General features: G+C 37.2%; 3 protein-coding genes across 3 annotated transcripts; all 3 read left to right on the top strand.

The window, feature by feature from the left end:
- Positions 1-11,613: 11,613 nt before the first annotated feature.
- Positions 11,614-12,768, top strand: LOC133315765 (mitochondrial import inner membrane translocase subunit TIM17-2-like). Its single transcript, XM_061517428.1, has one exon. It carries the CDS (start codon positions 11,799-11,801, stop codon positions 12,423-12,425), a length of 627 nt encoding a protein of 208 aa, XP_061373412.1. The 5' UTR covers positions 11,614-11,798; the 3' UTR covers positions 12,426-12,768.
- A 13,047-nt stretch (positions 12,769-25,815) lies between these two features.
- LOC133315764 (zinc finger BED domain-containing protein RICESLEEPER 2-like) lies at positions 25,816-32,557 on the top strand. The gene is made up of 6 exons (XM_061517427.1): positions 25,816-27,264; positions 27,352-27,655; positions 27,736-27,839; positions 27,955-28,044; positions 32,198-32,349; positions 32,434-32,557. The coding sequence occupies exons 1-6, from the start codon at positions 26,104-26,106 to the stop codon at positions 32,555-32,557; spliced, it is 1,935 nt and encodes a 644-aa protein (XP_061373411.1). The 5' UTR covers positions 25,816-26,103.
- Positions 32,558-43,682: 11,125 nt separating this feature from the next.
- On the top strand, positions 43,683-44,075 carry LOC133315763 (uncharacterized). The gene has a single exon (XM_061517426.1). The coding sequence runs from the start codon at positions 43,683-43,685 to the stop codon at positions 44,073-44,075; it is 393 nt and encodes a 130-aa protein (XP_061373410.1).
- The last annotated feature ends 6,968 nt before the right edge of the window (positions 44,076-51,043 follow it).

The raw sequence follows: 51,043 nt of genomic DNA, 5'->3' as shown, positions 1-51,043 counted from the left end.
GAGCCTTAAAGAGAAATTGACTACTGCTCCTGTGTTGACCCTCCCCGATCCGGAAGGTGAGTTTGAATTATATTGTGATGCTTCCAAGAAAGGTTTGGGGTGTGTGTTGATGCAAGAAAGGAGAGTCGTTGCTTATGCTTCGAGGCAGTTGAGGCCTCATGAAGAGAATTATCCGACACACGATTTGGAGCTTGCTGCTATAGTATTTGCCTTGAAAATTTGGAGGCATTTTCTGTATGGGATGAAATTTGCTGTGTTCAGTGATCACAAGAGTCTAAAGTATTTGTTTGATCAGAAAGAGCTGAACATGAGACAACGGAGGTGGGTTGATTTCTAAAAGATTATGATTTTGAGTTAAAATACCATCCGGGTAAGGCTAATGTGGTAGCAGATGCATTGAGTAGGAAGTCTGTCAGTGTATCCCAGTTGATGTTGTGGGATAATGAATTAATTGAGCAATTCCGTGACTTGAAACTGACAGATGTCTTTATTGGTAGTGTGGATGAATTCTGGACACATTTTCTTCCACAGTGCGAGTGGACAGAGTGGAATCTGTGAATGACTTCTCCCATAAGGGTCAGTTTGCTGTACACCCGGGTGCCACAAAAATGTATCAAGATCTGAAAGTTAAGTTCTGGTGGCCTGGGATGAAGAAGGATGTGGCTGAATATGTGTCAAAGTGCTTGATTTGTCAGAGGTTAAAATAGAACATCAGAAACCGTTGAGGTTAGACATACCAGAGTGGAAATGGGAGAGCATCATGGATTTTGTTGTACACCTCGGGTGCCACAATAAATGTCTGCATTTTCAGTGCGAGTGGACTGGACAGAGGTAGGTGATAAAGAGAGGTTTGGGCCGGACTTTGTGCAAGAAACCACGGCACAGATTGAAATGATCAGGGAAAAACTTAAACAGGCACAGAATCGGCAGAAAAGTTATTATGATAATAGACACAGACCGCTGGAATTTGAAGAAGGCAGTCATGTTTTTGTGCGGTTATCTCCAGTTACCGGTGTTGGACGTGCATTGGGAGTGAGGAAGCTGAGTCCTCGTTTTATTGGGCCATATCAAATAATGAAAAGAGTAGGACCAGTGGCCAACTGCGGCGTTATATTCCGGATGAATCACATGTGGTGATACCGGACGATATTGAAATCAGAGAGAATTTGAAAGTTCCTATAGGCCCTGTTGAGGTCCTTGACCGCAGTGAAAAGAAGCTTAGAAGCAAAGTTATTCCAATGCTTAAAGTTCAATGGGAAGGACGTACACCTGAGGAGGCTACTTGGGAGCGGGAGGATGAGATTCTCCGGCTATATCCTGAGTTAGCGGACAGGTATGATTTAATTTTGCGGACAAAATTCTAAAAAGTTGGGGTGAGTATAACACCTCACAATTTTAAATCAAGTAATTAAAATATTAAGTGAGCAATCAAGCGATGAATTAGTGAAAATCCTAAAGATTAGGCCAAAATACAAAGAAAGGGCAAAACGGTAATTAGCCAACACGCAACCCTAGGAAGATAAAAATTGAGTAGAAGGTCTCATATGGTAAAAATAACCCCGAAAATGGGTTCAGAACGAAAAATTGAGTGGATAGGCAAGTTTCAGAAAAATCAGTGAATAGTGTTTTTCGCGGGTAAAAATACCGCGTTACGATTGCACCGTAAAATGTGCCAGTGGAATTTTGAGCTCTAGGTTTCAAATATGAGTTAAAAATGGTCTAATGAGTTAGGAAATATGATTTCTTATGATATTCGATGAAATTAAGACAGTTTGGGGAAGCGTGCCAATGGCGCGCGTAATAGCTTAAAACAGTGTTTTCTCCGAACGAGTGGAGAACTCTTAATTCATCTGATCAAGCATAATTAAAGGAGAATAGTTAATGTTAAAAATTAGAGTTTCTAAATAAGTTTTGAATTTACGGACGTTTAGTGAGAGTTTGGACGCGTTTTAAATCGCGTGAGGTGGCGTGGGACCCACCCCACTTAAAATTCACTTAAAACACCTCATCAAAGTACTATTCATCACCTCCTTCACCCCTCCTTCAGCCAAAAACCGAGCCCCCCTCCTTCTTTCTCCAAGTTTTCTTTCAAATTTTCTTCCCACCTAAATCACTCAAATCCTAACCAAATTCAACAAAGTTTAACTTGAAATTTGTTGGAAATTGCCTTCTAAAGCCATTGGTGCTATCCTTGAGTCGTGAAAGTGGCTGGATTTTGAGATCCTCCCCCTCAAAGGCCGCGGCTCACTTGTGGAATTTGGTGTTCATGGAGCTTTGGAATGCTCCAATGGTGGAGTATACCTAGGAGGAGTCATTTGCCTTGCATTTGGGTAAGTTATTTCAACATTTCAATGGTTGATTGGTGAATTGTGTTTATGAACCCTAAAGAGGGATTTTATGATGTGTTGTGTTAGAGAGCTCAAATGGAAAATGTCTATTAGATGATAATGCCTTAAAATGATGTAGTAATGCTAGAAATGCAATGAAAATTTTAAGTGAAATGTGATGATTTTTAACTTAGAAAAAATTGATGATCATGATTTTGGAATTTGTGAATTTTGGTGTTGAGACTTGTTTGATGATGGTGGCATGATGGTATGATGATATAATAGGTTGTATGATGGTTGGAATGATTAAAGTTGTATGGAAATTCCTTGGAATGCCATAGGTTAAAATTCGATTCTTTGAGGAAAGATTGAGGAATTGATGTTGAAAAATGATTTGGATAATGAATTGTGTAGTTATATGGTGCTTAGATGGGTTGTGTTGTGCTTGGAGAGTGTTTGAATCAATGGAAAAAAATGAATTGTGTTAGAGACCTAAATGAGCCCAGAATGAAATATTTCGCAAAACGATGCGTAAATGTCGAAAAACGGAAAAACGACGATTGAACTAGCCTCTAAACAACCTAAAGGAGTGTTATAAAATGAGAAAGAAAATTTAGGAAAATAAATCTCAAATTTACACCTACATGGCCGAACCTCCAAGGGGAAAAGGGGTGATTTGGCGATTTTCGCGTTTTGATGTAATTCGACGCGAAAATGACGAACCGGCACTTGAACTGGCCTATTGACAACCTAATGAGACGTAACAAAATGAGAAAGAAAATTTAGAAAAATAAATCTCACATTTACACTACAATGGCCGAACCATCAAGGGAGGATGGGGAGGATTTTTGTGTTTTGCGTTTTGATACTATTTGACGAGTACTGATGGATGTACGTTATTGTATAGGTTGCCGTACGTCGACCTGAATCCCGAATCTTGAATCAGTGAATTGCCCTTGGTCCGGGACCAAGTGGATTGAGGTAAGAAATTGGTTCATTGCATGTGTAATTATAAATTAACATGTATGGGTTGAACTGAGAGTGATTGGGAATGTCCTCTGTGTAGGCATTCCGCTGTGTACCGAGTTGAGGGATAAGCTGCTGCGGAGCTTGTGGAAACACGAATTAAGGTAACCTCTTGGTACTGGGGCTTGTTCCCCTTTTCTGTTCCACCTTGCCAGTTGATGGCAACGGTAGGAAGTGTGTATGAATAGTATAGAACACATGAGCATGCATGCATTATTGCTATGGGTACTGCGGTACCGAGTCTCTGGCCAGTAGACAGTTTTATTAGCCTTCGGGCATTTTCGGACTTCCGCTGGATAGGTCTCCAGGAGGGAGTTCCAGTTGACTGCGGTCATGGTGTGTGATCCGGGTAGGAGCACACTAGGAATGTCTTTGGCGTTTTGGTTGGTTTGGGCATCATGGTTGTGGTTTCTGTGAACACACCTTGGATGATACCCATAGGCTTATATATGCCGAGGGCGTACGTGGAATTGGGGTTACCATCCCGTATCGTCGTATTTTGTTTTCTTTATATTCCCCATTCTCTAAATCCCTTGCTATATCCCGTTTTCAAAGTGGTTGTTGTATTCTATTGATATGCATCGAAGTGAACCATTGGGTGGAGTTTTCTCCAGAACCTCTTGGTTACTGAGATATATTCGTATATCTCACCCCGTTTCGGGGCATTTATTTCAGGAGGTAGCAGTGGAGCAGGAGCCTCGGGCAAGAGGCCCGCAGAGTGAGCGATGGAGCGTTTCTTATTTTGCATTTTGTTGGCCGTGTGGCCTAGGCTAGACTTAGGGCATGAACATGTCATTTGTATTTATTAGTAGCTTCATTAGCATCTTGTTCATGCCATTTTGCCTAAGTCTAGTAGTGATGTATTTGGTTATGTTGTCTTTTAAATTAAGTTGAAATTTTAGAAGAATGTAATTTGAAGTTTTAGTTTCAAGTTGTAATTTGTAAAGTCATATTGTAATAGTATTGATGCATGTCTAATTATGATGGAAGGGCCTTAGGCCTATTTTAGGTTATGATAATATGTATGATGGAAATATGCATGAAAAAGGTGTTAGTGATTGCAACTACTTAAGAATGATTAATATGGACTCTATGTTTAATAACTATAAACTGGATTGGGTTGTAAGTGCCCCAAGGCGTTGTTGGTCCTTGTGTGTGCCACCCATTGGATTATTACTGTATTATCATGTGTTTATTAGGTACATTTGAGGTTTAAATGATCTTTTACAAATTTGGGATTATTGGAAAAACAAAGGAAACTCTGGCGAATTTTCTGTAGAATTGGCAGATTTTAGGCGAACTTCGGGAGAGCATATCTCCCTCCATAGAAGTCCCCTAGGGACGTGCCATACGCCATTTTGAAGGCTGAGATGTCCTCTACCTTGTGCCCAAATTTGAGGAAAATCTGGGTTGATCTTCGGCCTGAAAAAAATAGAGAAACACGGACTGCCCATGTGCCCCTGCACCTGAGGCAGATTCTAGACCGGATTTGGGAAATTAATTTCCGCTTCGTTTCTCAGTCAAATTGAGCGTGTGATATATCAAAATGAAGTTTGAGATGCCTAGTTTGTAGGATAAAAAATTGAGAGCAAATGGTTGAGTGGATTGAGTGAAGTAATTCGAGAAATGTGAGTGGTTTGGAGTTGTTTTTGGGGTTGTTTGGGCTAATCGCTTATCCAACTTCAAACGGCGATAACCGGAGCAAATGAGCTCCGAATTGAGCGTATTTTTGCTTGTTAAAAAGGGAATTAAGTAACACAAAGATATAATCTGAGAAGTAGGGTTGGTTGCGATCGGTTTGGTCGCAGAAAAACTTAGAGTGTAACATGTTCGAATTGGTATAAAACGTAAAGTTGGAAATTGGCTAAGTGAGTTTATGGGAACTCCTTAGTAACTTATAATAAGTAACGTAAGTGATAAAAATAGTTTAAATAAGTCTTCCGCAAGAGTTTACGGTTACGGTCACAGCTTTTAATTATTACGCCTTTTTATGATTTAAATGCTCGCGTAATAGTCGGAAAAAATTTATTCTCGTTTTTATAAATGAACTGCTGTGATTGTAACTGCGCTTAATATCATAATTAATGTTAACAATACCGGTACGTAACGGGCTGTTACAGGTTTCACACTTGAGGGCGAGATTTTTGAGATATTCAAGTGTTATGAGTCTCACATTGGTTGGTATTAGGCTAAGTGAAGTCCATGTAAGTGAAAATACTCATGAACTCAATGCCTTAAGGTTTTAAGTTAAGATGTGATGTCAGACCCACTTAATATGGTGGTGTAGCTGTAGCCTATTGGTGGTGATCTCCTGTTACGGGCTTCTCCTGAACTCGTCTAACAGAGGTATCAGAGTCGGGTTTGGCTTAGGCTAGCAAAGTGTTAATTTGGCTAGAAGGCTCGTTAAGTACTAATGGGCTTGGGTACTTGGTTGAAAGGGAGTATACCAATGGTAGATTTCACACTTGAGGGAGAAATTGTTATGTCTTTCTAGCTAGAGAACTCCCTTATGAGGTAAGTGGCTAATGAATTTTTAAAATCAAGGGTACCCTCTATGTATGTACACGTGTGTGTGAGAGAGAGACAGGGGAGGGGGGGATAGCTAGAGAGAGGGGAAGCTCCGAGCAATCCAAGATAAATGCATGATAAGTAAAGCCAAATCTGCGGTGTCAATCAAGCAAATTATGCAATTTGAAAAGTTGAAATGTAAAGACACGTACACGAAGGATTGAGTAACATTTCCAATGTTTTGTTTTGTATCAACTATCAAATGAATGAGACTGTTACAACTAAATGATTTCAAGGAAAGATTGAATAGTTCCTTTTGTCCTAGTTTCCCTGATTAGTTCATTTTTTTTGTAAAAGTTGTACTATTTTACCTATTGACAAATCCTGAGAAACCTCCCCCTAATATTTTTTCCTTTCCTTTTTTATGAACTTTGCTCTGTAAACTTCATTCCCTTTTTTTCGTATATTTTATGTGTTTATCACTCCATGTACCATGTGCCTATTCTTTCCTACCCTTTTATAAGGTTTTGGGTTAAGATGTGGTGTCGGACCCGCTTGATATGATGGTGTAGCCTTAGTCCATTGGTGGTGATCCCTCGCCATGGGCTCCTCTTAGATCCGCCTGACAGTGGACTTCACTTAGCCCATCACCAACCAATGTAATACTCATCACACTTGAATACTCCAACAATATCCCCTTCAAATGTGAAATAAAAATATGGGGAAAAGAGAAAATAAAGATAATGCTTTACCAAAAAATATATCCTAAGTGCACATGTTATTACTATTACTATTACCAATGCCTGCATCTCATTCATCTTCTACTATTAAGCAAACAACTGTTGTAACTGAGCCTCAATTTGAGTCTGCAATTGGGACTTTGTGTCCTCACTTTCAACGGTCAAGGAGGTCACCAACTATTGCATTTTATAGCCCTTTACATAAAGATACACCATGAAGCTAGCTCGCTTGCTACTCCTATATCGACTTGCAGATCCTCCTAACCTGAATACTCGTCCTTTTTTATTAAATCCACCAGCAGTTTGAAGGAAGAGATCATTATCGGACTGAGAGAAGGATGCAGCATATGTAGCCTACGTCGCCTTCTCTTGCTGCAGATTCTGGTAGGTCTTCTACAGAAAAAAGTATTTATAAGGATAAAACTTGGCTAGTTTGAACCGGTTTTCACCTAGTTCGATACGTGGCCTGATACTTGACTCAAACTGATCCAATGACGAGTCGTGGGTTCCGGATTGACCCAGCCGGTTCTAGCTCGGGTTTGATAACACTGATGCCAATTCTCATAGATTCGTGTTAAATGTTTGTCCTCAATTCAATCTTCTTTTCTGTGTTGGTTCTGCGGTGTGCTTCTTTGAGATGAGTGCTTTTATGCTTGGCCAAAACATTACAAGTCTGTGTGGGAGTTGTTATCCCTTGGAGTAAATCTAGCTTCTTCAACATCTTAAATTTTAGAGAATAACATCAGAATCCTGATCATCAAGTGAAATAAAAATCAAATTTACAAAAGGTATACTTATTACCATCATTACAGAACGAATATTGTAGTCCACAAATCATAATAAAGGCGCGAAAGATGTAACTATAACAATATTAAAAGAACGGGGAATAAAGGAATAACATATTTGGAAAATGGGGTATTTTACATGATAGATAGTCTTTTTTACATGCTTATTTTAAAGGTTGTGGTAGAGTTATGATTTTTAAAGCTAAATGTTAGGTGTGGTAATTGACTTATACTATGAGATATAATTTGTTATTTTTTAATTTGGTAATTGAGTTTAAATTCATAAAATCATACACTTTTAAAAATTATATATTTTTCTCTCTCTTATCTCTTCATCAATGAGTGAAAATGAGTGATTATAATCAAATAACATAACTACATGACCATTTTTCCATTTGAGAAGATCTAAATTCGCTACTAAAATCATCTTAATAGAGAAGGCAATACAAGGCCTTAGTTGTAGGGGTGTTAATGGGCCGAGCCGAGTCGAGCCGAGCTTTAGTCTTAAAAGGCTAAGCATGTATTTAAATGTGTCAGCCTGACCAAGCCTGTTACCTGTTATAAATATAATTATCAGCCTGTGGCCTGCTTATTTACAAAAAATAAAAGTCTGGTTTAGCCTGTTTACAAAAAATAAGACAACAAAACTTTATCCAAACAGAATATACAATCAACAACAATAATAATTCCATAAATATTCATAAATTCAATATATATCAAAACAACATAATATAGAACAAAATCATTCAAAAAATCTGTTTAACCAATAAAATGGGGTGAAATGGATTGAGGAGAAAGAGAGGGCTATTATATAATAACCCTCACTAGTAATTGTGGATTTAATATTGAAAAATAATTAGAAGTAAAAGAAATAAAGTCACTTTTGGTGAAAAAGGAGTTAAAATGACAGTTAAGGGGTAAAAATAAGGGTAAACAAAGTTACCCAAAAAGTGAAAGTAAAGTTAAAAATATGACTAGAAAAATATTCTAGTCCAATGGGCAAAGTTTGGTAATGAATGGAGGTGTATAGATAGATAAGCTGTTACCGAGTTAAAGTAACTTAGCCTATTTAACTTTCTGGACACCGTAGCACCCCCTATTTCTCCTTCCATTCCCGTGAGCGCCTGTGTCTTTCTTTCTCCATGGAAGCTTAAGGGTTTAATTTTCTTTCCTTTGATTTCTCACTCTACAAGCATCCAAATCATTAAGTGCATTAGACGAAATTCATAGTAAATCACCCAATGAATCCATTCCACCACTTAGTTTGAGCTAAAATTGCTTGTGGAGAGAGTTCTTCCCCATCCCCAATTTGTGGCACTATTCACCCAAGTGAAAAAATGTGGATTTTAAGTGAGCAAAAGCTTGGGTTTTGTTTTCCAAGCCTTCTATAGGTGATTTGAGGTAAGAGATCATTATTCCAATGGTTTAAATGTCATGATTTAAGTTTTGAATATTATGAGCATATGTTATGGAATATTATTGAGTTGGAATATTGAAATTTATGATGGATTAGTGTTGTTAATGAAGTTATAATGTTAAATAAGCAGGACTATGAGTTTGAATGCTGAAAAATTTCCTTGCATCTCCCTCCCTGGAATTCAGCCATGTAGTGATGGTAGGGGTGTATGTGCAAAAATTTAATTGCTTGGTTTGTGGAGGATTATATGTATTTGGGAGTGTGAATTGAGTAATTAAATTGAAAGTATAAAAGATAATCCTTTGAAAAACCCTTCTCTTTGAATTCGACCTATAGGGTTATGTGGGCGTTGATTATGTTAAAAATTATTTTGGTGATGTGTTTAGTTTCTAATGCATGGTTTTAGTATGATTTCGAAGTGAAAGGGTTTAAAAAATAATGAGAGACACCTTGGCTCCTTTGTATGTTTCATCGGCCTTAAATTGGGAGAAATAGGCTTTTAGGTGCTAAGAGGAGTAATGAGTGTTCTAAAGGTCTTTTGGGACTATTCTAAGACTAAGCGAATATGTGGAATTTTGTGGGGATTTGTTGAACAAAGAACCACCCACTCATGACTTAATATGATTAAGTAAAAAATAAAATAAACAATAAAGTATGTGTCTTGTATATTTACATGACATTATATCATTTTATTGAGTTTTGTGTTGAATTCCTTCTAATAGGTGTGCATAGGAATTGTGAACGTTTGGATTCTCGTGGAGCAAGATAAGTAGCTTGTTCTTCAAGTAAGCAAATTGTAAAGCTCCAAGAGGCAAGCTCTATGTTTATGGGGTTCGCTCCTACTTTGTGTTCCGCCATAGTGTACGGACTGTGGTCAGGTTGCATGATATGTATGAGATATATGATATAGATGCATTCATATAGAGCTATATGATGATGTGATATGATATGTTTTGATGTTTTTAATTTGATATGTTTCGATGTGTTTAATTCAATATGTTTTGATGTGTTTACTTTGATATGTTTCGATATGATTTCTGTAATGATTTCTGGACATTGATTTGTTTATGCATTGATGTCCGCTTGGGGTCCTCCCTTGGGACTGACTGTGTATATATCTGTTATATGTTGAGTTTTGCTTGGGGTCCTCCCTTGGGAACATGTGCACTGATTTTCGCTTGGGGTCCTCCCTTGGGATTGATTGTGTACACTCTGTTATGTGATGATCTTTGGTCATTGATCCTATGTGCACTGATGTCTGCTTGGGGTCATCCCTCAGGACTGATAGTGTACATCTCTGATATGTTTTTGGTTCCGCATGGGGTCCTCCTTTGAGAACATGTACGTTGATTTCTGCTTGGGGTCATCCCTTGGGAATGACTACGTACATCTCTGATATGATATGCTTTGTTTTGATGTGATTATCGTGATGATTTTTGTATATGATATTTGTTACGTGCTTTGATTTTCGCTTGGGGTCATCCCTTGGGAATGACTGCGTACGTCTCTGATAAGATTTGTGTATATGCTTTGTTTAGTTATGATATTTGATTATATGATATGTTATACGAGATATGTTTAGTATAATATGATATATGATGTTTTGTATATTATGTATATGACTGTCATGCAGGAAGTGAGCCCAGGGTATGGAGAGTTCTCTATAAACCTGGAGCTTACTAGAGATTCGTCTCTAACCCCGTTTGGGGATATGATTTCAGGAACACAATTAATTGAAGAGCTCTCATGGGACAAGGACACTACCCGTGGCTAGAGGTACTAGTATGAGAATATGGAGTTCTGGGTAGCCGGATGCAACTATTTATTATAGATGTTATTTTTGGAGAACATGTACTGTTGTATAGTGTTATATTCATTTGGTGATCATGATGTCTGATCCTTTATTTTGTATATGGCCTGTATATGTTTTGTACATGTCTTTCAGTTGGATGCATGTACATTTGAGTATTCAGGCATGTTGATATGATGATATAGTATTCAATTTATGTTTATGTGTTGGATTGCATGCTGTTAGACATAGTGGCATAGAGCTAAGTTATGCATACGCCCATGGATGTGTATATGATCTTATATGGATATCTGGTATATTTGAAAGTATATACTGTATAAATTGTATATCAGCGTACCTTGAGAGTGGGATTTGCAAATCCCCAGTTGTCCGATTTACAGAGGTTACTCTGTCCGATTTTCGTCTCAGTCAAATAAGAATTAAATTAGAAGAAGTATGCCATGTCATGTGAAAAAAGATTAAAGAAAAAAGAAAAAATTAGCTCGTATTTTCGTAAGTTAAGTCTTCTGCTGTTTCTGTTTGTATCATATGTATATTAATTGAACCGGCTCGAGACGGGGATGTTACATATTACAAATAGTATAAAAAATATAAAATATAAATAAAAAATAATATATTAAGCCAGCCTGAGAGGCTCTAAGGCCGAGCTTTTGAATTGGAGCCTGAGACTTTTTTATTAAATGAGCTTTTATACAAGTTCAAGTCTGATACTAACAACCAATTTTAGACATGCAAACTCAGACCTTCACGAGCTGAGCCAAAAGCTCTTGAAATATCCCTGGTTCGTTTAGCACCCGTACTTACTTTTACGGAATTGTTATAAAAATAATGTTTTTTTTAAACGTAGCGAACACAGAATTTTTTTAAAAACATTACAGTAATAATTTTTTTTAATATAATGATCTTACCAAATCAACCATTGTAAGAGGAATATATTTTTCTATATGTAAAAAAAATAAATAGATGAAATGAAACCTAATAAGAAAAAGAAAAAGTGGATCCCCACCTCACATTGTAATTTCCAAAGTAGCCAGCCAATGGGAAGAATAGGAATAAGAATAATTCGTTTCGCACCTTCTTCTCCAACACGCAGAAGAAAACCCGTTTAAGTTTTCGTGTGTCTCAAAACTCACTATCTCGAGACACAAAAATCTGAAACGAAACCCTAGAAAGAGATCGATTTCGATGGGAACGCCAGAGACATCGAGGGAACCGTGCCCGGATCGCATACTCGACGACATCGGCGGTGCGTTCGGGATGGGAGCCGTTGGTGGCTCCGCCTTCCACTTCCTCAAGGGTCTCTACAACTCACCTAAAGGCCACCGTCTCCACGGCGGAGCTCAGGCCGTTCGCCTCAACGCCCCCCGCGTCGGCGGCGGCTTCGCCGTCTGGGGCGGCCTTTTCTCCGTCTTCGACTGTACCATGGTCTACGTCCGCCAGAAGGAGGATCCCTTGAACTCCATCTTCGCCGGCGCAGCCACCGGCGGCTTCCTCTCCATGCGTCAGGGCTTCGCAGCCTCCGCCCGCTCCGCCGCTTTCGGCGGCGCCATCCTCGCCCTCATCGAAGGCGCCGGAATCATGCTCAATAAGTTCCTCATCGCGCAGCAGCCCATGCCCGTCATCATGGACGACCCCTCTCCGCCGCAGGCACGGCCGACGGCGGCGGAATTTCCGTCCGATTCGGGTAAACCGTGGCTCGGGGGGTTGTTCGGTGGAGGTAGAAAAGAAGAGCCAGGCACGAATGGGGGAAGCGAGACGAAGATTCTAGAGAGTTTCGATGCTCCACCTGTGCCCAATTTTGAGTACAAGTAAATGGGGTTTGGTTTTGAGGTAGTGATTTTGTTTATGAAATTTGAGGAAGTTACTGAATTTGTTGTCGGAGGGGTTTGTTTTGAGCCTCACTCATATGATTATCTATCATACCATAAATTAAGGGCATATATAATATAGGATAAAGCATAAAGTATAATACTATAAGATTTGATTGTATAAGATCTGATTAAATTTTAATATTATCTAGTATTTAGCATGATATTGTATAAGATAATATGTGTATAAGATAATATCATCCGATGTTTAGTAATACACTATATAATACCAGATATGTTAAAAAAAATATTTTTGTCAAAAATATCTTTTAATAATGAATTTACATAATTCTTTTAAATATATCACGTAATATTATTTTTTATAGAAATATGTTGATTAGTGTGTACAAAAAAATATATTAATTTTTATAAAAATAAAAATCTTCAAAATTTTAAAAAATTATATATTGAAAAATTATTTTTTATTTTAATATACTAATATTAAAATAATATATTAATTCTTGAGAATTGCTTTGGTTAATACATCAATTTTTTATCAAGCCTAATCCTACATTAAGTTATACATCATTTTGATATATAAAGGAATTCTGCTGTATAAGCTTATACTATACGATGGTCACACTAAAATATAATGTAAATTTATACTATCAGACTTTATACATCATGCTAAACAGGCCTAAATGTTTTCTAATTTTTTTTTATTTTTTTTGTAATTGTACATAATATATGCATAAGTGACGATTCCACTTTGTAGGTGAATAACTTTTGAGTTCTATAATGTTATGTGCAATCAATTTCTGCATATCTGTTAGGTGAATAACATTAGGTTTCATTTCACTTCACGGGATCATTAATTTACTGGGAAATGGGGTATTAATTATGCTAGTTTAGCGTGTGGTTATTGAATTCACATACAATGCGTGTAACAGTTTTTGAATTTTAAACAGAGCGAAGATGGATGATATATTACATGCATAGACCATGCAGTGGAACAAGATGTTGTATAAGAAACATGTTCCACAATAAACTAGTTCAACGTTACCCAAAATGAAGGGGTCGAGGTGGTAAAGCTGGGCATGGTTTGGTTAAAAAAACTGAATCAAACATTTTTTAATGCCAGTTTTCAAACTACACTGGATGTTAAAAAGGGTTTTTCAAGGAGTAATTTAAAAACCAGTTTTTCAATTCGGTTAACCGATTCCTAACTGCAACTTCTAGTCCTCGTTTCCCTTTTTCTTATAATTCACTCAATTTTGCTGCACACAAAACACAGAGAGAAACATAAAAAGCATAGAGATGGCGAATGATCTTGATCCATTTGCAACAGAATCATCCTTCTGCGATGATCTTGATTCAAATAAGAACCAAGGTAAAGCACAGAGAAAACCAGAAACAAAGCAAGATCAATCTTCCTCTTCTTGTGAAATTTACTCATATCTTTGCTATTCTATTTACTGTGATTGATGCTCTTTGTTATAGAAGCTCTGTTTTCAGCTTTTCGTGAGTTTTTTTATGGAAGTTTTATTTAGACTAATTTGATGAACCTGAACTAGAATTGTGATCCTTTCAACGATTTATTTGCCTTTTGTTTTGTGTGCATATACTCATTTGAGTTATTTTTTATGGTTCTGTTTTAAAATTTGGTCAGTTTAGTTAGTATGAAAATCATGAGATCAATACATTTCATTAGATTTTGTAATATTTTTTCTTGCTTACAATTAATGCACGCCTATACATGATTTGCACCTAATTTTCTCACCATTATGGAATTCAATACTTGAAGCTTCGGATCCAGATACTGTATTGCGGAAAAAACTATGCTCTATCGGAGAGCCCTACTTGAGAAGGTTTTTTTTTTTTTTTTTTTTTGATAACAACTTGAGAAGGTTTTATACTTTTTATATCTTTGCTGATACTTTTTTTGTTTTTCCTTTTACTCTCTTCACGAGGCATGTAAATTTCTACTATTCTATTTTTAAGTGTTAGAAAATAATATAAATCATTAAAAAAGCTATCACCCAATATCTTAAAGTTTTGGGTTTAAGTGGTTCTTTATGGTATCAGAGCTTTAGTAACCATAAGGTCACGAGTTCGATCCTCACCACCCCCACTTCCAAGTTGAATTAAATAAGCACAAGATAAAAAAAATAAAAATTTGTATCTATATAATATCCACGCTTCAAGCCCAAAGTATAATATCCACGCTTCAAGTCCAAAGGACTCTTGCGTGAGGAGATGTGTTAGAGAATATTATAAATCATTAAAAAAGTTATCACCCAATACCTTAAAATTTTGGGTTAGGATGGTTCATTACATTAAGTTAAATTTTTTTTTTCCAGATGCTATTTCTCCTTGTCTAGCTTGTTTGTCAATTATTCTTGTTTAATCAAATGTGCCTATACCTGGCACTCAATTATTCCTTTTGACCAATTATCCTAGTTAGTGTTCATTGTCCTTACAAGGTTCATTTAGTTAAATCTAATAATACCTTCAAATTACATCAATTCATCTTTGAACTTGCTTGACACTAGGTGTTCAAGGATCAAATACAAAGTCAGATATAATACAATTTTGTTATAGATATTACCACTCAACTAATGCAAAATTGTATGTGTCAAAATTTTAAGGAAATAATATGTTCATCAAAGAGATATGAATATTTCAACTTCAATTTTTCCGATTCAACGAGCCAAGATTAATCTCATTCCTCTGCTCATAAAATTTGCTCTCCTCTTTGCTATTTTATATATTCTATTGACTAATATTGAAGCTCTTGAAACGAAATCAAAAGCTTCGTGCAAGCATTGATGTAGAAGCTTTGTTTTCCACTTTTTGATGTTTGTTTCTATGCTACATTATTTTGTTGAACTATATATATATATATATATATATATATATATATATATATATATATATATAGAGGGAAATATTAACCTCATGTCACATGAGACAACTCTCTCCTACACCCTAAAAAAGACACGGGTTCCACTTCAATTTTTTCTCTCTTTTTCCATGCAACGGGACCTACATAAAATTGTGAGTGCAACATGAGATAAATATCTCCTATTGCATAAGAAAATATAATCTCATATATATATATATATATATATATATATATATATATATATATATATACCGTGACAAATTTATTTTGACTACTGTAATAAACATGGAGTAGATAGCTGATGTTTTCATTCTGTTGTTTGTTTTCATAATCGCCAATTTTCAATTTCCTAGAATTATTCAACTGGAGTAACCATTTTTTTAATTTCAAAAATTATTTTTAGCATCCAAGCATTACCGACGATGGATCGTACAATGCTTTACTAAATTTTTAAAATCATTAAGGGTCTAAAATCCGATCTTGATAAGCAGCGTGTGCTTTACATGACTATTATAGGAGACCCACAATTTACTCGCAAAATAAAAAGTTCTCTTAGGAAATTTTTAATTATTTATCTAGATTTAAATTATGACTTAATTATTAATCTAGATTATAGGAATCATAATAATTTCATTTATGAGAATAATTTGAAATCAAAATAACTGCCATAACGATCATTAAATTATTAAATTCGTTATGTGCATATTTCGAAAATTAGAATTAATGTCATAATGACTATTAATCCAGCCTATCAAATGTAATAACCATTACATTTAAATTTCTAAATATGAATTAATTACCATAACGACTATTAATCTAGTTGTACAAACATAACAGTCATTATGCTCATGTAATTAACAAGTTATGCAACAATATGACACCATTTATTCTATATGTCATGATATCACATCAAACATGTTATCACTTCATATAATTCATTCATTCATAAAAATAAAACAATTATAACCTAAAATTTAATACATGGTTCCCTAGAGAAAAAAAATAAAATTACAAATTAGAACAAAAAACTCTTCTGCCCATTTCCTTCTTCCTTTTAGTCCTTAGGTTCTGTTTCATGTCCCTTTATGGTAACTATGGGCCCAAAGGCCCAAAATACCAAACTTTGGCAAGAAACTCTAAGTCAACTTTTAGGAACCCTAGCCGTCACATCCACTGTGTCGTCACCCGAACTCATCTCAGCACAAAACTCCAGAGTAAGGACTGCCATGAAGAGACGAAACCACGGATGATGGAACCACCGTAATATAACCTTCCACGCACAGCTACTTTCGGCAGAGCGTGGAGGCAAGTTCAACGTCATCTCTGTCGGAGCCGGTCGCAGTCTTGCATGATTTTCTTTCTTCTTTCACGCCATGTGTTGGTTTTTCAAATAGGCCACCCGAAAGTCAGGAACATGTCCAAACAGTGACGAACGCCATTCTTTTTGCATCTTTTTGATATTTTTTCATTACAATTTTTTGTAATACAACGAAAATATAAAAATAATTGAAATAAAAAATCATGGAGGAAACCTAATCATAAGAGATTAGCCTCCTTGTTACAACCCAAGAAAATACAACCAAATCTCTACCATGGATTAAAGCTGAAAATCAAATAAAAGCATCTATTTTTATAAAAAGATTATAAAGGATACACATGCCAACACATAATAACAAATATAGAACCCTATGTGCCATATTTCACGAAGCTAACTAATTACGTGAATAACTGTAAATAAAAAAACTAGATCCACATCCAAACATGCAATCCGGATCCAATACCAATTGTAGGCGCAATTGGATCTGCGAAAGTATTTTAGATAATTGCGGTTTGGGTTGCAGCAGATCATCATTGTTTTTTCTGAGTACCTCTTGTAGCGCAGATCATAGATGATGCTCCATATATCACCTCGTAGTTCTAAAACATATATTTATATGTTAAATGTGGATTAAAGGGTAGGATTAGTGAAAATCCTGAAATTAGGGTTAAAATACAAAGGAAGGGTAAAACGGTAATTCGCCAAACACGTAACCCTAGGAAAGTAAAATTGAGTAGAAGGTCTCAAATGAGAAAACTAACCCTGAAAATGGATTCAGAACGAAAAATTGAGTAGTTAAACAAGCTTCTGGAAATTTGATGAATAGTGTTTTTACTGGGTAAAAATACTGCAGTACAGTTGCACCGTAAAGCGTGCCAAATGAATTTTGAGCTCTAAGTTTGGATATAAGTTATAAATAGTACATAGGACTAGGAAATATGATTTCTGATGAAAATTGATGGAAATTAGAGTGTTTGGGGAAGCGTGCCCACATCGGGCGTAACAACTTAAAACTGCGATTTCTCCGAACGACCGGAAAATTCCGGATTCATATGATCAAGAGCAGTTAAAGGACAATGATTAATGTTAAAAATTAGAGTTTCTAAATAGTTTAGGAAATTATGAACGTTTAGCGGAATAGGTGGGATATTTGAATTAGTTTGAAATCGCGTGAGGTGGCGGTGGGACCCACCTCACTTAAGTGGACTTGGCCACCTTGGACAACATGGGACCCACCTCACTTAAGTGGACTTGGCCACCTTGGGCAACATAAAAATCTAGTCCTTCTCTCTCTTCCCTCCCACACAACCGGCCTCCATGAATGGAGGGGAAGCTTTGCTTCAAAAACATAAATCAACCAAAACTCATCCAAGACTCACTCAAATTCAAAAGTGTTAAACATCAAAGTTGTTTTAAATTACCTTGTGAGCATCTTTCCTTCCTTGAGTGAGCCACGAAATTGAGTGATAGAGGAGATCATTATGCTATATTGGTGGCAGTTTTGGGTGATTTTGGTGGTGGTTGGTGGCGGTTTTGGACCGTTCAAAGGTTGAAACTCATTCTTGGGTTACCTAGGAGTTGATTGGTGGTAAGCTTTCTCATCCATTTTTGGATTTGATTTGGATGACCTATAGCTTGTATTCTTGAATTGAGGTAGTTAGAGAGCTCAAATTAAAATTGTGTATTAGATAAAAGTGGCTTAGAATGTTGTTTTAGAGTTATGGAAACCATAAAAATTATTGATGAATTTGGTTGATAACTTAGAAAAATTTTGAGTTGGGATGTCAACACTTTGTGAAATTGATATGTTGGAAGATTGTGTAATTGAGTTGTGGAGTGTTTGTATGAGTTAATTATAGTATTGTAAGGTGTGTGGAAGTGTGAAATTGGATTGAATACCCCTAGGTGTAGGGACATGATGAATTCGACCATGTGAGGGCTTGTGGGGCCTGATGTTGTAAAAATGGTATAATTGATGTTGTGTGATTGTGTATGGCATTTAAATAAGTTGGATGTTGGTTGGATGCATGAGGTTTGAGGGTGGAACCATTGGATGGGCATAAGTGTAGGAATTGGCCTAAAAGAGCATAATTGGAAAAAATGGCATTGTGATGGGGTTGGACGGAAAATGGGACTTGAAATGGTGTTGTGGTAACCTTAGAATGCTAATGGTAAATTAAAATAAAATTAAGAAAATTGTTTGGTAAATTAGGCCTTAGTGGCCGAAGCTATGCATGTGGGAGGGGGATGTTTTGGTGCTTCGTAATCTTGTTGATTGCACCTCTTATTGATGATTCGTGTGTGGTCATTGTAGGTTGCCTCCCACGAAATTGAACTTAGAGCTTTGAGCTTTGAGCTTTGAGTTTGGTGGGTTGCCTTTGGTCCTGGACCAAAGGGATTTTGGTAAGTTGTCATAATTATATGCATGGATATTCAATGAGCATGTGTTATAGGTTGGTTAAAATTGAAATGGGAATGTCCTATGTGTAGGAATTTCTTGTGGTATCAAGCTCAGTGACGAATTAAATTGGAACTGTCAAGTAAAGGAGATTAATCAAGAAATCCCTTGGTACTGGGGTTTAATTCCCGTGTGTGCTCCACCATCCCCTTGAGGGTAGTGGTTGGAGGTGTATGTTGGTATTGTAGTATAACAAGTTCATGCATTATTGTATGTATAGTGGTACATATGATGTACCGTGTCTCTGGCCAGTGGACAGTTTTCCTTCGGGCGTTACGGACTTTCACTGGATAGGTCTCCATGAGGGAGTTCTAGTTGACCTGAGGTCATGATGTGTCATCCGTTGAGGAGCACACTAGGAAAGTCTTGGGTGTATATGGATAGAGGGTACCTTGGTTGATGTTCTGGGAACACTTCTTTGGATTGAAACCCGTAGGCTATATGCCGAGGCAAATAGGCCAGATGTTGCGTGGTATTGACATTGACCATTCCAGCTTTATCGTATTTTCTTCCCTATGCTTCCCTACTTCACTAAATCCCTTGCTTTATCCTGTTTTGAATGTTGTATTATATTATTGATATGCATCGAAGTGAGCCATTGGGCGGAGTAATCCCCAGAACCTCTGGGTTACTGATATATATCCGTATATCTCACCCCGTTTTGGGAACTTTATTTCAAGTAGTGGCAGGGGTACCGGAGCGACGGGCAAGAGGCCCGTAGGATAAGCATGGCAGCGGGAGTGTATTTTGCATTTTGTGACCATTGGGCCTAGGCTAGACTTAGGACATGAACATTGCATGTGATCTAGGATTTATTATTTTCATCTTTGTTCATGTCTCGTTTTGCCTAAGTTTAGTCATTATTGCTCATGATTTATTTTGAGGACTTATTTTGTATATTTGAAGGTTTATTGTAATTGTTGTAAAGAAGCATTGTAATTTGTAATATGAGATCTTGTGTAATATTGAAGTATGCTATATGATGAAAGGGCAATAGGCCTATTCTAGGATATGATTTATGTTTTATGCCAAAAGAATGCATGCAAAGGAATTAATGTTATTGAAATGATTTAAGATTTGATAATTAAATCGATGAGTTGTAAAGTAAGCTATTTGATATAAATTGTGAAGGGTTGTAAGAGCACCAAGGCATTGCTGGTCTTTGAGTGCCACCCATGATTATTAGGTACCATTTGAGGTTAGATAACACACTTTGAAAAAGTGGGATATGTTGGAAAAATGAAGGAGACTCTGGCGAAATTTCTATAAAATGACAGATTTTGAGTGAACTTTGGGAGAGCATATCTCACTACACAAAAGTCCAATAAGGACGTGCCATACACCATTGTAAAGCTTGAGATGTCAACTACCTTGTGTAAAAATTTGAGAACCATAGGAGTAGCAAGATGCCCTGTAGAAGCCAGTGAACACAGACTGCCCATAACTTCCCTGCACATGGGGGTGTCACTGTCTGTTTTTGGGAAAATTATTCCCGCTTTGTGTCTTGGTAAAATTAGGTACATGATATGTCAAATTGAAGCTTGAGGTGTCTAGTTTGTTTTATAAAAATTTGAGAGCAATTGGTGGAGTTTTTTGTTCGGAATCTTGCAAGGAGTGAAGGCTGTTTGGAGCCCTGTTTGAGGTTGGCTGGCTGATTTGCTTATCCAACTTCAAACAGAGATATCTGGAGCAAAAGAGAATTTTATGGAGCATGTGATATCTTGTTAGAAATATAATTAAGTCTAGAATAGCATACTAAAAGATGAGAAGTGCGCGAAAAACGGATTTCCCGCAGTAACCAGAATACAGTACCATGTTCGGATAGTTAAAAAGCGTAAAAGTGAGATTTTGGCTAAGTGGGTTTATGGGAACCCCTTAGTGACTTGAGAGGAGTACTATATGATATCTACACAGTTTATATTATTATTCCGCAATGAGTTTTCAGTTACGGTCACAATTTTTATTCATTACGCTTTATTATTATTTTAAATGCTCGCGTAATGAAAAGGAAAAAAGTTTACTCGCACTTTTATAAATAAATTGTTGTGATTGTAACTGCACTTAATATCATAATCAATGTTAACAATACCGGTGTACAATGAGTTGTTACACTCCATACTTTGGTGTTCTCTGTATCACAGCTCGAACTCTCGAAACGATCTTTTATGCATCAAAACACAAACAGATCTCTCTAGGTTCTGGTATACCTTCCAAGCTATCTCTCGAGGAGGAAGGGAAAGTGTGTGAGCACTTTTCATTTCTGAGCTTACCTCTTCTATTCAAAGGACCTAGGAGGCTGATGTCTTAAGTGGTAATATTTATATGGGTTCCAAGAAATCCTAGCCCTACGCTCATTGGGCTCTAGGTTTCTTAGGCTCTTCTCATACTCTTATCCTAGTTGGGCTTAATTAAAAGAGCACAAACCCAACAATCTCCCACTTGATCTTTTGAGTACAAACTTGAGTCCAAAATCTAAGACCATGTGACCCAATAGTCATCATTAATTGAAAACCACCTCTTCCCTTGTCTCAAACTAGCCTGGGGTTTAGGGTTTATGGTTTAGTTTTCAGTGTTAAATATGCATCATCCCTTTGTAGAATGTCGATAATTGATTGATGACCTTTCTGTTACTCAATCAATTATTTACTCAGTCAATGTTGATAGTTTCTCTAATAGATTACATGCACTGTAGTGTCTTCAATATTCAAGTACCAAAACATATCAAGGGAACATATCCTACAAATTCCATGTTGTTTATCTCATAAATACCGGTAATAAATCATGGCTCCTGATAATTAACAAATGATTATCTAATTCGGTGCTACTACACTAAAAGCCCAAAATTGAACTCCAAGATTAATAACACTTATATAACATGAATATGCATCGTCCCTTTGTAGAATGTCGATAATTGGTTGATGACCTTTCTGTTACTCAATCAATTATTTACTCAATCAATGTCGATAGTTTCTCTAATAGATTACATGCACTGCAGTGTCTTCAATATTCAAGTACCGAAACATGTCAAAGGGACATATCCTACAAATTCCATGTTGTTTATCTCATAAATACCGATAATAAAATAATCCCACTTCCAAAATACAGAGTTATTGACAGTCAATAGATCGAGTCTCACTTGTTGGTAAATCAAAGAATGAAAATTATTTGATTATCTATTTAACACTGAAAACTAGATCGAGCCTCACTTGTTGGTAGGGCCTTTTTTAGCTTTAACTCTAAAAGGCCTATAATTTAGCAGGCACTGGGCAGGATTAGGGCGTGCCCGCGGGCCAATTTTTTTCTTTCATCAAATTTTTTATTATTTAGAAAACTAAAAATTATATAAATTTAAATATTTATAAATATAAAATAAATTATAAACATAATATAAGTACAGATTGTTGCGAATTTGATGGAGAATTTAATAGAAAGTGAAATATGAAAGAAAGGAAAATGAAGTGTATAAAGAAAATAAAAGGAAGAATAAGATAAAACAAGTATGAGCTCTTAAAGGTAAGAAAATATTATTATATTCTGAAATCACCAAATACCACTTTTTCCATCTAAGATATGTTCTTATATATGACTCTAAACATAATTAGGAGATTAATTATAATTCAACACACCATTAGTGTGATGGTTGTAGAATACATCAAAGGTCATGAAAAATAAAAAGTTACATGTTATGAACTATGTAAAAAGTCATCCAAAATATTTTACAATACTCCCCCTTGAATGAATTCTACAGTTCAACACAACATCAATATGATGGTTATACAATACATCAAAGGTCATGAAAAATAAAGAGTCAAATGTTATGAACCATGTGAAAGGTCATCCATAATCCATGTGAAAGATCATCCATAATATTTTATAATACACCCCCTTGAATGTATGTTACAATTCAACACACCATTAGTGTGATGGTTATAGAATATATCAAAAGTCATGAAAAACAAAGAGTCATATGTTATAAACTATGTGAAAGGTCATCTATAATATTTTACAACAAAAATGAATTTTTCAGTAGTGATATGTTTCAACAGAGAATTTCATCTGTGCATTAATAAAAATAAGATTATCTATTAACATCTAAGCATGTTATATATCTAAATTTGCATTGAAACATATTGTATACAATACACCTTAGTGATTTTGTGAATAATAATAACTAAAAAGTTTTTTGTAACAATAGTAGTTGAAGAAAGTCAATGTTTTGCTTTCAATTATGTAACATACTCAGAGCAGTTATTCAATATTGGTATTAAGATCATTTTCCATCGTTACTTTTAGTTTTCCACTAGAGTTGTTGTATTCTGTTATGATTCCTAGTGAGAAAATATTTATTTGATGACATCCTTTAATAATGATTTTAGTAAAGGTAGTAGCTAAATTTTTACTTATATTAAAATTTCGTTTACATCTTCACTTGTATATTTATGTACAAGCATTATTTTACTAAATAAAAATTAAATTATAAAAAATTTATAATCTGTATAAAATATATTAAGAAAGTGTTAGATATTTATTTGTTAAAATATTGTTTAATATATTGAATATGATAATTTTTTTTATGAAATTCTAATTTTGGATTGCCCACGAGCTGACCCTAACTCATAGGGCTTTTGGTCCGTGCGAGAATTTATTATTGAAGTTCATTTGGCTTTGCGAACTTTTTGACCCTAACCCACATAGGCTAGAGCTTAATAGGACAGACTGATCTATTTTGATAGCTTTAACCTAAATAATACATTTAAACATTAAGCTAATCCCTTAGTTTTTTTTTTCCATGTTGATGTTAGAAAAATCCCTTAAACTGGGTTAATGTAGCTAAGATAATTAATTTTCTAAATTGTAATCTAAAGTTTAAGTTTAATTTAAAATAGCTAAGTCAGGCTGTAGGCCTCTTAGGTCAACCTGACTCATTTATATCCCTACTTATCTTAATACTAGGGGTGGCAATTTCTGACACGACCCGCTAACCCGACCCGGACCCGACACGAAATTTTCGTGTTTGGGTCAACCCGTTCACTGTTCGGGTCATGTTCGGGTTCAAGAAAAATGACACGAAAAAATTCGTGTCGGGTTCGGGTCAACCCGTTAACCCGCTCTGACCCGCAAATCGTTTTTATATAAGGTTATTATTGTCATTATAGTGAGTGGTATAAAAGAAATAAGATACACTTAGGGTTTCAAACAACCCTTCTCACTCAGCAGTGGCAGCCGACAACCCTCTCTCGCTCTATTCCAGTTTCAACTCCTCTTTTGAGTTTCACCTCTACAAAAAAGAAGCACCGATGGTTTACTAACTAGCAACCTGTCTGTAAGTCATTTGGTTCTCTTATTGTGACAGAGTTTTTTTCTTTTTGATTCGACTTTATATTCAAAAAATTTGTTATCTCTGTGTGTCACAGTAAATGCTCCGGTGACAAAAGGATTCATCATCTCCTCAACACTTTTCACTATCATCTAGGTTGTTTTCAACACTCTGGTCTCTGAGATTGTCTTATCATTTATCAGGTTCCCCTTTGCTTTTTTTTTTTGATATTTTGTTTTATTTTTATTGTCCATGAAACCTGTTTGGATTTATCTAAAATAAATTTCATGTGTTTGCAAAAAAAATAATAAATAAAATAAATTTAATGTAAAATCACTCTACGATCTGTACTGTATACGGTTGAATGTATGCCTATCCTAAGCATTGGGTCCATGGAAGTAAAGCTCCATAGTTTGAAAAAATTCAACTTAAAAAAGAAAGAAGAAAACGACTCAAGGATTTGAGTGAGGCGAATCTGTTAATCTGTGATGATGAGTCTGTGAATGATGAGTCTATAAACCAACCCTTTTTCATTTATTTAAATCTGAATGGAAGTGAATCTGTGAATGATGAGTCTATAAAATTTCTAATTACGTTTTCCTTTTTAATTTATGTGAAGTACAAAGAATAAATTAAAAAAATTTAAAATAAGAGATATTTAAAATTAGAAAAAAATTACATAATTGTTATTTGAGCTTGGTGGGCTCCTTGACTTGAAAAGGAAATTATTAGATTGATTAATTTGACTTAAAACCTTGGTGGGCTCCTTTACTTTGAAATAGACGTCGAAATTATCTGAAGCAAACTTGTTAGATATACTTGATGGGCTCCTTTACTTTGAAATAAACTTGTTAATTTTTTGATTAATTTGACTTAAAACCTTGGTGGGCTCCTTTACGTTAAACTTTAGTCTTTTGGTTTTAATGTAACAAATTCTTGTTGAAGAATAAAACCTATTGCCTGAAGATTTGAAATTCAATACTATATATAAAAAAAATTCAATTTAGAATGAATTGAAGTTAAATTGGGAATTTATACACACATATATAATATAGTATAATGTAATGTAATATAAAAAGGTAAAAAAATTTGTCCAATAAGTAAAAAAGAAGAAGATAAATGTAAGTATTGGTTAATATGTTGTGGTGATGTCCTATTTATAACATTTAATATGATTAATTTTTTGTGCATATAGATGGATTCCGAATCACAAAACAGCAATCCAAAGGTGGATGAGGAGATTGGTATTTTACTTCCAATTGATGAGGATGAAGGTACAACTGATATTTTACAGCCAGCAAAGAGGAAGAGGAAGTTAATATCACCAGTTTGGACTCACTTTGAACTTATTCAAGCAAAAGAAGAAGGTGGCAAAAGTCAAGCTAAATGTAAGTATTGTGCATCACTATACCTGACTGATAGTAGATATGGGACAGGCAGTTTGAAACGACATCTAGATGCTTGCTCGAAAAGAGATAGCAGAGATGTTGGGCAAATGATGCTTTTAAGTCAAAATAAGAACTCCTTAAGTCTAAGCTCTAAATTTGATCATGAGAAATTTAGGGAGTTGTTGATATATGCAATTATTATGCATGATTTTCCTTTTTAATTTACTGAGTGGCCAGGCATTAGAGCTGTTCTTCTTTATTTACGAGCAGATTTGAATATTGTTACTAGAAATACTATGAAGGCTGATTGCCTTAAATTATATAAAAGGGAGAAAGATAGATTATTGGATATGTTAAAGGATAATTCAAGTAGAGTTTGTTTGACATCTGATTTGTGGACTTCTCTAACCACTGATGGATATATATGTTTGACTGTACATTTTGTTGACAAGAATTGGCATCTGCAAAAAAGAGTTCTGAATTTTGGTTTTATGCCACCTCCCCATAATGGAATCTCATTGGCTGAAAAAATTCACATGTTTTTGAAGGATTGGGGTTTAGAAACGAAGGTTTTTTCAATTACATTGGATAATGCTTCTGCAAATGATGTTTGTGTTCAGTTTTTGAGAGACCAATTATTGGTAGGAGGAGGACTTCTAGGTTATGGTGAGTTCTTTCACTTGAGATGTTGTGCTCATGTATTAAATTTGATAGTTCAGGAAGGATTGAAAGAAGTTGATGAATCTATGGTAAAAGTCAGAGAAAGTATCAAATATGTGAAGGGATCACAAGCAAGGAAACAAAAGTTTTTGGATTGTGTTGGTCATAGTTCTCTTGGGTCTAAAAGAGGTTTGAGGCAAGATGTCCCAACTAGGTGGATTTCTACATTTCTCATGCTTGATAATGCACTTTTTTATAAACGTGCCTTTATGCATCTTGAGCTAAGTGATTCCAATTACAAACATTGTCCATCTAGAGATGAATGGGATAGAATTGAAAAGATCAATAGTTTCTTGTCTGTTTTTTATGATATCACTTGTGTCTTCTCTGGAACCAAGTATCCAACCGCAAACCTCTACTTTCCTTACGTTTTTACAGCACATTTGACATTACAAGATGGATTGAAGAGTGATGATGCCTATATTGTGAATATGGCAGGAAAGTTGTTTACTAAATTTGAGAAATATTGGCATGACTTTAGCTTGATTTTAGCTATAGCTGTTATTTTGGATCCGAGATATAAGCTGAGTTTTGTTGAATCGTGTTATAATAAATTGTATGGTGCTGATGGGAAAAATGAATTAACAAAGGTCAAGAACAAGCTGAATTCTTTGTTTTGTGAGTATGCAATTGATGGAATCAGAAACTATTCAACAAGTTCTTCATCAACCAAGGTTGGAGATGGTGGGACAACACATCAAACCTCATTTTCTAACATATCTAACAATGTTTTGAGTGTAAGTTCATTTGATTATACTTGTCCTGTAAAGTTAATTTGATCTTGTGTATATTTATTAATTTTCGTTGTTTGATTATATCGTTAGGAATTCGATAATTTTAATGAAGTGATTGTGCCCCAAAAGTCACAGCTTGAATTATATTTAGAGGATCAAAGGTTTGACAGAAAAGCTGAGTTAAATGTATTAAAATATTGGGAGGCTAACCAATTTAGGTATCCGGAGATTGCTGCAATGGCGAGAGATATATTTGCGATACCTATTTCTAGTGTTGCTTCTGAAAGTGCTTTTAGTGTTGGGGGAAGAGTGCTTGATCAATACAGAAGTGCACTCAAACCTGATACAATGGAAGCTTTAGTTTGCACTAGAGATTGGCTGTATGGAGAGCAAAGTACTTTTTTGTAGCTTCCATCATTTGATGAGTTAGTTCTCTAATAAATTTTAATTAATTCAATTATTTTACTTTTGCAGAGCATCCAACTGTAGCTTTTGAAGAATTATTAAAAGATGTCATGGAAGAAATTTCTATTCAACAGTCAGCATTTGACCATGCTTCTCAAAGTATTTTCTCAACTGTTCAATGATTACAGATCAAAGAAGGTAATTTTCTGAACTTGGTTGATTGGAAAAATCAATTCATATAATGAATACTGTATAATTATGTTAAAATAATATATCCATTTTGTACAGAGGATGGAAAAGAAAGCACTTGTTAAATCCTTGGCTATAATGGAAGCACTCGTTGATTTTGAATTTTTGGCAGCACCTTTGATGGAGTGGGTATTTGTAATGGAAGACACTTCTTTGCTGATTTTGAATGTTAAAGACTCATGATACAAGTGATATTGAAATTATGGAGAAATGTTTTGCTAAAGTTGTTACATATTTTGTTGGATGTAATTTGTTTTATCGTGTTACTGCTAAACTTGTTTATGCTAACAAGTGATATTGAAATTATGGAGAAATATGTTATTGCCAAACTTGTTTTTGGCAGCACCTTTGATATAATTTTGTTGGATATTTTTTTTATTGTTAGATGTATGTAATACAGGTTTTGTATATGAGCATTCTAAAACTCGTGTCAGGTCGGGTCGTGTCGGGTCGGGTCGAGTCGTGTTAACATGTGTAATAATGGGTCATGGTTATATTTATAAGGTTATTCGTGTCGTGTCGTGTCGTGTCAACCCGTAAAATAAGCGGGTCGTGTTCGGGTTGAGAATTTTGACACGAATAATTAATCGGGTCGTGTTCGGGTTGAGACTTTTCGTGTCGTGTAAAATTCGGGTCGTGTCGTGTCGGGTCGTGTTGACACGAATTGCCACCCCTACTTAATACAAGTCAGAACTATCCAAACTCGCCACAAAAATAATAGCAATTCTAACGTAGCAAAGAACTTAGAAAAGCATAATAGCGTTATATTGAAGTTTGATTTTAATGCAAGGTACCTTTAAAATATTTGTATGCTATCACATTACTTTTTTTATAAACTATGAGTAATCTTGTAGGAGGAAAATTTGTTCGAGGCAGAAATATTTACATTTTGGTGGAACTAGCTCTTCTAAAATTTTGTTTGCATTCATGAAAAAAATTCCCTCAATTTAAGAGAGCTAACCCCACCATTATATATAGGGATTCATGAATATTATGTTACATGATGAAGCTTACATCATGCTACACTCATAATGCAAGTGGGCTCCACAAGTTTTTATCAAAAAACAAAAAATAAGAAAATGGTGGGGCCCACTTGCATTGTGAGTGTAACATGATATAAGCTTCATCATGTAACATAATATTCATAAATCACTTATATATATATATATATATATATATATATATATGAGTTAAGATATTCTAACTATTAGAGTAAAGTATCACTTAAGGGTATATTTGCAATGTCAGCTGAGGGCACTTTTGTAATAGCTCAAATAAGGATCAGTTAGTTTGGAACTGATTCTGTTCAAACAGAATCAGTGACGTGTCATCAATGTATCTCTATAAAGATCAACGTGTACTGTTCCTGATTCATTATGAAAATACATGAAATACTTTAGTTTTTATAGAGATACATTGATGACACGTCACTGATTCTGTTTGAACAGAATCAGTTCCAAACTAACTAATCCTTATTTGAGCTATTACAAAAGTGCCCTCAGCTGACATTACAAATATACCCTTAAGTGATACTTTACTCTAATACTAACTACCAAAAATTCTTACTACTAACATACTACCCATCACATTACCATTGGATCAAAGAGAGAGAATGTTAAAAAGTTTTTGAAAAGAGAGAAAATGTTAATCTAATGATTATTAAATAGGTAGTAAGTTGGTAGTGAAAAATTTTGGTAGTGAGAATATGGCTCCTCTATATATATATGGGTTTAAGTTTTCTTATGTTGTAGGATTGTAGGAGAGAAAAAAAGTAGAGAGAAGTTAAATGTGGGTCTCATATTTTATATTAAAAAAGAAAAGAAAAATTAATTGGTACGGAAAACGAATTTGTGTAGGAAAATGATGTACTCTCATGTGGCATGAGAGTATTATTTCCCTATATATATATATATATATATATATATAATTAGTTAACAATTATATGAAAAGTCAAAATTATTAACTGATATGACCACACATTATTAGTTTACAATTATATGAAAAGTCAAAATTATTAACTGATATGACCGCACATTATTTCACATCATGAACTACACATATAATTTTTTTTACATTAATCATATATTTACATTAAATTCTGTGACTATTTTACCTTGGAGGGTGGAACGACAACCTTTGAAGGCGTCTTTTCAGTTTTCTCGTTATAAAGCAATGAGAAATAGCCGTTAGGGTTGGAAACATTCTCAGTCGGTTCATTTCATAAGACAGTTCAAAATATCCGACCGTTAGAGTACTCACCGTTTCACACACTCCTTGTCCCTCCCTTCTCTGTAAGTAGTAAATGCTCGCTCTCTCTCTCTCTCTCTCATCTCAGTCTCTAACTTATTATCATCAAATTCATAGCAATCAAATCAGAAACCCCAATCGGAAACTGAAAACGACCGTGGCGGAGGAAACCGGAGGCGGCGGCGGTAAGTTCCTCTCTCTACAAACCTTATTTCATTCTCGTTCAAGATTAACCCGTTGCTTTAGGGTCTGCGTGATAATAAGAGTTTTTTTTTTTTTTTTTTAGGTTTATTCAGTTAGAAATTAGAATCGAAGGAAGGTTTCTGCTTGAGTTAGATTCAAAATTCTTCTTTCTCTTCTGATTCGCGTGGAATGTTTTATATAGGATTGGTTGATTTTCTGTAGATAGATAGGCTCAATTTATAGCAAACTCAAGGTAAAGTTTAATTTACTGTTGGATGGTGAAATTGTCATACACAACACCTTTGGTATAACAAAAGTTAAGAGCAAGAGAAGTTACTATAAACTAAAGTCATTACACATCATAAGTTGTATAATGAAGTGATATTATTAATTACTTTCAATAAGGAACTATAACACTATAATGTATTCATTGTTGACATAATATATATCAGGGTTTTATAATTCTCATTTAACATGAGAATTATAATTTTCCTACATACCCTTCGATTTCCGTGCTGACATGGGTCTTACATATAATTTTTTCTAACACGTGGGTCCCGCAGATTTTTTATCTCTACAACATGAGATTTCAATTCTCCTTCAACATGAGAATTATAAAACCCTATATATTAACTATTGTATGGCATGGCATATAAAAGTTGGGAGAAAACAAATATATATTACTGATTAATTATACAGATTTATTTTGAACAAGAACTTTTAATTATTATTAAATTTAACAATAATAGTTATATATAAATCATTGCTCATCAGTCTGTGCTTTTTAATTTACATTAGAATTAAAATTTCAATAAAAATTATTTTTAAATTAATCAAAGCTATAAAGTAAAAAATTCAAAAGTATTTTACGACAAGTTTAACCATAAAGAGAAAAACGTGTTTATTTCCAAAAAAAAACAAAAAAAAAAACGTGTTTATAATTTTTCTTTTTTATGTATGCACATTTTATTCATTACTATGAATGTGAAACTGATATATTATTATCATTAACTATAAAGAGGGATTGAACCGGTTTAGAACAATTCAATTAATTTTCGCATATTATTATTATCATTCGATAGATTTAATTTATAATGTAAAACAGATGGAATCCAATATAATCTAATTCACTTTAAACAAGTTTTTCATTTTTTTTTTGTTAAAATATCTTGTAATATGATTTCAAATTCCAAATATATATATTTTATATATATATATATATATATATATATATATATATATTATCATATTGTAAGAAATAATTTTATTTCATACACACACATAAAATATGTGAAGCCCATATTTTTTTTTTATCTCTTCTTTTTATATGTCCTCACATATTTTTATGCATATATTATCTCCTAAAACATAAGAAATATTAATTCATATATATATTCAAATTCTAAAACATAAATAAATACAAATTTTTTTTTTTTAATTTTTTTTAACACATATTATGTAATCTCTATATAAATTGTTGTAAGTTGAGATACGCCTCCAGAACACGTACATCATCTTTAATTTTTTGTCTTTGTTAGTTGTATTGGAAATTGACACTGCATCGTCTCCCTTGTATTGTCTTTATTTGATTATTATTAGTCGAAACACAATGGAGGAGTAATTTATTAAAAATACCCGAAAAATGCTAAAAATTCCAAAGCACATTAAATAATCTACATGTTTATATGCTTAATAATCCTAATATCTGCATTATTGTTTCATACATTGCAGGTGTAATATTTTCACAAGTTTTGACTGTTGTAATGGAGTAACTACTGGTTTATTTGTTTATTCTCCACAAAAATAGGTGCATTTCAAATTTCTCAAGAATGTAATAGTTCTTTTTTTACAGGCTGTTGAAGCTACTAAGAATGTTGAGCTAGGTAACAAAGAACTCTCACAAGCCATTAAGAAGAATAGCAGCGCAGGAGGTTCCTTTTACTATTTTTGTTTGTGCTTACTTTTTCGATCCTCTTTCTTGATTGGTACAGTTAAATGGCGTTGGTTTGCTGCTATCACAGCGTATCTTCTTATAGCTCCCTCTCTAATTTTTTCCGATTATTGTTGATATTTGTGTTTTTCCACTAGGAAAGCATCTTTTTCTAGATGCGATAACAGTAATATTTACTCGAGAGGGACAAATGTGGATATATCAAATGATTTGACTAATCAGTTTATGAAGGGAATGATACAAGAGACTTGGAGATGTTAAAGATTTCGTCTCCTTTCATTGCCACATTCTTTTGAAGTGAAGTTTTATTTGAGGATCTCCACTTATGTTTTTCACTCCTATATACTTATCACATACATACATAGCAATCCATTTGCTGCCTTCAAGAGAATTATAAAAAGTTCTCGCTATAAGATATCCATAAAACATGTTCCAAATGGCCATTTCTATACCGCCCAATGACTTGATCCCAACCCTTCTCCCTACCTACATGTCAGTCTTACCAACCCTCCATACATTCTGCCCCCAAGGTGACTGCACCTCCTAGGTGTGGCGCGGCACCGCGCCGTTTCTCTGGCCTCTGTACTGGTAAGTGGCGCGGGTTTGCGCCAGTGTGGCGCTAAGTTGCGCCATTTCTCTGGTCCTTGTACTGAGGTTTTTTTTTTTTTTTTTTTAATGTAAAGACAAACTCTACATTGGGTTGCCTTCCAATAAGCGCGTGTTTGATGTCTCGAGCTTGATGGTTACCTTTTTATGTACCAATAGAATTAAGATATTGCGCCACAGTATTTTGTGCACAAGCCCTCCATGATAGAATTTCAACCTTGAACCATTCACCTTGAAAGGTCTCTTCATCCAGTGGTGATATTTCTATTGTACCATAAGGAAAAACCGTTTTCACCACATAAGGACCAGACCATCTTGATTTTAATTTACCTGGAAACAACCTCAGGCGATAATTATACAGCAACACCTGTTGGCCAGGTTCGAACTCCTTGTGAATGATCCTGCTATCATGCCACTTCTTTGTTTTCTCCTTGTAGATTCTGGCACTCTCATATGCAGAACTTCTGAACTCATCAAGCTCACTTAATTGAATCTATCTTTTCTCAAGAGCTTTTGTTGGATCAAAATTTAGAAACTTGATAGCCCAAAAGCTCTATTCTCTAACTCCACAGGTAAATGGCAAGATTTTCCAAATACCGATTGATAAGGTGACATACCAATAGGAGTCTTAAAAGCAGTCCTGTATGCCCATAGTGCATCATCCAACCTCTTAGACCAATCTTTCATAGAATTTCCAACAGTCTTTTCAAGAATCCGCTTCAATTCTCTGTTAGAAACCTCTACTTGGCCACTGGTTGGTGTATTTATGTTTAACACCATATTTAGCCAGTAAATTATCAAACTGCTTGTTACAGAAATGAGTACCTCCATCACTTATTATGGCCCTAGGTACACCAAACCTTGTGAAGATATTCTTCCTCAAGAAATTCACAACCACCTTGGCATCATTAGAAGGAAGAGACACAACCTCCACCCACTTAGACACATAGTCAACAGCAACAAGAATGTACTGGTTGGAATAAGATGAGGGAAATGGTCCCATGAAATCTATTCCCTACACATCAAAAAGTTCTACCTCTAATATGCTATTCGGAGGCATTTCATCCTTGCGGGAAATATTTCCAGCTCTTTGACATTTGTCACACCTTCCTATGTTCAGCCTACTCAAGAAAGGAACAACTTTCCAGTGGACTGAAGAGTGTGAAAAAGCCTTTCAAGAGTTCACAAGAGCCCTATCATGCCCGCGAGTCCTCACCAAGCCAGAGAATGGCGAGACCCTATACCTATATCTTGCCGTGGGCGTAGAAGCTATAAGTGCAGCCCTAGTCAGAGAGCACAAGGACGAAGGACAGAGACCAGTTTACTTCACTAGCAAAGTCTTTCAAGGAGCAGAACTCCGGTACCAATAAGTGGAAAAAGTTGCCCTTACACTTATCTTCGCCGTGCGAAGGTTAAGGTCATACTTCCAGTGTCACCCAATTGTAGTCAGGACCAACCAACCTATTCGCCAGGTCCTACATAGGCCTGACCTCGCCGGACGAATGATGTCTTGGGCGATTGAGCTATTAGAATATCAAATCAGTTATGAACCAAGGACCGCCATTAAAGCCCAAGCCCTCGCTGACTTCATAGCAGAGATAACACACAGCCCCCAGCCTGATAATCAAACCACTGAAGCCCCACCACCAGCAGGGTGGAAGCTATACGTCGATGGCTCCTCCAACGCCAAAGGCTCTGGTTCCGGGATGATAATAGAAAACCCAGATGGGTTGGCGATTGAACACTCTTTGTCCTTCAATTTCAATACTACCAACAATCAAGCTGAGTATGAAGCCATGATAGCCGGTTTGATCCAGGCCAAAGAGTTGGGAGCCCGACGTCTCAAAGTCTTCAGCGATTCTCAGTTGGTGACCTTTCAAATATCAGGAGAATATCAAGCCAAAGGCCCATTGATGTGAATATTAGGCGATCAAAGTGGAGCATATTAGGCGATCAGAGAATACCCGGGCTGACATCCTCGCCAAATTAGCGAGCACAAAGAACCCAGGTAACAATCGCTCCGTCATTTAACATTATTTGCCTAAACCATGCATCGTCATGAGCATTTCATACACAACAGCTGAAATCGCCGAAGAGACTTGGATCACACCTATTGTCAATTAAATGTATGAAGGAACCCTCCCACCTGATCAGAAGGAAGCCAAAAAAGTGGTGCGGAGAAGCGCACATTTCTGCATGATACAATGAGGTTTATACAAAAGAGGGTGTTCAACCCCACTCTTGAAATGCCTAAACCCCAGTAACGTGGAGTACGTCCTAGAAGAAATCCATGAAGGGATTAATGGCCATCACATGGGCGGGCACTCACTGGCAAAGAAAGCACTCAAAGCGGGCTTTTATTGGCCAACCATGGAGCGGGACGCCCACGGACATGTCAAAAAATGCGAAAAATGCCAAAGGTTTGCTGACATACATAAAGCCCGATCGAAAGAATTGACTTTGATAATGTCCCCCTGGCCTTTCTACAAGTGGGGAATGGACATACTAGGCCCCTTCCCCGTGGTGGTTGGCCGAGTTCAATGGATGATTGTCCTGTCCTGCTCTCTGCGAGTTCTTGAAGGTTCCACCCTCCGATCTTGCTCATGCCTCGCGGGACCAGTTTCTCGTGTAGGATTGTTGTATCTTTTGGAAGCTCCTCCCTTGATCAACTCATCAATTTCTTCTTTGAGTGATCGACACTCTTCGGTGCTATGGCCGTTATTGCAGTGGAATTTGCAGTATATGGTGGGTTCTCTGGTTGCTTCATGGTGTTGGGGATTGGTCTTGTGCTCATCTTTGTAGTCATTTTGCATCACATTGTGCGGTTGATGTGGAGAAGACCCTCGGCCTATAAGGCGGGAAGTGTATCTGGAAGGGGGTTTAGCTGTCTTTATCTCTTCTTCATCTGGATCTTTGTTTTCGTTAGCCCTCTTCTCACGGTTGTTGGTGTCATCTGACCGCCTTCCTTTGTATTCTTCTATCCTCATGAACTCCTGAGCTTTTTTCTTCTCTCCTTCTAAGTCAGTTATTTCATGGAGAGCTAGTTCATATAGCTCAGTCCTCATGTTGTATTCTCTTAACCTGTCGAACACGCTCTGAAGGTGGTGCAAGAGGTGTTGTCAGGTGATCGTGACTTGGTGATCATGTCATCAATGTAAACTTCAATGATGTCACCAATCAACTCTTTGAATACCTTGTTCATCATCCTCTGGTAAGTGGCGCCGACATTTTTATTCCAAAAGGCATCATGCTATAGAAATAGTTGGCGTTCTGAATGATGAACGCTGTTTTATCTTTATCTTCTTCAAGCAACGAGATCTGATTGTCGCCATAATATGCATCCATGAAGAAGAGCATTTTGAACCTGGAGGCATCATGCTATAGAAATAGTTGGCGTTCTGAATGATGAACGCTGTTTTATCTTTATCTTCTTCAAGCAACGAGATCTGATTGTAGCCAGAATATGCATCCATGAAGGAGAGCATTTTGAACCTGGAGGCATTGTCTACCAGCTGGTCAATTCTTGGGAAATGGTAAGCATCTTTTGGGGCATACTTTGTTCAAGTCGGTGTAATCAACACACATTCTCCACGCCTCACTAGGTTTTTTCACCAACACCGGGTTAGATAGCCAGGTTGTGTATTTGATTTCCCTAATGAAACCGGTGTCGTGGAGCCTTTTAACTTCTTCATCGATAATCTTTTGGCGGACAGGGCCAAACTTCCTTTTTTTTCTGGGCGACGGGTTTCGCCTTTGGGTCAACAGACAACCTATGGAAACATATTTCAGGGTCAATTCCTGGCATATCAGATGGTTTTCATGCGAACAGGTCCCTATTGTCACACACCAGTTTTATCAATTTGCATTTCACATCTGGTTCTATGGTCGTGCCAATTATTGTTGTTGGGTGGTCAGTGTCGCCTAGAAAAGAATCGTCAGTTGGCAACCTCTTCACGGCGTGGTTTATCATAAACTCAGTCTGACTCTTTAACCGACCACAATTGCCATTCGTCGTCATGGGCACCGCCCTCAGTCAAATCAAAATTACCCTATGACCGATAAGAGACGCCCAAAACAGATGAGTTTGTGAAATAAGAAATGGTAGTCACCACATTTGCGTCCACCCAATTCCTCGCCGCAAAACGTTCATGAGTTTGGTCACCCGCTATATGTCGCAAAGAAAGTATCCACCACCAAAACTTGGGAGGAGGGACAAATACACAGTCAAACGCCAAACATGGCAACCGATATAAAGAGAAGACAACAAAGCCACCCCAAGACGTCAATCCCAACACCTCTACTCTGCCTAACACTCACCCCCTAAACCACCAACACCCTCCCTCATTAAAAAACACAAACCAAGTATAATTCAAACACATGGCGAACTCACCTAAAGAATTAGAGGATTCAAAAGAACTGGATGATATCACCGAAGATCTGGGGCTTTACAAGGTGCCACCCCGTGGTGGCCTTCCCCCCTCAGCTACTCGGACTTCTATACCTCCAGTTCTTCTGAATCCTCTCATTCTTCAGGTGAGTCTGCCATGTGTTTGAACTATACTTGGTTTGCATTTTTTAGTAAGGGAGGGCGTTGGTGGTTTAGGGGGTGAGTGTTGGGCGGAGTGGAGGGGTTGCGATTGACTTCTTGGGGTGGCTTAGCCGTCTTCTCTTGATGCCGGTTGTTATATTTGGTGTTTGACTTTGTATTTGTCCTTCCTCCCAGGTTTTGGTGGTGGATACTTTCTTTGCGACACATGGCGGGTGACCAAACTCATGAACGCTTTGCAGCGAGGAATTGGGTGGACACGGATGTGGCGACTATCTCTTCTTGTTTCACAGACTCATATGTTTTGGGCGTCTCCTATCGGTTAGAGGGTAATTTTGATTTGACTTAGGGCGGTGCCCATGACGACAAATGGCAATTGTGGTCGGTTAAAGAGTCAGATCGAGTTTGTGATAAACCACACCGTGAAGGGGTTGCCAACTGGCGATTCTTTGTATATAAGAATCACTTTACGGACTCGAAAGTTAGATTCCCTCTTTCTGACTTTGAAATGGGCATGTTGAGCTATCTACGAGTTGCGCCTTCTCAATTACATCCTAACGCTTAGGCATTTGTTCGGTTGTTTGAGAAATTATGCTGGTGTTTTGGCTATGTGTGCTATGTGAGGTTATTCTTTTACAGTTTCCAAGTATCTTCGTCGGTTAAGAAGTTGTTGGGTTGGGTTTCCCTAAAGGCGGGGTCAAAGCTAGGGGTGATATTTACATCGTATGCTGATTCATATAAGAACTGGCGGGAGACTTTCTTTTGGGTGCAACCTGTAGTTAGCGAGGGAGAGGTACCATTCTTTGTTGCCCAGGAAAGTGGGGTGAGTAGGATTGAATTGTACTTGTCAAAAACGCACTATGAGGTTCCCTCCATCCACTATTCTTTTGGGTATGACACTTTGTCGTAGGAGGAGGTTTGGGTGGTTTAGTGGTTTGAATCTCTTAGGAAGCCTTTGGGGCGATTGCCTACAAAGAAGATGTTATGCTATGGAGGTGTGGCGGTGACTTGCAGTGTTTAAGACAACATCTTTCATAACCATTTTTCTTCGATCTTTACTAACGTGCATCTTTACACTTTGTGGCGGGAGCAAGAATGGCTGACAAAACTATGCCGCCAGCGGCCCTAACCCGGACAATCGCCTCACGTGCAACCTTCAAGGCGTCCATTGACAAGCTGTCAACTGCAAGTAAAGAAAGATGTTGACAAGGGCAAAAAGAAAGCTTTTCACCTTTCAAAAAAGAAAATTCGATCTGTGACAGATATTCTCGCCGGAGAGTTGGCGAAGAGGGCCACAAGGTCTATCATTAAGGAGGTGCAAGACAAGGCGGGGGGTTTGTCGGTTGACTAGCCTTCTTCTAAATCTGTCACGCCTTGCCGCAAATACTCTGGAAAAAGAGATCTGCTGATCAAACTCTGATCCCGCCAAGGGGGTAAAGGTGATGAGGACTGAGCCAACTGAGTCTGGGCAGTCAGCGGACAACGATTGTTATGACATGGATGGTTTCTCTGATGACTTTGGTGACGGCGAGGTGATGGTGATAGGTACCCCAAGCGAGGAAAGGGTTATTATGACTGCGAGTGCCAAAGAACCTTCTTCATCCGTCGAGATCCCCTTGACCAGGGCGTTGAACTGTCAGAAAGGGATCTCAATACAAGTATCCCTAAGCCAGTTCTGAATGTGGTGATGCTAGAACAAATAAACTACCAACAAGTTGTGGAATGCACGCAAGTAATCATTGGTCGTGTTTTGGCGATTCAAGAAGTGGCCCTTGCTGCCGGTCATCGTTGCTCTACGCAGGATGATCGCCTGGCTCAAATGGGGCGCAAGGATGAAGATTTGACCGCCGAAGTAGGCCGACTCGGAAAAGAGGTTCATGACTTGCGGACCGCCAACAAATCTTTGCAGAATAGTAATGAATTACTAAGGAAGGACAATGAGGAGGTTGAATGCCTGTCTCAGGAAAAAGACAACTTGTCTAAGTATTTGGACAAGCCTGTCGCGGAGAAAAACAACCTTCAACAAGCAAAAGACGAGTTAATCGTCGAGTTGGCCAACGTGCAAGGGGATCTGCGGGCCTCCAAAGAGGATTTGGAGCAGTCTGTTGGGCGAGTGAAAGAGCTGGAGACTGCCTTGGCCTAGGTTTTCTACGAGTCTTTCAACAATGCCCTTCGTCAAGTCTTGCTTCGTCATCCTGAGGTGGATGTTGCTGGCCTCAGCCTCAAATATGTGGTGGAGGGCAACTGATTGGTTTATCGGATCTCAGACGAGGAGGCGGTAGTGTTTGAGGAGGCCCCCGAGACTGAGGAGGAGGGGGATGATGTGAGGGAGGACCACCCTCCTGGCGATGTTACTGAGCCAGACTTGGCGGGGGAGTTCGCTGGTGTTACTTCGTCTGCTCAGGGGGTGGAAGATGGTGGTGGGGATTTCGTTGCCCTAGGTTACATCCGAACAAGCTCCTTCAACTGAGAAAGCGGCGACTCGTGTGGTGGATCGCCAAGCTTAGTTTAGTTTTACTCCTGTTTTTTCCTTTTTCTTATGGTTGGTATGTCAACCATAATCTTCTTCTTCTTTTTCGAATTACAAGTATAAACCCTAAACCACCAACGCCCTCTCTCACTAAAATACACAAACCAAGTATAGTTCAAACACATGTCGAACTCACCTGAAGATTCAGAGGATTCAGAAGAACTGAAAGTGTAGAAGTCCGAGTAGCTGAGGGGGGAAGGCCACCACGAGGGTGGCACCTTGTAAAGCCCCAGATCTTCGGCGATATCATCCCACACGCCATAGCGTACCAGCCGAGCATCTTCTGGATGATACCTACCCAACCGGTTGTCAGACATCTCGTCATATTTGCGGCGGTGGAAAGATTTAGGAACTGGAGGAATATGGCCATAAGATGTGCACAAGGCGACATGCGATTCAACAGTCGGATGAATTATTTGTAAAGGGCGAGGCTGGTAATACAAGTCTAAAGGGAGGTTTTAAGACTCTCGGTTAATAGAGGATAAAGGGCGAATAAGTCACCCCACACCAAAAGCAGAGCGTCGCGAATAACAGCGATGCGAGCCAGACCTATGGTGATAAGGAGAATGACCAGAACAACAGAAGCGCCTCTGTTGAGGAGGACACTGCCCACCACCATTTTGAGATCTGCCAGACCGACGTCTATTAGATCTAGAAGTCCTCCCTCCAGGCGTTGCCCTACGTCCAACATGAAAACCAGACCTAGAAGCCTTGCCAGAATACGGAATCACAAGTCCTAAAGCCCTCTCGGCCAAGAGGTTTTGGATCTCTCCCTCACTGAAGCCTAGAAGCTCAGGTATCCTGCCATAAAGGTAAGGACTCAACCCCTGGGATAAACGAACGGCGAGAGGAAGCACTACTACCTTCACCAGCAAGGCTAGCGAGGAATGCCTGCATACCCTCCCCCACAACACAACCATCAAGTGCCTCAAACGCTTCCTCAAACTCCTCCTCTTTAACAACCACCTCCAACTGAGGCAGGATCTCACTAGTCAGGTCACCCAACTTAACCATCGCAAGAAAGGGAAAAAGGAGAACCGAAAAGCCAAAGAAAAACAAAAGAAATAAAGAAGTCACAAATACAAAACAGTCACAAGCTAGTAACACTATACCTGCAGCAACGAAGACGATGGGAAGTAGGAAGAAGAGATGAGGAAAAAACTGGTACAACGCTCGCACATAAAAGATTAAACTAGAAGAGAGAAGCTAAGAACGCAGAGAGCAAAGAGTAGCGAAGAAGATAACAAAGAGGGGAAAAACCCTTTTAAATAGAACCTCAGATGTAACATCCCTCGTACACATGTAGCGTTCCTCAAGTGCCAATCGTGTAATGGAGCAACCGTTGGACAATAAACGGCCCAGATAAAGGGCCCCTTAGTAATTGTGGCATGACAAGGCATCCCTCATGTCATTTTTAATGCGTCGCGTTTCGCGACGTTAGGGTGTTCGCAAGTTAATAGCAATCATTGGTTACCTGTTGCCTTGCTAACAGTTATGCAAGTAATGCGCGCAAGTTATACGCGACAACAAGTAATATAGGGCTTTAGTGAGTCCCAGTTATCGTTCCCACAAGGATCTTTTCGTTCTAACTTGAAATAAATTGGTAATTGCTATCAGAACTAAAAATAAAAAAATCAAATTAATTGCTATGACTATTTTAAACTAATGTACTGAAAGTGTTTTTGTGGAGAGTTTCTCTTTTTAAAACAGTGAACTTAGTTGGTGAAAGGATCCTTTGAACTATAGCCTAGAAAAAAGAACTTAATTAAAAGACTTGTAAAATATTTTTTTTAATGATTTTCTTTTAAGTTTTGAAACAGACAAATAATTTCAGATTTGGATAAAAATAACAAGTGACAAAAATTGGTTTTAAAATAGAGTTTGGAAGTGAGTTGGGTGTCAATTTCCCCTTCCCTCATTTGTCATTAGGATGCTTTAACAAAGAACAAAAATTGCTCTCAGCTTAACGAAAATATTAAGGTAATTGTTGTTTCCCAACAACAGTTTTCTTCCACTGACAACAGTTGGCATATCCCTATGTCACTGTTGTCATAGGATCTTGAAGAACCATTTTCACAAGTTACATGGGGGTAACTTCATCCCTGAAGCCATACCCATTGAGAGAGATTTTTCTCTCAACTTTCCATGTGCTCACAGTGGGGTCTAGTCTGAGTTATTTCCCAATAATCTCACACCACTAAGAGCTGACTATGTGTGATCATCACATAACAAACTCAGCAATAAACATGCACAGTAAACAAGCTGAAAAACAACCATGTAAACATTAAAACATCATCTAATAACAGTGAGTTCCGAGTACTTTTTCAACCCAACTCTCAGAAAAAATTAGCTCATCACCACAGGTTGATGAGCTAACATACAACAAGATTTCATAAAAACAGAAACTTTAAAATGTGCTGAAATTAAAAACTCAGGAACTATCAACAGTCGATAGTCCTGAAACAGTGATCATAAAAGATTACAAACAGAAAAATGCTAAGGAATGAAAAATAGAAAACCTAATTTTTTTCCCCAAAGAGCAGAAAAATAAAATTAAGCAAGAGAGGAAGAGAGAAAAGATAAAGATCCCCCTACAAATGCTTTTTTCCTTTTTTTATAGTTGACTCCTAAATCACCCCTCCAAACGTACGCTCCTTGCTCCTATCGATCGTGGATGTCCCTTGTACGATTCAGCAACGCATCACAAAAGCAGCTCCAGCCACTAACGACCTCCAGCTCATCACTTGTTTGGAGTTTTCTGAGTCATCAACCGAATCGGGTAGGGTTGTGTTGTGGGTTGGTTCGGTTCAAAAACTGGACCGTGATGGAAGGCTAAGGTTCTTTGTCTAGGATGAAAATCAGAGGGTGTTTCGGTTTATTTGCTCAATTCCAAGAAGAAACCGTGATGGATGGTGAGGGCTTGAGATGGATTTTACACGATGGTCTGTGCTAGGGCTTTTTCTTTTCTCTTTCTTCACGATTCTGATCTGTCTCTTGTTTCCATTTCTTTCTTTTTTTTCTTCTTTGCTTCTTTCCTCCTTCAGCCATTGATTGATTTAATTGCCTCTGGCCTAATTCTTTTCTTTCCTTACTTTGGGCGTTCGGGCTTCTGATCAGCAAGGGAATGGCCCAATTCTTGTTCATTCCTTTTTGCAAGGAAGAATTAACAACAATTGGGCCTGAAACACAAAAAAATCAACCCATTAACATTTTTAACCAACAAAAGACAATTTACACAAAGTTGGGGTATTTTCTTCCCAAAATCAATTCATTTCCCTTCATTTGCAATATAAACCGTATGTTCTAAGTCTCAATTAAGATCCTTTCACCAACTAAGTTCACTGTTTTAAAAAGAGAAACTCTCCACAAAAACACTTTCAGTACATTAGTTTAAAATAGTCATAGCAATTAATTTTTTTATTTTTTTTTATTTTTAGTTCTGATAGCAATTACCAATTTATTTCAAGTTAGAAAGCAAACATCCTTGTGGGAACGATAATTGGGACTCACTAAAGCCGTATATTACTTGTTGTCGCGTATACTTGCGCGCATTACTTGCATAACTATTAGCAAGGCAACATGCTTCTAAACTTGGTAAGATACCTCCTAAACTAGGAGACCCAGGAAGTTTTACAATCCCATGTACCATAGGAGGCCATTACATAGGCAGAACTTTGTGTGATTTAGGTGCTAGTATCAATTTAATGCCTCTGAGTGTGTACAAAAAGCTGAAGGTAGGAGAGCCAAATTCTACCACTGTCACCTTGCAGTTGGTTGATAGGTCCCTAGTTTATCCTGAAGGGAAAGTAGAGAATGTCTTGGTGAAGGTAGATAAGTTTATTCTCCCAGCTGATTTTATAATCTTAGACTATGAGGAAGACCGAGAGGTTCCAATTATTTTGGGAAGGGCTTTCTTAGCCACTGGTGGGGCTGTCATAGATGTAAAAGAGGGGGAGTTAGCAATGAATGTGAATGGAGAGCAAGTCAAGTTTAATATCTTGAAAGCCATGAAATATCCAAGGGATATAGAGGAGTGTTCTAGGATGGATATCATTGACTATGTGGTCAAAGATAAATTTTGCATGAGTCTTCATTAGACTCTTTACAAAATTCTGGTTTTGAGGGTCTAGAAATCAGTCAAACTGATTCTGAGGAAGTAGTTAAGTGGTTAAATTCTAGAACTGGTGTGGTTTGGAAAAATAAAAATTTTGAGTCCTTGGAATTAGCAAAGAGAGGGTTAAAACTTCCTAAACCCTCAATTGAAGAGCCACCTGTATTAGAACTCAAGCCTCTGCCTAATCACCTTAGGTATGCTTACTTAGGCGAAAAAGACACCTTACCTGTTATAGTGTCCAATCTGCTCACTGTGTTAGAGGAAGAACAGTTGCTGACTGTTTTAAAAAAATTTAAGAGGGCTATAGGTTGGTCTTTGGCAGACATAAAAGGAATTAACCCTTCCTATTGCACACATAAAATCCTTTTTACTGACCCAACCAGCAGCTCTAGAGAGCAGCAAAGAAGGCTTAACCCAATCATGAAGGAGGTAGTAAAAAAAGAAATTATTAAGTGGCTGGATGCTGGGATCATTTATCCCGTTTCTGACAGTAACTAGGTTAGCCCAGTACAGTGTGTCCCAAAAAAAGGGTGGGATCACTGTTGTGGAAAATGAAAAAAAAGAATTAATACCCACTAGAACTGTCACTGGTTGGAGGATCTTATGAACTACAGAAAACTCAACAAAGTCACTAGGAAAGACCATTTCCCCTTGCCTTTCATTGACCAAATGCTAGATAGATTTGCTGGTAAGGAATATTACTATTTTCTAGATGGCTATTCAGGGTACAATCAAATAGCCTTAGCCCCCGAGGACCAGCCAAAGACCACTTTTACTTGTCATATGGGCCTAAAGCAGTGAGAGCATACTATGCTCTCCCCAAGTCCAATAATGAATATAAGGTGTTTAAAAAGAAATCTGACCATCTTTTTTTGCAGTAAGTCTTGCTAACCATTGCTGTCCCGGGGACACAATGGGAGGTTAACAAAGAGAACCACACCATCTCTAAAAAATATTTGCTGGAAAAAGCCCAGGTGTGGTATCACTTTATCCGAGCAAGACTTTTTCCAACTTCCCATGTCCATTTAGTGACCAAAGATAGGGCTATTTTGCTGTGGTGTCTACTGACTGGAAAGAAAGTAGATGCAGCCCTTCTTATTCAAAAGGGAATTGGTGAGTGTGCATCCCATAGAAAAGGGAAGTTGTGGTATCCTAGTTTCATTATTGGTTTATGTAAATCCAAGGGTATGGTTGACAACCCTTCAGATAAAATGTGCCATGTCAAAGAGATGATAAACCTTGTTTGTATTTCTAAGCTAAAAAGGGGGATTAAAACAGTTTCTGAAAAGGAATTTGTGAAAGAGGTTTTGCATGCTGCACCTCAATCCACCCCAAATGTGTTAAAAAGGGGAAAATATGTTCTTAAGGAAGAACCTAAGAGCAGTAAAAAGAAAAGAGACAACAAAAGAGCTTCAAGTGAAGGTCCTTCGACCACACGTTATGAATCCCCCTCTCCTCCATCCCCTTTTAATGAAGAAGCTTATGCAGCCAGCCCCAAAATAGACTTTGCTCATCCAGGGTGGCTGCATAATGACCTCACATGGATGTACACCATGATGAAGGAGTTGAGGGAGGATTATAACAACACTGATTTGTTGTTTAAGAAATACTATGAGCAATTTTTTGGAGTTTCAAATGAACAAGTGAGGTTTTACACTTATGTTGCTGAGAGAGATAGAGTGATGAATGAATTTTTTAGAAACAATTTTGTTAATTTTCCTGGAATGCCTATTTTTCCTCATGGTCTCACTTTTCCTCCAGTTTCTATTTATACTGATCCACAGGTCCAGCAGCTATTTCAAGCTAGAGCTGAAGCTCAAAGAGCACAATCTGCTGAAGCCACACCTGCTGCTCAACCTACACACACTCTATCTTCAAGGAAAAGAGGAAGGCCACGTTCTAAGATTGAGCCCATTCTTGAGGAGATTGAGGAGACTGATGAGGAGGAAAAAATTCTCACCCCATCTGCTTCAGAGGAATCTGAAAAATCTGAGTCTGAGGACTCAGATTATATGAAGGATTAGGCCAGAACCTCTTCTATTTTTATGAAATCTTGCTGTATGTTAGCTCATCAACCATTGAAAACATACAACAAGATTTCATAAATACAGAAACTTTAAAATGAATTGAAAATAAAAACTCAGGCACTATCAACAGCCGATAGTCCTGAAACAGTGCTCATAAAAGATTACAAACAGAAAAATGCTAAGGAATGAAAAACAGAAAACCTAAATTTTTTTCCTAAAGAGCAGAAAAATAAAATTAAGCAAGAGAGGAAGAGAGAAAAGATAAAGATCCCCCTACAAATGCGTTTTTCCCTTTTTTATAGCTGACTCCTAAATCACCCCTCCAAACGTACGCTCCTTGCTCCAATCGATCGTGGGTGTCCTTTTTACGATTCAGCAACACATCACAAAAGCAGCTCCAGCCACTAACGACCTCTAGCTCATCCCTTGTTTGGAGTTTTCTGAGTCATCAATTGAATCAGGTAGGGTTGTGTTGTGGGTTGGTTCGGTTCAAAAACTGGATTGTGATGGAAGGCTAGGGTTCTTTGTCTAGGATGAAAATCAGAGGGTGTTTCGGTTTATTTGCTCGATTCCAAGAAGAAACCGTGACAGATGGTGAGGGCTTGGGATGGATTTTACACGATGGTCTGTGCTAGGGCTTTTTCTTTTCTCTTTCTTCACGATTCTGATCTGTCTCTTGTTTCCCTTTCTTTCTTTCTTTTCTTCTTTGCTTCTTTCCTCCTTGGGCCATTGATTGACTTAATTGCCTCCGTCCCAATTCTTTTCTTTCCTTACTTTGGGCGTTTCGGGCTTCTGATCAGCAAGGGAATGGCCCAATTCTTCTTCATTCCTTTTTGCAAGGAAGAATTAACAACAATTGGGCCTGAAACACAAAAAAATCAACCCATTAACATTTTTAACCAACAAAAGACAATTTACACAAAGTTGGGGTATTTTCTTCACAAAATCAATTCATTTCCCTTCATTTGCAATATAAATCGTATGTTCTAAGTCTCAATTAAGAGACTTATCACCCCCCCAAACTTAAATTGTTACTTGTCCTCAAGGAACAGGGAAAATTAGCACATGGATTTAGTAAATTAACCACTCTTCTCAACCAAAAAAAAATTTCAGTACATTATTCAAAGATACTCAGAACCAATCAGTGCATCATATTATCACAAAGAGCATGGAACAGAGGAGTGTACTAAGTTCAGCAATTAATCAATCACAAACCAGGCAGCTTGGTGATCCTTTTATTCCATAAAACTACTCAGCAAGCAGTGTGCAAAATTCAAATGCATGGGTGCCTCACTAACTGTTGAATAATGACAAAAGAGATCTTTGAAAATTCGTTTCTTAACACAACATGCAAATTTTTTCAAAAGGCAACAGAGATGGCAACTTTTCACATCCTCACTTAATCACAGAAATATTCAATCAATGCTTAAGGGTCCTGTTTCTCTCAATCCAACACTGGGAAAAGATGTAACATAGGCTTGCTAAGATGCTCTTGTCTTCCAAGTGACACACAGACCTAAGCTCAATCAAAAGGACTTGAATAGGTTTTAACTTGGCTAAGGTGAAGGTGGACAATTTGTGGGGACTTGGCTAACTTAGTTATAATGGAAAAGAAACACAATCCTGAAGCTTAGTCAATCAATACAGTGACTGCTATTTTGACTGCTATTTTTCTCTTTTTGACAACTTTTTCAAGAGCAATAACTCTTTTTTTTTCACAGCAATTTTCTCTTAAACCCTCTGAGTATTGCTCCAAATCTTTTTTTTTCTTTTTTTCTTTTTTTTTTTCTTATGAAACCAACTTTTCATTTATTAGCAGTCTCTTGCTTTCACTTCCTATAGCAGCCAACAACATCTTGCTTCTTTTTCCATTTCCATTGTAACTAAGAGGTGTGGTAGGTTGTGGGGCAGGGTGAAATGTGGGTATGTGAAAAGAAAAGGCTAAAGGCTCAAAATGGGTTTTCAATGGATGATGATCTAAGGATGGCTTTTTGGTTTAAAAGTGGTTAAACAAAACAAATTTTTTTTTGCCCTCATCATTTTAAACTCAAGCCAATGCTACACTTCTTCAACTAAGCATCAGAGTAAGTTCTGCCTCACTACCCCAGTGGAAACCTCTCAAAAAAACATTTGGGTGTATAGGCTCAATATCTCACAGTGTTGGTAAAGTCACCATCTCACATGCCTATTATTAAAACTCACACTTTGCATTAATCAGCTCAATTTCTCAATCTCTCACTGCCATTACCCCTCAACCATTAAAACACTCATGTCACTCTTCATTCACACAACTGCCATGAGTTCCTTTCTTTCTTCAAACTTTCAGCTGCCTAGTTGTGATACAGATCACTCGCTGCTAAATACCATACAATCCCCAATCGACTCTCATACTAAAACTTCCATTTCAGAAAACAACAAACAACTCCTAATCAAAACAGCAGATATATTCACAACAGCTCAAAACAGAAAATGAAACAGAAGAAAGAAAGGGAAAAAATGATTCTTAGAGCACACATGGTTCAATAAACATATTATTCTCCCCCAAACTTATCTTCAACAGTGTCCTCACTGTTGTAATGCCAGCCAGGTACCAAAAAATATGGCAAGTAAGAATAAGGTAACCTGGGGCCAGAAGAGGTTCTGGCCTAATCCTTCATATAATCTGAGTCCTCAGACTCAGATTTTTCAGATTCCTCCGAAGCAGATGGGGTGAGAATTTTGTCCTCCTCATCAGTCTCCTCAATCTCCTCAAGAATGGGCTCAATCTTAGAACGTGGCCTTCCTCTTTTCCTTGAAGATAGAGTGTGTGCAGGTTGAGCAGCAAGTGTGGCTTCAGCAGATGAAGCAGATTGTGCTCTTTGAGCTTCAGCTCTAGCTTGAAATAGCTGCTGGACCTGTGGATCAGTATAAATAGAAACTGGAGGAAAAGTGAGACCATGAGGAAAAATAGGCATTGCAGGAAAATTAACAAAATTGTTTCTAAAAAATTCATTCATCACTCTATCTCTCTCAGCAACATAGGTGTAAAACCTCACTTGTTCGTTTAAAACTCCAAAAAATTGCTCATAGTATTTTTTAAACAACAAATCAGTGTTGTTATAATCCTCCTTCAACTCCTTCATCATGGTGTACATCCATGTGAGGTCATTATGCAGCCACCCTGGATGAGCAAAGTCTATTTTGGGGCTGGCTGCATAAGCTTCTTCATTAAAAGGGGATGGAGGAGAGGGGGATTCATAACGTGTGGTCAAAGGACCTTCACTTGAAGCTCTTTTGTTGTCTCTTTTCTTTTTACTGCTCTTAGGTTCGTCCTTAAGAACGGATTTTCCCTTTTTTGACACATTTGGGGTGGATTGAGGTGCAACATGCAAAACCTCTTTCACAAATTCCTTTTCAGAAACTGTTTTAATCCCCCTTTTTAGCTTAGAAATACAAACAAGGTTTATCATCTCTCTGACATGGCACATTTTATCCGAAGGGTTGTCAACCACACCCTTGCATTTACATAAAACCGTAATGAAACTAGGATACCACAACTTCCCTTTTCTATGGGATGCACACTCACCAATTCCCTTTTGAATAAGAAGGGATGCATTTACTTTCTTTCCAGTCAGTAGACACCACAACAAAATAGCCCTATCTTTGGTCACTAAATGGACATGGGAAGTTGGAAGAAGTCTTGCTCGGATAAAGTGATACCACACCTAGGTTTTTTCAAGCAAATATTTTTTAGAGATAGTGTGGTTCTCTTTGTTAACCTCCCATTGTGTCCCCGGCACACCAATGGTTAGCAAGACTTCCTGCAAAAAGGGATGGTCAGATTTCTTTTTAAACACCTTATATTCATCATTGGACTTGGGGAGAGCATAATATGCTCTCACTGCTTTGGGCCCATATGAGACCTTCACTCCCCTACAAACTACTTATGTTTGTTTTTTATCAGTAACCTCAGCAAAAAGTTCTTGCACTACAGTGATGTTAGCTGCGTGCTGAGGGTGCAAAAAGAATTGCTCCCATTTTTGGGCTTTCATCATTTCATAGACATAGGGGGGATAGTCATTGTGCCCCTCAAATCTCTTATCCTGAATGGGGTCCCTATGTTTCATTATATCCTCAAACCTCTGCAGAACATGTGCAGAGGTGAAAGATGTGATGGAATGACTCTCTGGGTCATTTGTGGAGTGTTGGACATCTAGTGTAGATGATCCCCACTCCTCAAGTTCTTTCTCACCATAAGTACTGAGTAAAATTTTTTAAAAAAAAGAGAAAAATTACTAAGAGTACAAACTAAACAGCAAATTGAAACTACAAAAAAACAGAAATAAAATAGCAATACTAAAAACAAGTTGATACTCAGGCCACTCCCCCAAACTGAAGTTGGATTTACTTCCAGAAATCAGCAAAAAGGATTCACTAACACCTGAAACAGAAGAAATGAGAGTGTCAGTAACAGCTATTTTATTTTCAAGAGATCTCTTTTTTTTAACTGGAAATAATAAAAAAAAATCAACAAACTCAGAACCAAAGACAAAGGAAAAATAATTCAAACATAACAAAACATGCTAATTTTAGAGTCTTAAGCTAGACTTTTTGTCACTGTTTTTGTTTTTACAAAGTAGAATGGTCACAAAGAGAGATTGAAATAACAGCTCTCTCTATGGACTCTCCAAAATAAGGTTTTAATCTTTGCCCATTAACAGTGAATTTCCTTCCATCTTTCTCACTCAAGATGTCTACAGCTCCATGAAGAATTTTAAATGGACCTTAAATGGACCAGACCATCTAGATTTCAACTTCCCAGGGAAGAATTTTAATCTTGAATTGAAAAGCAGGACTTGTTCCCCCACTGCAAACTTCCTATCCAAAATTTGCTTATCATGCCATCTCTTCATTTGTTCTTTATTCAACTTGGCATTTTCAAAAC

The sequence above is a fragment of the Gastrolobium bilobum genome, unplaced genomic scaffold (assembly GCF_033153095.1).
Source record: "Gastrolobium bilobum isolate Gb01-03AN ecotype WA unplaced genomic scaffold, APGP_CSIRO_Gbil_v1 utg711371, whole genome shotgun sequence".
In the NCBI taxonomy this organism is placed as follows: domain Eukaryota; kingdom Viridiplantae; phylum Streptophyta; class Magnoliopsida; order Fabales; family Fabaceae; genus Gastrolobium; species Gastrolobium bilobum.
This window is presented reverse-complemented; position numbering and strand designations above follow the sequence as displayed.

Bases quoted from the DNA above. Each gene is read 5' to 3' on its own strand.
- LOC133315764 (XM_061517427.1), top strand. From the start codon at position 26,104: ATGAAGGCTGATTGCCTTAAATTATATAAAAGGGAGAAAGATAGATTA. The intron at 27,265-27,351 runs GTAAGTTCATTT...TTATATCGTTAG, and splicing joins TATCTAACAATGTTTTGAGT to GAATTCGATAATTTTAATGA. The intron at 32,350-32,433 runs GTTTGCTGCTAT...TTTTTCCACTAG, and splicing joins GGTACAGTTAAATGGCGTTG to GAAAGCATCTTTTTCTAGAT.
- LOC133315765 (XM_061517428.1), top strand. From the start codon at position 11,799: ATGGGAACGCCAGAGACATCGAGGGAACCGTGCCCGGATCGCATACTC.
- LOC133315763 (XM_061517426.1), top strand. From the start codon at position 43,683: ATGCCTCTGAGTGTGTACAAAAAGCTGAAGGTAGGAGAGCCAAATTCT.